We start from the raw sequence: 72,089 nt of genomic DNA, 5'->3' as shown, positions 1-72,089 counted from the left end.
CCCTGCGGCAGACCATAAACGTAATGCATATCAGCCATTTCCTCATTTGTGTATGCCATTTTAATAACAAGTGAATTATAAAAGTAACAAATTGAGAAAAGAATAACAACACACAATTAGTATTAATTCAATTTCGAAAATTCACAAACTGACAGCGTCATACCAATTTAATTGTCACTATCGCTAATAGCGACCTACTAGATAGATTAGTTTCGTATTTTCGCATTTATGACGATGTATCTCTGTAGTTGTTAGTAAAATAATTTTTTGCTGCGAACTGGTTTATTTTGGGCAAAAAACTCATGAGACATTTTTTTTAGAATGAAACAGGCTATCGGAAATGAATTTTCAAATGGTAAACAAATAATAAGAAAATAAGTTACATTGGAAATAAATTTTAGGGGTTGCGTTTTCCATCCTTTACAACCATGGGGTAAACCAAATAAATTACTGGCTGAATGTCTTTTTGGTAGTACAAAACGTCAGGTTAATTTCAATATTGTAATTTTTTCAGTGGTTGTATACAAATTTTATGTACCCCCTTTAAGTGGCTGTATCTTAACAAGGAATGCTCCATGGAAATTTTTTTATATGAAAGATCCAATCTTTTTTTCGATGAGGAATCACCTCCTTGAATGTTATTTAGTTACACCCTGTAAATTATCCTTACTTACACACAAGCAGTTCACTGCTTCGTAAGTTCTTCTTTTGTTTTATTCATAAATTGTCTAAATGAATTGTATTGATACCTTAATCAGAAAGTGAATAAAATTATATATATATATATATATATATATATATATATATATATATATATATATATATATATATATATATATATATATATATATATATATATATATATATATATATATATATATATAAAGAAAATGCCTAGTCGAAACAATTACTTTCTTTTACTTTTAATCACACAAAAGAACAAATACTTTCGAAAGGAATACTTTTATATGAACATTGAATTATATAAAAAACACTTTTTCTTATTCAGTTTGTACTCCAAACATTCGCTATGAAATTGATTCAGATATCATTCACAGGATTACTACACAATATCATATATGAAAGAGGTAAAATTTCACTTACATTGAACACGATCATCCTCAATGGCGGACATCGATGTTTCGAAATGAGACACTTGTCTCATTACCTTTCCAGCACCAATCTAGTCTAATAGTCTAACAGAAACATAGGAAGTTCTAGTGAGAAAAATACCAAAACTACAGTGTTACCAAAACCGTAAGAAAACTTCAAGTTGCATAAGATTGTTTCTATTCTAAAGACGGAGGTAGATTTTTCACCCCCAAAACGCAATTTCTCAGCTAATTTTTTCGATAGGTAGAATTATTAAAGTTGCTCATAAGTAAAACATTTTTCTTTGAAAAAATACTTTGAGGTCACCCAGTAACTTAACACGGTGAACTATATAAAGTTCTCCATTACAACATTACAATTTTTTCTTTCAAATTGTGGAAGGTGTAAATCATCAAAAAAGGTCGAAAATAAACCACATCCTATAATTATAAAGTAAGTTTTTGGGCAAAATTTGTGTTTCAAACTTCACTTTATATTTTTACTCAAATGTACAAAAAACACTAATTCTGTGAAACATGGAAGGAAACCAGTTGCTTAAAATATTTAGGTGAGTATCACATAAATTTGCACAATATATTTCACAAATTTTATTTTGCAGTATTTTATTCAATTCCTAATAGGTTCTGAAGAACTACCTAATCCGATATTCAAACTAGGTATAATTTATTTTATTGTTGTTTTGTCACTATTCCCTACCACTATATATCATTACTTTTTTTCAGTATTATCTTTTATTGATAAAATTAGATTGTGATAATGGTAAAATCTGAAATCGAAAACTGAAAATGGCAGTGTGTGGAAATCTTTACTCAGTAGAATTATTAAAGCTACACTTTAGTAAAATGTATCTATTTCTCAAATTATGTAACTGGATACACAATTATTCATTTCAGAATAGCAGATATGAATTATCCAATTGTTAATTTGAAAAAGTCAAATTCATTGGATGGAAAGGGCCCGTGTCCCTTTCTTCAAGGACATTCTTCTTCAGCATAGCAACCGCATCTACGGTCAAATATCTTTGATGGTGTCTATAAGCGTTAAAGAAATATAGGTACGATGCAGTGGCGTTTCTTCATATTTCATAGGAAACATGAAAAGTTAGCGATTTGAGTACTTACCCACTTTAATTGAATAACTTGGCATAGATAAAAAAGGTTTTGCATTGAATTTTAAAATATTCTTCGTTTCTTTTGAATAATTACATCTTAACATTAGTACAATCAGGTTTCTGAAAACGGTCGAGAAACTGAACCCTCGTGAATTCACTGAAAATAAACCGTGTGCGAAGTACATATAGTACAAATATTCAAGATAAATAAAAAGATTGTATACCTGTGTGATGAGTTTGTTCAGTCCTCGTGAATATAAACATTAATTTGTACCCCACTCTTCACAAAAAGAGGATAGATGTTTTTTGAAAAAAAAAACACAACGAGACCAGAAATATATATGGCTACGTGTGTGAAAACTCTCGCCGGTCACCGTTTCTCGAAATTATTATTTAACTATATATATATACACAGTGTCACCATTAGAGTGCGCACCATATGGGAAACTTTTTTTTCGAAAAGTTTCAATGAAGTTTAACTTCGGCACTTGTTTGTGCTTTAAATTTAAATCAAAATGAAGCGGCCAACTGCGACCCACTGAAGTTCAGTGTTTGTCAAATTCAACTTTTTTTTTGAAAAAAATTGAAAAAGTGCATTTCTAGATCGAATTTAACAGAAAATTACTTGAAAAAGTTGTGTCTACAGCAATTTTATATCCATATGCAAAATTTTATGCAACTAGGATGAAGTTAACGTTTTGCTTATTTTTGATAGATATCCCCTTTATTTTAAAAAAAGTTCGGTTAATTGTCATCAATTCATGTATACATAACAAACTCATCATGGAGTTTAACTTTTCTGATACATTTTTACTTATACGGACATTTTTAGAGAGAAATTAAAAATTTGCTATGAAAATATATATATATATATATATATATATATATATATATATATATATATATATATATATATATATACCGGGTGTCCCAGAGCATTTAGGCCAGCAGATATCTCAGTTACCTGCAGAACAAAAATTAAAACAAAAATATGTATCATAGGAGAACACAAGCACTTTCATGCAGCATAGCAAAATCCACCCCCTGGTAAACAACCCCCAAGAAACCACCCCTAACTTTTGTTTTTCAAATGGCACGCCCATGTTTGTTTTGGTTCAACTTACAGTCTTTTTCATTTCTCGGTCAATGATGTATCATGGTAGGTAGAATGACATGCAGAATCATAGAAAATAAAAACACAAATGAAATATTAATGTTTAAGGTCATCTGTATTTTGATACATGATACTACAGAAAATGTTCAAAATGTTGGCCAGCACTTGCCACACATGCTTCAAGTCGCCGAATCAGCGTGCGAGTACAGGAAGCCCTAATCATTTCCGGAATAACGGTATGACAAGCCTCTAAAATTTTTTGGGTTAAATCGTCAATATTCATTGGTTGTGTTTCGAAGGCAACTCGTTTCAGATATCCCCACAGGAAAAAGTACAGTGGCGTGAGATCTGGAGAACGTGCAGGCCATCCCACAGGTCCACTATTTCCAATCCAACGGTCTCGAAAAGTATCATTGAGGAATGTAGTAACTACATTATGGTTATGTGCAGGAGCACCATCTTGTTGCCACCACATTTGTTGTCGTTCTTCAAGTGGAATATCTTCCAGGAGGGCAGGTAAACAATTTTCCAAGAAATGTAAATATCGGTGGCCCGTCAAAGTGTCTTGGAAAAAAATGGGGCCCGATGAGTCGTCCATTATGTAAACCACACCACACGTTCACACCCCACATTGTTTGGAAATTGGTTTCTCTAATCCAGTGAGGGTTGTCCTGTGACCAATAGTGCATGTTATGTCGATGTTTGGATTGTCATGGACTAAAACTTGAATATGAGCAATGAATGCCGTTCGTCTTTCGAAATCGGTAGGTCTGAGTCCTTGGTGTAAATGAATTTTGAAGGGATGATACTTGTACTGTTTGAAAATTCTTTGTACAGATGACTTACTGATCCCAATCTCTACCGCCAATGCACGAACCGAAATATGAGGATGTGCTTCGGCGTAGGCCAACACATTTATGCAATTTTCCTCAGTTCGCACGGGAGTAGGATGTACTTGATCTGTTTTTCCTGGAAATGATCCCGTTCGCATGGTATTTTCTACATACGAAAACGTATTACGACCTGGTTGTCGACGATCAGGAAAGCGCTGCCCATACAGCCTCTCCGCAGCACGTTTATTCTTTCGGCATTCACCAAAAATTAAAAGCATATCAACGTATTCGTTGGGAGTGAAGGTAAAAGGCATTTTGATATACAACAACAATATCACGACTGATGGCAATGTGTCATCCAGATATCAGAGGAATGAAAGGAAGCACAAAAAGTTCTAACATTTTATCGCCTCTTTTTCTGCGTAGCGTCCACTTTTTCTGGTGTCTACAATGCAGAACAATTCGATCAGTCCAGTTAATAGTACCCACTAACGTATTCAATTTTCTCGAACAATTATGATATATCGTTGGTTGAGAAGTAACAAGAGCTGTCAGTTGAACGACAAAGAACATGGGGTTGCCATTTGAAAAACAAAAGTTAGGGGTGGTTTCGCAGGGGTTGCTCGCGAGGGGGTGGATTTTGCTCTGCTACATGAAAGTGCTGGTGGTCTTCTATGATATACATATTTTTTTTCAATTTTTTTCTGCACGTGACTGAGATATCTGCTGGCCTAAAAGCTCTGGGACACCCGGTATATATAATAATTTTATTCACTTTCTGATTAAGGTATCAATACAATTCATTTAGACAATTTATGAATAAAACAAAAGAAGAACTTACGAAGCAGTGAACTGCTTGTGTGTAAGTAAGGATAATTTACAGGGTGTAACTAAATAAGTGTAAAACATTCAAGGAGGTGATTCCTCATCGAAGAAAAGATTGGATCTTTCAATATTGAATTCTACAAAAAGGATTTGAAGCTTTATATCTTTTATTAATTATCTGCGAGCGCTTTCGACAGTTGGTAGTACTGTCATCATCTGGCACTCCTCAAACTGAACTGGTCATCCTGTTGTCTGTCTCTTTATACGGTCAGAGCGTCTTAACTCAGGTATTTCAGGTAAATTTGCCTGTATTTGTTCTGCATCAGGTACTCTTCTTCGTGTTAGATCTTCTCTAGGAATGTGTACGGTTTTGTTTAATATATTGAATGTGAGATCTTGTTGTTTTTTATTTGTACTTGTTCCTCGATAAGTGATTTATGACTGTTGAATTTATGGATGTTCAAGTTTTTCCAAATGTCCATGCGGTTTCCCTTGTTGATTTGTTTTATTAATTTTATGTTTTCTGGTGGGGGGAAATTATGTTTGTTTTGTATGGCGTGTGTTGCAAGGTTTGATTTATATACTGTTGGATTTATGTATGCCTTTTTGTGGTCATTGTACCTTTGGATCAGTTTTTTCTTGGTTTGGCCGATATAGAATTTGTTGCAGTCCGAGCATTGTATACTGTATATCCCGTTTTGGTCTTTGTCTTCTTCTTTTTCATAGTTGTTTATGTTTTGTATTATCTTCGTGTTCGGCTTGTATGTGATGTTGATGATCAGTGGTTTGAAGATGTTTCTTAGTTTTTTTGTTTGGTGTCCTACGTACGTAAATGCTGTCCATCGTTGTGTTGTTTTGTCTGTTGGGGTATCTTGATCCTTGTTCTGTATTTTTTGTTTGATTCTGTTTTCTACTTTATCTATTGTCTTTTGGGTGTATCCGTTTTCGTTCGCTATTTGGTATGTGATTTTTCGTTCTTTGTTTCGGGCTTCATTGCTGAGTGGCAATTAACAACAAATACTCTAGTTCCAAGCCAATTACACACGGTGCACCACAAGGGTCAGATCTTGGACCACTTCTGTTTATTATCTACATCAATGATCTGTTCTTTCATTTATTTCCAAAAAATATAGTGATGTTTGCTGATGATGCAACACTAATAATCGCGGATAAAAATACGGAAAACTTGGAGACTATTATTGAACAGGCAGAAAATCAAGCGGAGGTGTGGTATAATGCCAATTATTTAAGATTAAATAGAGAAAAAACTCAAAATCTCGTTATTTCCACAAATCATAACGTTGCGGCAGGTAATGAGGTCACATTGCTTGGAATTGTTTTGGATGATAAACTGAACTGGTCCAGGCACATAGAACAACTCAGAAAGAAAGTATTGAGCTATATTTATCTAATGCGACAATTAAAAAAGGTTGTTAACATTAACAGTCTCCTCTCTGCGTACTGCTCATTGATACATTCTCAGATCACTTATGGGATTCTTCTGTGGGGGAACTCAAGCTATGCTCTGAAAATATTCGTTCTTCAGAAAAAAACAATGAGGATAATCGTTGGTGCAGACCTCAATGTTCACTGCAAGCAAATTTTCGAGAAATATGGCATCTTGCCTCTACTTTGCCTGTTTATCTATTATGCCGTGATAGAGATTCACAAAAACAGACATTGTTATTTGAACGTATCCGAATCTCATATTCATAATACGAGATCAGCGAATCTGTTCAAAATACATTTTTATCGACTTGACGTGTCCAGGAATAACTCACCTAGGCTGCAGTTATACAACAAGTTACCAACTAGTTTGAAACGACTTCCTCTAGGATTATTCTAGAGAAAATGCAAAGTGCTATTATTAAAATATTGTTTTTATTCCATCAATGAATTTCTCAAAGCTCCTTGGAACGACAACTCCATTTGATATTGAGGTTCACTGTGATTTTTAACAATTTTAGACAATTATATAGTATATACTTTTTTTATATACTTGTATTATAGGTATTTTTTACTATTTGTCGTGTAGGATGAGCCTATGGAGTAACTACTTCAATTCTTGTTCCGAAAGGTAAAATGTATTGTATGGATATGTAACGTGGCCAATAAAGATGATGTAGATTCACAGGGTCTCTCAGTCAAAAAATCAAAAATCAAACTCTGCTTTACTTTGCCAAGCTTTCGCTTCTAATGTGAAGCTTCTTCAGGGCAGTAAAAATGAGCGAAAAACAATAAATTGAACATTAAATTGACGAGAAAGTTGTACATCTATAGATGTACAAAATGTTTTGATCTGTGATATAAAAATTTTGTTGATGTCGAATGTCAATTCGATTTTGAGCCCCGTAATTGGCTGATACAGCGAATGCTGGGTTGGATTACATGTCATATGTCTTTTTGAATCATGCACGTGGTTTCCTCTTCAAAGAACAGGTGGTTTTTAAATTGATAATACAATGATATCATTAAATCTAATATATTACTTGTCTATAGCGTCTTGAGTTTCACCATAGAAATTTTTCATATAGGTTATGTCCATATTTTGTAGCGCTCTAAATTCCCGCTTCAAGATAAGTTCACAAATAAATAACAAAAAAAAAATTACAAAAACAAACAAATATCTTCCCCTATGTCAGTATATTATTATTATTCTGGACAAATGCCACTAGCACAGTGAAGACGGGGTGGTCCATAAAAGGTGTTCAAGGGCGCCACATGATTTGATTGCTTAGAATAAAAGATGGTTATAAGTCCCGACAAATCATGAAAGGTAGAATCTTATATATATATATATATATATATATATATATATATATATATATATATATATATATATATATATATAAAAAAGCTGATGACACTGCAGAATATATTGTATTCTTATAGTACAAAAAAAATATCCACCTAGTGAACAACGGATATAAAAATAATAACAATAAGGCCTATTTAATCACCAGGTCCTAAACAAAATAAACATTAAAAAATATATTTTGGATATGTAGCGGAAATTGTCGATTGAATAACCATGGAATCAAACCCCACTCTAACCCAAAGCTTAAGCTTAAACTCAGGCGCAGGAAAAATAAAATAATGATAAATACATAATTTCCGCTTTCCATGAAATAATTAGTGGTATAGTTGATAAATGGATCCTAATAAGTATATCACTAGATCACAAAAAAAATTCTTAACCCTCTTATCTAGGTACTTGCGTGCTGGGGCATAAGACGCTGACTCCGTTTCCGGTCGGTATGGCTCAAGGTTATATCAAATCGTGTAGATCAAATCCCAAGCCAACCAAAAAAAAAACCCTTAAAAAGAAAAAAAAGATGATCAGGAACTGACTCCCTTTTTGAATTTTCAGAGAACTAGTCAAAATACTGAGTCCCGTTTCAATGTAACCCTCTTAACGTAAGCAAATTATAATTAAAATTATAATTAATTGAGAGTTCCTTATTCCTTGTGTAAAACCCAAAAATTGCCCTATATAAATCACTCTGTATGATTTACTCAATAAACCCCTAAAGTGCCCTATTCCAAACTGAGAAATTAAAAAAAAATATTATCCTTGTTCTTCTTACATACTTTTTTAAAATCCCTTCTGTGTTAACAAAACAAGAACAAATTATTCAATTATAAAACCAGTGATTGTTTGAAAAAAAAATCGAACGCAAGTAAGAAGGAAAAATATTAACATATTTTCCTTATATTGAATTCCCACCCTGTAAGTGAATTCAAATATGAAATCCCCAAAATGTTTCCCAATAATAATTAAATCAAAAACAACAAGAAATATCTGTATCACCCCATATGCAACTTGATCAAATATCGAAAAATATTTTGTAGATATTATTTAGCGAATTATACAAGTCATTATTGAGTAAAATTTATAATAAAAATCAATAAATTAAATTGTACACTTAGCTGATCTTGTAATGAATCTCAAAAAAAATCGAATACCCACAACTTCATATTATAAATAATCAAATGTTCACTATATAAATCATGTAGAGCTAACTCAAGAAGTTTGAACAAAAATGTGTATTTGATTCGTACTGTAGAAATTTCAAGGTCAACTAAATTCTGAAAACATTTACTTGGTATAATTCAATTAGCAAGAATAAAAAAACTTTATTTTTTTCTATAAATAGAAAATTGAAATAAAATAAAAGAACTTGATAATTTTTATTTCATATGTGGAACTGGGAAAAATAATGTAGTGAAATACTGTACTATTCTTACCTTCTCAGAAGGGTTTTTTTGTTTCTTCCAAAGAGGAAAAAAAGTAGACCAGCAAAATTCCTGGGCGTTGGTTTATTATTTTTTTTTTGTCCCAAATAACACCTCCAACTCACAATGGATCGTTTAAAAAGAATGGAGAAAATTCTTAACTTCCCTTCTAGTGATGTGAACACTTTGAGAAATCCGTCCCAATAGGTGTAACTGGAATTTTTCCACCTTTGTAGTTTTTTTTTTATAGTAGCAGCAATTGGAATTGAACTGGATGAAAAAAGAGAAAACGAATGAAGGTTACGAATAGAAAAAAACGTTTTGGTGTGGCTTACCGGCTCCGGTCAAATAAATCCCTTAAACGGTTCGTGATAGTCCTCAACAATAACTACATCAATGACCAAAATCAAAGAGGTACTTCAATCACTATTTTGATATCAGAAGTAGAATCCCCAATGTGGGTAACAATAAAAATTGTTGCACTCCCTCAACCGTTAGACCTGCCTGTCGTTCATTTTGAAAACACACTCCAAAAATAGATGATTTTCGCCTCCCTCTCACAGTTCCATCGAATTACAACACTCTCCTGAGAAAACTTCGCGAAATGAATATCATTCATTCACGATTCCTGCAGTACTATTTTCCTGCGAGTGCGATCACCCACACCTAGGTGTCACATATGATTAAAAGCAGGAAACCTAGAACGTACCTAATGAGGGTACGGTCAATTGCTATCAACGATTTGGAAGGACAGTTACTCGTTTACAGATGGCCCTACCGAATTGGAAAATATAAAGGCACGAAAATGAGTTAAGAAAATAAACTTAACAGGGAATAACAAACAAGTATTATTAGCATTCAAATTAAATGAAAAAAATGTTACAATTTCATTCAACCTGCCATATAACCACACGTACACTGTAAGTTGTTTTTGACTTATAATTTTATAAATATGACTGTCTTTTATCCTTATTGTAGCATCCCTGATGATGATAATAATGATTGTCGAAAGCTTGGAATCTGTGTTATAAGAGTACACTAAGTTTTGGCCTGCTGCATACCCAAAAATTGTTTCACTTATTATATATATATATATATATATATATATATATATATATATATATATATATATATATATATATATATATATATATGTGTGCGTGTGTGTGTGTGTGTCTCGCTTCTCATCGAAACACCCCCGTATCTTCCGTAATATTCGAGGTGGAACGATGAAACTCTCAGGACTGATGGAAATGCTCAAAATGCACCTACTACCTGAATGGGCTTGGCCAAAGTGATATACACTGTCCGCCACTCTCGATGGAACACCCCATTTTTACGGTAAAACATATTAGAGGGCAAAATAGGGTCAAAATTACTTCAGATTCGTGATCGGGACTACCAACTTACTACGAATACACTTTTTTCCTGGAAAAATGTCAGTCCTGAAAAATCCGAATTTGTCTCATTTCTTATGGAAACACCCCCGTATCTTCCGTAATATTCGAGGTAGAATGATGCAACTCTCAGGACTGATGAAAATGCTCATAATGCACCTACCACCTGAATGGAGTTGTCCAAAGTGATATAAACTGTCGGCCACTCGCGATTTAACACCCCATTTTTACGGTTAAACATATTAAGGGGCAAAATAGGCTCAAAATTCCTTCAGATTCGTGATCAGGACTATCAACTTACTACGATTATCCTTTTTTTCTCAAAAAATTTCAGTTCTGAAAAATCCGAATTTGTCTCACTTCTTATAGAAACACCCCCGTATCTTCCGTAATATTCGAGGTCAAACGATAAAACTCCCAGGACTGATGGAAATGCTCAAAATGCATCTAACACCTGAATGGGGTTGGCTAAAGTGATATACACTGTCCGCCACTCGCGATGGAACACCCCATTTTTACAGTAAAACATATTAGGGGGCAAAATAGGCTCAAAATTCCTTCAGATTCGTGATCAGGACTACCAACTTACTATGATATCACTTTTTTCCTGAAAAAATTTCAGTCCTGAAAAATCCGAATTTGTCTCACTTCTTATGGAAACACCCCCGTATCTTCCGTAATATTCGAGGTGGAACGATGAAACTTCAGGACTGATGGAAATGCTCAAAATGCATCTACCACCTGAATGGGGTTGGCCCCATTCAGGACTGAAATTTTTTCAGGAAAAAAGTATAATCGTAGTAAGTTGGTAGTCCTGATCACGAATCTGAAAGAATTTTGAGCATAATTTGCCCCCTAATATGTTTTACCGTAAAAATGGGGTGTTCCATCGAGAGTGGCGGACAGTGTATATCACTTTGGCCAAGCCCATTCAGGTAGTAGGTGCATTTTGAGCATTTCCGTCATATATATATATATATATATATATATATATATATATATATATATATATATATATATATATATATATATATCTAAATAAAATTAAAATTAATTTAATAAAATCATTAAAAAACAGAATCATCAAAATTACCCATCCCGATTTACCAAACCAAAGTTTGTCTAATTTCAGTAAAATTCTGATCCAAAATTCTTATCCTAAATCTTTAGTAAACAGAATTTTGGAAATATTTAGGGGCAAAGTAATCAGTCGCAATATGGAACACTTTTGGCCGCCTAGATCTCCTGATATAACCCCACTAGATTTCTTCTTGTGGAGTTACTTAAACAAAAGAGACCTTTTCGAGATATAAACCATTTAGAGGCAGTTATTCGAGAATGTGTTGTAAGCACAAAACCCCGTAGTATAAAGAATGCAGTTAAAGATGTTTTAAAAAGGACAATTGATTGCATGGAACGTGGTGGAAGGCACACCGAAATGTGAGTTTTTATTTTGTATTTCTATTGGTATTTACATGGTTTAGGCATATGTTTCGATTTGATTTAGTGTTCTTAATTTAAATTATAACTTTATTTTAACAGATGTTTGTTAGAATTTTTAACGGTTTAGTTTTCTAGGCAACAAAATCTAAATTGATTTCTGAAGTAATTTTGTTCATTCATACCTCATAAAAGATATTTAGTAAATGTGAAATTACTTTCGTATAATTCCTTCCCTTAGTTTAATTGCGTTGTAATTTTTCGTAATTAGTAAATCAAAGTTTAACTGTTTGAAAAGTGCAGTAAAGAATAAATTATTGACTTTTCATTGATATTGTTTTTTAATTATGCTTATGTATGAAGCTATTTCGCAAAAAGTAGAAATTAAGTGAAATATTTACCTGTTTTTAAAAACTGTATCAACTTTGCATCATTTTTGGCAAATTTTTTTCTGGTGTTTTGAATTTTTGCGAAATAAGTTGTATTTAGAATTGCAATTGGTAATAAAAATGCGTTGGAAAGATAAGTTAGGCATAAAGCACTAACTTTGTTGAGGTTTGGCTTAATTTGAGAAATCGGCAAAAGTCAAATTTTCGAAAAACTGTAAAAAAAGTAAATTTGTACTAGAGAGCTAAAAATTGGTATATAGATGAAAAATCAAAAAAACAATCATCTTTTCTCTTTACCGATTTTCGAAATTTTGAGCAATAACTGCTTTTCTGAACATTAAATCCCATTTGATGCGGACTTTATATATATATATATATATATATATATATATATATATATATATATATATATATATATATATATACGTACCTACTGAAATATGATAAAGAAAATAAAAAATCTAGTAATTCGTGTATCATTCAGAATTTTCCCACTTGACATTGCCAGCCAAAATTTTTATCAACTGTCATTATGTCATTTTGAACCATTTTATATTTTATTCTCACGTTAGTAAGTTCTCCATATTTATATATTTTTTACAAGATATATAATCTTATTATTGTAGTTGTCCTGACGAAGGTGTGAAATATACCGAAAGCTTGACATATAAGAAAGAGTTTTCTTTGTAACAGCCCAGCTATTGACTGCAACCTCACGAATTGAACCGATTTATAGTTAATCAATCTAGTCACTAATTATTCTGTTATATCTTTGTTATATGTCAAGCTTTCGGAATTCACACCTTCGTCAGAACAACTACAATAATAAGATTATACCTATATCTTGTAAAAAATATATAAATATGGAGAACTTACTAACGTGAGAATAAAATATAAAAAGGTTCAAAAACAGATAGAAAAATAATAAATAATGACAGTTGATAAACATTTTGGCTTACAATGTCAAGTGGGAAAATTCTGAATGATAGTCGAATTACTAAATCTTTTATTTTCTTTATCATATTTCAGTAGGTACGTGTAAATTTTGATGAGACTGTCAGTATCAGTTCGTTTATTCATGAATGTTCTTCGTTATTAATATGTATCATTTCCAAAAATATTCATTCAGTTGTATTGGTTTCTGTCTAAAATAGTTGGATTTTCAAAATTCATTTTATGATCCTCCGAATTAACATGTTCTGTTAATGCACAAGAATTAACATTTCGCTTACAGTCTGGAAAGTGATGCGACTACATAGAGGTCTAGATGTTTGTCCTATATGTTTTAGAACAATCCATACAAGAAATTTTGTATACTAAATTGGATTTTTGTTTATTTGCAATTGGAACTTTTAGTTTACTGTATAATTTAGATATAGTAGTGACATTTGTTTCAGATATTTTGAGGTTATTATTTCGGAATACATTAATTAATTTTGGTGTCAATTCTTAAATATATGGGAGCGATTCATATATGAATGAAGATAAAACGTTGTTATGTTCAACTTCTTCATTATTATTTTGAAAGTTTGTTCTTTCAAACGTTTTATTTTTCTATGATCGTCATATCTGATTTTTATTATTTTTAAAAACCTTTTTTATACTTTCCCAATTAGGAATTTATCACAAGTTTTCAAAATTCAAAATTATCAATGAAGATGTTTTTCTGCAGTGGTAAGAATCGATTTTTCCAATTTGACATGCACATTTAAGTAACATTTTCAAACGCATCGATCAAACTGAACTTTATGGATGAAAAAACGCGATATTATAAAAACCATAAAAATAGTGAAAACTTCAGAAAATTATCTGAGTATGAATTCTGAAAGACTACAAGCCCATCGAAATTTGTTTGAATAATTGGATAGAACACTATCTAAATTTGTTTGAATAATTGGATGAAAAGTTTGCGACACTGGAACGAATGTACCTAATAATGTAAAATTAACATCGAGTTTATAAACAGCAGATGAATAGGAACCCATATAAATCCACAAGTCAAATTTCCATCAATGTAAATGCTTTTTTTTCCAAAGGAGTGCTTAGGGAGAGCTAAGAAATTGGTTCAAATGTTACAGAATTCACATATCCCAAAAACTATGTCCAGGTCATGAAGTTGTTTTCTCTCAGAATACATTTTCAGAAACATGTTCGATATTTTCACACTGTATCAATTTTTTGTTAAAATTTTGTTTACCTTAATTGGGAAAGTCCGTTTAGTTAGACAATAGTGATGTAATGCATTTGAAAATGTTATTTAATTGCGAATATTAAAAAATAAATTTCTTCTACAGCAGAAAAAAGTTTTCATTGATGATTCTGAATGTGAAAAAAGAGAAACTTGTATCGTTGGAGAAACACAAAAAAGGGTTTTTGAAAAATTGGATATGGCCTTTTGGTGGTCACATAAATGTGCAACTTTGTCTCGATTTAACTGTCTTCGTATTTCCTATAATTTCAGATATCACAATGGTGAGTCGAATTTTGAATACCTGGTATTAAGTCCAAGATGAAACTACCATTAACAATAAACTCAACAGGGAGACGATAACTAACAAGGATTTTTCCACATCAGTACAGAGTGGGAGAAATTAGACACTTTTGAAGGAAAACTCCCATTTTAAAACCAGATAGATGAAAATTCAAACTGATGGCTGTGTCTAAGGATCAAATTTTATGAATAACTTAATGGTGAAAACCGCATATAGATATCTATCATCGTTTCTGAGTTACAGCATGTTTTTCAAAAATGTGCATTTTCGAAAAGTTTCCTGTCAAAAATTTCTTGTTTCTATGAAAACATTTCGAAAGCACTTTTTACGTAGAATTTCATGGTGTAAAAAAAATTAATTTTTTTCAAACGGGATATCAATAGTTATTGACGGAAAACTATTTTTAATGAGACGTCCTGTATATTCCTACAAACTTCAATAGAGCTTAAAATTACCTTTTCAAAAATATAATAGCACACTTGTATTTTCCTCAGTTTGTATAAAATAGGCTATCATATACCATTTTTCATAACTCTTATGCTTCATTGTGAATTTGTTTGAAAATTGAATAAAAACCACTAATTGCAGAGCGGTTTACTGCTTGAATCAAAATTTGACAGCTACCAGTAAAGATTTGCGTTCTGTTTTATCGCCGCATCCTCCAAATCCTACTTGATCAAAGGGTGTGTTTCAAAGTGAAAAACTAAAAAACTCTGTATTTCAAAGATCATTCTAGCAAAACATCAAGTGTGCTACATTTTTGGAAAGGTAATTTTGATTTATTAAAATATGCAGGAATATACAGGGTGTCTCGTTAAAAAAAATAGTTTTGAGTTTTTACACTCGAATTCTTTGCAAAAAAGTGCTTTGGAAATGTTTTCATAGAAAATAGACACTTTTGACACGAAAAAAGTTACAGCTATGCTGTAACTCAGAAACGATGATAGATATCGAAATGCAGTTTTATAAAATTTGACCCTCAGTTACAGCCATCAGTTTTCATGTATCTTGTTCGAAAACAGGAGTTTCCCTTTAAAAGTGTCCAATTTAACCCACTCTGAAACTTTTGGACTCATCAAGTAGCCATAGATTTGCCAATATCAAAAAGTCTCAGCTTTAGTTATCCTTACAAATATATTTTCATCATTTGAATAAAAGTTTCAATCTTTGATCATTGAAATTCAATTATAATATTCTTTGAAATATATTTTTATTAATTCATCTTACTGTTTTTTGGGTATATAACCTTTCACAACCTGAAAAATAAACAAAGTTGAATCAAAAGAGAATCAGTGTAATAAAGGGCAAACTGAAAAGTTTGCCACTGAAGAGCCCAATTATTCCATACTTCGTTCAATACTTTTTAGTGGTTGACGTACATATACTGGATGTTTTTTTTAAGAATTCAGTTAAGGTTCATATTTCCGTATTCAGCCTCTCTTCTTAGCAACGGTAACCAAGTACAATCCATTTCCAAAAAGCCCTTTGAAATACACTTGTTACCTGCTAAAAGAGTATATGCGGATTCTTTGGAGCATTCTAATTTTCTCATAGGTTTCTTTAGTGATAAATCTTGTTTAACTCCAATTCATAGCGTGATCGCCAGATGATTTTAGAATACGCTTCGCTATGCCCAATTCTGTTATCTGTCTTTTCCTTATATATTAACTATATTTATTTTTTCTTATATCTAGGTGTCTTGAGGTTTCACCTTTATAACTTTTTCAACAGGAACAAGGTATATTGTAAATACAATATTTCTATTTCAACCGTACTTTTGGGTTTGATTTGTGTCAACCATGAATATTTACAATAAACTGAAAGAAAATCCAACAAAAACGGTGGAACAAAAGATATATAGAACTCTAGCCAAACACAAAAACATTCTCACCAGAACAGAACATACTAGACTCATTTCCCACTAGAGTAAATCTCCATATTTTTATGGTTTACCAAAAATACACAAACAAAATTGTCCTCGGAGACCAATTGTCAGTTCAATCGGATCTCTTTGTTAAAAACTCACAAAATATCTTCCCAAAATTTTGAAACATTTGTCTGGAAATAGAAACAGTTTCATAAAAAATACTTCTGATTTCATTAAAAAACTTTATGAATTACAAATTTGAAACGTAGATCTCCTGGTGTGTTTCAATATTGTGAGTGTGTTCACCAATGTTCTGATTGATAAAACCTTATGAATTGTAAGAATTAAATTAGAAAATGATAGTAATCTAAAAAATAGAACAAAACTGAATGAAGAAGCTATTTTGGAGCTTCTGAAACTATTTATCGATAAAACTTTTTTCCAGTTCAAAGAGTATTTTCATCAACAGGAATTTAGAATGACCATCCTTGCCACCGATTATGAGTAACACTTTCATGGAGCATTTTGAGAAAACATACATCGAAACTCACCAGAATTGCCTAAAGATTTGTTGGAGATATATTGATGATGATAATATTAATAATAGTAATAATAATAATAATATCTGGTCAAGCCAGAGTCCAAACAGGGTGGGTCACTTTCAGAAGGGGTGTATTTCAGGGCTATTCCCTCAGTCCCCTTCTCTTCTGCATCTCACTTTTGCCATTATCCGTTGCGCTCAGAAATACTCGAGGGTATAACTGTGGCATCCCCCACCCCCGGGAACCTGAGGCACAAGGTCACCCATTTGTTTTATATGGATGATCTTAAACTTCATGCCTCTGAAGAGAAGGATCTCCATTAGTCCTTGAGGGTGGTGGAAGAGTACACGCATGCTATCGGTATGAAATTCGGGATAGACAAATGTGCAATGGTCCATTTCAAACGAGGACGATGCGGGGACTACGGAGAGGATGTGCAGCTCGTAGATAAAAGCATCCTTCACCGTCTGGATGCCGGAGAGACGTATACTTACCTCGGGGTGGAACAACGCCACTCACAAGAGGTAACAGCAGTGAAGAACTCTCTCCGCGGCAAGACAACTTCGACAGATCTTGTCATCGGAACTGTCGTGGAAGAACAAAGTTGCTGCAACAAATATGCTTGCCGTTCCAATCTTACTCTACTCGTTTGGAGTAGTGAAGTGGACTCGGGAGGAGCTGTATCAACTCGACGTCAAGACCCGAAAAATGATGCATCGCTATAGGAGTTTGAATCCTAAAGCGTCCGTTCCACGGTTGTACTTCCCCCAACAACAGGTAGGCTGTGGACTTTTGAGTTTGGAGTGTCTACATGACAGAATGGTACTGGAAATTCGTCAGGAGTTCGGATCTTCTTCTCTGCATGGTCCGTGACCATGCAGACTCGCCTGACTTTCGCTTCCCTCAGGTCGAGTGGGCTGAAGTCGGAAACCGAGGGGTTTATCATGGCTTGCCAGGATGGTGTCTTCAACACGTTAGTCTACCGAAGTCGCGCGATGGGTATAGAGGTTCCTGACACAAGGTGCAGGGCCTCCCGCAAGGCGCCCGAGACCCTAATGCATTTGCTATCAGCATGTCCAGCATATACGGTCCCCGCCTATATCCATCGACATTCGTTCCCCACCCTCAGACTCATACAAGCTAATAAGCCTGATGTAGTCCTTCTCGACCACCAGAGCAAGATGATATTTGTCATTGAGTTTTCAGCTCCTGGCGAGACGAATATCGTCCGAAAAGAGAAGAAAAAACGGATAAAATATCAAGATTTTCTCTTCGAACTCCGCAGACTCTATCCAAACCACTCTGTCAATTGGAGTCCTTGGTGGAATGATGCCCTCTCTACTCTCGAATCCTAAAATCATACCGGCTTGCCGCACTAAGGCAGAAATCTTAGCCGCACGGATGCAGAAGGCTGTCATCTTGGCTCACTGCGCTTAAAACAGTTTTAATCTTCCTCTTTGAAGATGATCACTTGGTGATCGAAACACGTGTCGAGGTGTTAAAAATAACGATTTGGTGTTGGGAAAAAACTCCAGTAATATTCATTACTACACCAAAGGTTCCAAATAGTGATTCATAAGTCAAATTGAGTTGATAATCTGGAAGAGGAAATAACTATCATTAAAACGGTTTTGAAGCAAATCGCATATCCGGAGCAGTTTGTGGGAAGAACTCAATGAATTTGGTAAAAGTAATAAACAACATATACAGATTCCACAATCATCACAAACCTTACTACAATACACATACCTCACAACTAACGTCATACCTTATATTCCCAGTTTGTATGAGAAATTAAGACGCATCCGTTATAGATATAATGTAAGAACCACTTTTAGAACTACCAACACATTGAAATCTCTTTTGACACAAACTAAACCCGAAAATATCATTGAAAAAACGAAAGATTGTGTTTCGATTCTTCTAAGGAAAAAGTTATGTAGGTGAAAACATCGTGAATATATAAGGAGAGGACAGATAACGGGATCGGGGATAGCGGAGCACATTCTAAAATCATCCGGTGATCACGCTATAAAATGGAGTGCATATATTCTTTTAGCAAGTAACAAGTGTATTTCAAATAGCTCTGTGGAAATGGATCGTACCTGGTTGCTATTACTAAGAAGAGAAATTGAAAACGAAAATGTGAACCCCAACTTAATTCTTAAAAAACATCCAGTATCCAGTATATGTATTCATATGTCAAAAAAAATAGAGTCATTCACGATTTGAGACGAAAGTTTTTAAGTAAATTTTAGATTTTGATAACGGAAAAAGATTATTTTCCGAAACGTCGACCACTAAAGTATTGAAATTCAATTTTATTCAATTGCTTCTTTTTTTAAATTTGTAGGCAAAATGTATTAATACGACAAGTTACTGAGTAATTGGACTCTTCAATGGTTTATATTACACAGTAACATTACACATCTCCTCTCTGTAAGTCACAACCCCGTGCCAACTACCAACCCACCCTCTTCTTCGGGTGTGACTAATACTCTACTTGTATCATTGAATATATCAAAGTAATCATTATTCGGTAAAAAGATAAGTAGAAAGTGGAAGTGATAAAATAACCAAAACAATCTAGATATAAAATACTATAGATCATCTTAATCTTTCCTCTTTGGATTCATACATTCAAAAGGATACAAATAGATTCAAAAAATGTTGACCGAAAACTATTCATTAAATAAAAGGCAATATCTTGGAATAATTATTTTATTTACAATATATTTTCAATAAAAGGGACTCAATTATTAACTACAACAAAAATATTTGTACTGAAATCACAAAAATATCACTTTCAGTAATAATTCTCATATTGCAGAGCTGCCAACTTCAAAAGCACCGAAGCAAAAGAATATCAAAAACAAACCTGATTATACAATTTGTAAGTATAGTTATTTTATTTCCAAACACGAATTCAATTAGCAGAACTAAAGATTTTTAACACAAACCTTCCTGTTAAGCAGCTCATTAGGGTTCCAGAGCCTACTTTGACCTAATTTTTTTCTTCTTCTTTTTTTCAATTTTTCCCAATACGTCAGTTGTACTTGCTAACCTTCTCAAGTTTTTCTTCAATTTCATCTTGGATGAACTGCTTTTAGCAAAATTATGTGCTCGTACACTTACCTGTTTGCTAGTACTGGGTTCAGATAAAGCTTTATTAGAACTAAATGCAGGAGCAGAAGAAACTCTGGTTTTGTGGGTGAATATGTGAGGTTGACTGGACATGTTATTCCAGGACACTACCAAACTATCATCATAATCTTTGTTTTCATATTTTGCGATTACCCGCTTTCCTTCATTATTTTTCACAAAGCATATTTCCCTTAAACGCACTGCGTCTGACTCTATAGGTTTCTTCTCTTTGGCAATTTGTAACTTAGTGGTAACCTTCTCTGGAATTACTGGGCTAGCACTTTTCTTGATCTTGATAAATGACTTTGCTTTATCAGATGAACTATTTTTGATCTTTAAAGTAAGATCTTTGCGTGATTTGGCTTTGAAGCATTTGTTGAGTCGCGTTCCAGATTTTGAACAGCTAGGCTGAGTGAGATTTTCTTTGCGGTCCAGTGGTTTAACACCACTTCTAACTTTTGGTTTCTTTAGGATCGATTTGGTGACTGCAGGGCGGTTCTTGGCGATACGTGTCGATTTTCCCTAAAGCAATAAAATTCTTACCAAAGTTAGTTTTGAAGTACATCATTCATTTTGCAAAATGGAGTCTTGCCATTACTTTCAATATCTGGTCATGTCACTCACTATGAGTTGAGGTCAGACCAGATTTTCTTTTTTACCATTTCGTCTTTAAATAAAAACTAGGAATAATCCATCTTATTGAACATGGTTCAGACCAATATGGTCCTCAATATTATGCTCTGAGCTGAGCAATTATACATCTCAAGTATTTTTTTGGTATATACTTGTATTAAAGGGTATTCAAATATTTACTGCCTGGACTCTAATGATTTATTTCAATACACATAGTGGGTTATGAAAACTTTGTTTTTCCTTAGAGGCGTAAAATATCGTGATTGTGAGTGATAATTTGAAATGAAATTTAAAATCAGATTAATACACTGTTATCAACTACAATACTATGAAATATTGATGAATTTATCATTGAGGTAACAAACTTTTAATGTTATCGCAACCCTATTACTGAATAAAAATAATTCATGACTTTTTTTTATTTTTAAACATTCTACAGACAAAAAAACATATGAAAAGGTTGAGAATACGGTATACCCGCTGACAATAATAATTTGAGAAAACTTTCAAAACAGCCTTTAAAAATAGATAAATGATAAATTTTGACCGGGAATATGTAAAAGTACTTTTCTCAGCAAATTACAGGGTGTTTCTCAGTAACGCCAATAATTGGTTATTTGTAGAAAAAAAATCATATGTAGGTCTTCTTAAAGACCTGCATTCTTTAACTGTAGGGTGCAAAGGTTTTAATAAAAAACATTTTTCATAACTTTAGTATGACCAAATATTTTTTTGCATCAAAAAGCATGTTTTGCTATAATACATTATTTTAGTTTTGTCAAAGGCAGTCGTGCCGGATTTGGTAATCATTTTTTAGAAAACTGCTTTTTCTAAAAGTAATAATAATTCTTGAAAGCCTCAAAACTTCCTGAGCAAAACTAGTCTCTTATTTTTTTTCTTTGCCATGGTTTTCCTTATAAAAATTATAATTATTTCGTTTGCACAATGTCATATAAATAGGATTGAAGGTCAAAAATGCGTAGGTAGGAAGCAGATTTTTTGTTAGACATAAAACAGTTTCGAATGTTGTCTTCCTAATCTACTTGTCACGTGTCAGGTCATCAAAATCAACAATATTATTAAAAAGCATGGTTCATTAAACGAATTCCGAGTGTGCAGATACCCATTACATGTTGTATAATTTGAATTGAAAGGGTTATTTTTTTAGGAGTGATTAATTTTTTTTGGAAAAGTTTTTGGCTTTCTACTACTCCATCTGATACAAAAAAAGGAATGAGAGAATCTTCCAAAGAAAGGAAGGAAGTAATCAATTTGAAACTCTATACATGAATGTGAAGATCATGCAAAGAAGTAACTTTCAGACACAAACTGAAAGAAAGTCCTCCTGAAACAGCTACTTTCATATAAACATTGAATTACACGAAAGAAAATAATTCTTTCGAAACAAATACTTCTATATGAACACTGAATTATACAGAAGATACTTTTCTCTACTCAGTTTGTATTTCAAACATATGTTGTGGAATAAGAATCAGATATCATTCACATGAGTTCTACTTTGAATGAATGGTAATAAATTGTACTCACATAGAACACTGTCACCCTCACTGGTATACACCGATGTTTCGCCTTAAGACACTTACCCTAAGGCTCTTCAGTACCAAATTGGATAACATTATAGAAAATACACACACTTCATTCATGAATTACGATTTTGAATGTCACGGAATAAGCTTGATCTGCTTATGTCATCGATGACATCGTAATGACATTCATTCACCTATTTGATTTAATCCCAGCCAAGAGGAATCTTATTTGAATTGAAGGGGTTATATTTTTAGGAGTGATTAATTTTTCACCTATTAATTCAAATAGGTGAATGAATGTCATTACGATGTCATCGATGACATAAGCAGATCAAGCTTATTCCGTGACATTTAAAATCGTAATTCATGAATGAAATGTGTGTATGTTCTATAATGTTATCCAATTTGGTTCTGAAGAGCCTTAGGGCAAGTGTTTTAAGGCGAAACATCAGTGTATACCAGTGAGGGTGACAGTGTTCTATGTGAGTACAATTTATTACCATTCATTCAAAGTAGAACTCATGTGAGTGATATCTGATTCTTATTCCACAACAAATGTTTGAAATACAAACTGAGTAGAGAAAAGTATCTTCTGTATAATTCAGTGTTCATATAGAAGTATTTGTTTCGAAAGAATTATTTTCTTTCGTGTAATTCAATGTTTATATGAAAGTAGCTGTATCTGAAAGTTACTTCTTTGCATGATCTACACATTCATGTATAGAGTTTCAAATTGATTACTTCCTTCCTTTCTTTGGAAGATTCTCTCATCCCTTTTTTTTGTATCAGATGGAGTAGTAGAAAGCCAAAAACTTTCTTTCCCAAAAAAAAAATGTTGTATAATCTTGCTGATGGTAGTGCACTGAAAGTCAGGTGGAGGCGTGAAAAGTGCTTTCCAAGTAGAAATATTCTGGATTCCCAAACATTTTCAAACATTCACGAAAGATTGAGCAAAAACAAAAATTTTGAACTAGACAATCATATGAGGAGTACAACGCACTGTAAGAACAGTAATTGAGGTAGTAGTCAAGTTCAGTTGAAGACCTTTGAATGGAATTGGCCGCGGTGGTAGTGCGCCCGACTCACGATCGGAAGGCCGTGGGTGCGATTCCCGCTTCGACCAGATATTTTTCTCGAGAGAATTTATCTGGTTGAAGCTGGGATGATTCTGCAACCGTGTTAGGAATCACACATTAAACGGAAAGAGCTCGTTAGTCCTTAGCTCGCACAAGTTTCTCAACTTCTGAGAGTTGTCGATCGTATGGGGGCGACAGCTGATTGACGGTAAAACACATTTTAATATGAATCTCACATATTCTTCTTTCGAAAATTCTTTATAATTTTTTATTACATCCCTACAACATCCAATAGATTGAGGTTCGCAAGTGACATTTCATTACAAATGAACTTTTGCCAACGATTTCTTCAAAAAGTTGATGAAAATCCATTATTTGATAATGAAATTTTATTCACCAATATAGCCAATTTATCCAGAAAAGCTACCAAAATTTTTCAAAAATCATTTTTGGATTGAAGAAAAGGCACATGCAATCTTGGAATCACATAACCAGGAGCAGTTGGATCATACTTTATTATTATATATTAGTGGTTGAATGGGCAATTTTTCGAAAAAGAATTTCCGGTTCTGACGGAAGTTGTTTCTATTTTAGCAATAATACGCCTGTGCTCTTCGCTTTGGCGTGGGAATATTTAAAACAGAATTAAAACAATTGCTGAATAGGTCGTGGAGAATCACATGCATACGGTCATTTCAAAACATTCGTTTATGCAAAGTTGGAAAAATAATGATTTTTCGAAATCATAAAAAAATCATAATTTTTAAATAAAAATCGACCAAAAGAAAAAATGTAAAATTTTTGCTTGAAAACGACACGAAAAATATGTTAGGATTCTCAAACCTATCACATTATAAATAATATAAAAGAATACTAAAAGCCTATTTGATTAAATTAAAATCAACTCAATTTTCAATGCAGAAATTTAAAATATGAACAGCGCCTAACACTGCACCATTTGATAGCATTTCCTCTCGACCCAACAAAAATAAAGCAGACAGCTTTTGAAACCGTCACCAAAGTCTTTCGACTTATAGTGAATCTATTGAAAACATTTTTACTTCATCAATACAGAAATACCTACTGTTTTTCGACGCACGTTTCACTAACTAAGATAGACACAGTATGTTCTTGCATGGGAAAGGTGTTTTCAATAGATTCATTTTACGTTATAGATTCCAATTCTACCTATCAAATCATAGTTATTCATTAATACTGCTTATTATCAAATTTCTACATAGATCAGACCCTGCATCTCTTGAAACCATTCTGGATTAAGGAATTGATTAGAATTGCATAGAATTCCTGAATTCAAGTAGACATTACTAACATTGTTTCCAAGTATTCCTATATCACCTGTGTTTTTACTAGTCATGCTCTACCAAACCCAGGTAAGACAGTACCTTATGTCAGTTAAAATGCGACGGACAGTCTATCGATTCTGATCGATATTATTTGATTATTGTTATTAATGGAAAATTGTTGAAATTGAAACTAATCATGAAAGCTTGAACACAGGCAATCTTCCTCGGATTAGAGTATTCTGTACTCGCTCCTATCCAACCACGAGCCACAAAGAGTACTCAATATACTCTGGAGTATCCAAATCGAAGGCTTATGTCACTCTGTCTTCCAAGATTGATCCTAAATATTTTTATCGGTTTCAGAAGAATGTGTTGAAATTTTTTGAACTTTTTTTCGAAATTCTGAAGCTCAATACGTTGTTAGGTTGCAAGTGAAAAGAAAAACTGTTTTCTGATTCAAGAAATATTACCCTCTTGTGTTTACTCAGGGCTGAGAAACGACTGGTTAATTAACCAGAGTTGAGATTTAAATACTTCAAATTTATGCAGGAAAATAAAAATTTGAGACACGTGAAACCTGTGGCTAATGCCGCAAATGCATCCTACCTATATTATCTTCCACATCATTCTGTTGTCAATCATAATGGAAAATTGAGAGCCTTCTTCAATACCTTAATGATATCTTATATTCGGGTTCAAAATTACGTCAAGAATTGTTTGCAGTAATTTTTTGTTCGAGAAGTGGAAAATTTCCTTTCATCTACAATGTCATCAGTATGTTTAAACAAATTTTTATTGAAGAAGGAGATCTTCATATGCAAAGAATATCCAGGAGACCTAATTTTATACATGAGCAGAAATAGTTCATTTTATTGACTGCCGTGTTGGTCGGTGGTTCAAGCCCCAGTCTGAACGATCGATTTTCACTTGCCATCGTCCAAACCGTGTTAGGAATCACACGTTAAAAGGTAAGACCTCGTTAATCCTCAACTCGCACGAGTTTCGACTTCTGAGGGTTGTTGTTCAAAGGGGTGCGATAGCTAGTTAACGGAAAAACAAATTTTAAACAAGAATGGATCTGGCTCCTTACCTAGCCATCAGAACACTTCTACAGTTAGCAGTAGCAGTTATACCACGTCATGTACAATTACTAAGTGGTCAATTCTTTTGCAAAATTTTTTGACCCTCTTAGTTGATTGAGGCCTGCTTAAATTCCATGATTGATTGTTATATGTACGAGATAGCGCCAAGAGTTGTTTCGGCAGTGCAATAAATGGTTTTCATCTTCTAATACAATTAAGATTGGTGATCTTGTCTTGAGCAATAACAAACAACAAATACACAAATCAAGAATACAAACAGATTAGTGAAAAAAAAATGAAAAACAATATTTGAAATGAGAATAAAGTATTTCGTCAAATTATGTAGAAATCTGAATGAAAATTGAATTTAATGAATCAATGGAATCTGATATTATGGATTCCACTGCAAAATCATATAAAATCATATTATCCTTTTGGAGTAAACATATGACTGTTTTGGGAATCCAAAATTAATTTCTAGACATTTAACCTCAAAACTATGACATCGACATCAGCAAATAATTTTAGGTTATCATGTTAATTTAGTTAAAATTTTAATTTATATATAAGGAAAAGTGTAGGACACAGAACATATTCTTGTGGTATGCCACATGAAATGTTCCTCAGTCCAGATTTAGATTCTTCTATATATACAAATTGCACTTCTTAAACCAAATGTGAGCTATACCTATATTAGGAATCACACTTTAAAAGGTAAGACCTCGTTAGTCCTTAGCTCACACAAGTTTAGACTTCTGAGGGTTGTCGTTCGTAGAGGTGCGATAGCTGGTTAACGGAAAACAGATTTTAAACAGATTAGTTTAGTACATTTTTTTGAGTAATTTAACATGATCAACAATATCAATTTTTTACACAGACCCAATAACGGATCCTCGTTAATGACCTGAATCTATTCTCAACTGAATATAAGTAACCCAGCTCTGAGTATCGCTAGACTTGCGAGAGACATACTGACCATTATAGAATTTTTTGTAGATATTCTGAAAACCTGTTTCGATACAATGGGAAGTAACGAAACTGGTATTTAGTTGGTCATCTGATATTTTATCCATTTTCAAAAAGAGTCAATGTTTTTATAATTCTTTAGTGGAGTTTTATTTTAAATTTCAGCGCTCTTTAGATCAAAAATTATGACCTTCAGTACATATGTTAACGTAAATTTTATTCTCAGAATTGACCTAAAAATATCTTCCTTAAATATTAGTTAGAAACACCCTGCATATTTTAGAAGTTAATAGTTGATTTAAAATGAGTAGCAAATTCAACTTTTTAGAATGTACTTAAATAAGTTCGAGAGATAGCTAACCGATACATCAAATCCAAACACATTTTTGAAAAAGTAGCATATTGGAACATCAATGTTGCTGCTTTTGGGAAAAGAGTTTTGAATTACAATTAACCAATTGGACTCTGCCGTCTTGCTTATACCTTTTTTAAAACATCTTCGCGTTTCATCACACAAGGTTATCGTCTGAAGCCTTCGGACTCCATGCGTGTCCAATAGATAAGCCGTTGAATGAATTGGAAGGCCCATCTCTGACCCATATAATGGAATGGGGTAATCAGATATGACATATTAGTGTGAAGACTATATTAAAAGATAGGTATAACTTCTTGAATAAGTTTAAACCAAATAGGGTTAACATAATACATATTACTTGTCAATACACAAGTTATGCAAAACATCGAAAATAAATTGAGAAATAAAATTCTGAAATGATTTTTTACACTTTGACAACGTTTTTACTACTGAATTACTTTGGTTTGACAAATTACAAATAACAAATTCACTTATTGTAGTCAGTTACTAACAATTTTTGAAAGAAAATTAAAATCTATATTATCTGTAGATTTGCTGTATTGTAAAATCAATTGAATTTTTGACCCGTGTATATTTTATTGAAAAAAAGTACTTTTCATTGATTTCAACACAAATTTTTTCATTGATCTGATAGCATTAGTGTTCTAAAGCATTACTTGTACTTATTACAATTGAATTATAATATTATTCACCTATTGACAACACTTTCCTTCGCCTTTCCCTCAGTATTAGTTATTTTATCAGTTTGTTATATCCTAACTTATAAATTATTTCTACTTGTATTTATTATGTGAGAGAGTAAACAACAGGGTGTTGGTATTGGACATTCGTCACTGCTCATAGATCTCTTTCCGCGTTTTTCAATTTCTAAACTTACACTCTAAAAACATTCACAAGAAAATTTCTACCCGAAATCATTGATGTGTGTCTAAAAGAGTGTACTCTGTTAGGAATTAGTGTACTTCATCTCCTGAATACGCCAACTTAGTAGGTAAAACGTGCGTCAAAAAGAGTACTGCACTTTTGGTATTTGGCTACAGTGTTCATTTCGCAACAATCACAGATTCTACAACCAGCACCTTTCATAACTAACGGAATACCTTATATCTCATGATTATCTGAAAAGATAGGGATTTGTACTCACTCAGTTACACATACACAAAAAAGTCAATAATACAAGGGTGATCACCAAAAAACCTCATATCAAAAGGTGCATGCCTAAAGGATTTGGATTCTTTATTCCAACTGGTAGCAAATACATACTATGAAGTTCTTTAGAAATGGACCTTATCATCTTGAACAAAATTATAAAAAGATGCAGAAAGGTAATCAAATATTTCTATAACACTTCATACTTCATACAAACACACTTACTAGTTTTCACATATTTGAATTTTATTCTTCCAAAAATAACTCTCTTATTTCAACTTATTCTGAAGACATAGACCAGAAAAACTATCCGGTAAAAAATGCAGTTTCACCTCCCTGTAAAACTCATAAGATGCATTTCCGGATGGCGGATATGGTTGAGGGGGGAGGGACAAGCCAGTATGCTTGTCGGATGAAAGAGGCATGTATAATCTAACCCGTGAAGTTAAGCAATTCCCCATGTATCGCTAACGGATTCTCTAAGATACCATGCAACATTTTCAAGTATTTAACATTTCACCCATAGTATTCACTACAGTTTGTTATGACAAACAATCTTCAGCCCATTAGTCATTGAACTCCACAAGACATATTTCTGTATAACCTCCTAGGAGGTCTCTGGTCTACCAGTCATTCAGGGCTCATACATCTGAAACATAGGTAATAAACCTAAATTCTCAAACGTAACACGTAGAGAAGTCTATGAAGGTATTATTATAGGAAACTATGATCAGATATAGAACATTTTTAACTGTGGTATCCATGTAGACTCGTTGATAAGCTGGATACCTATTGAGATCCTAAATTAGGTTATTACTAACACAATCCTCAACAGAATAAGCATTTTTGATTCATTTGGGGGTTGACCTAGTCTTTTAGGTTTATCACAAAGTAAACTTATTTACCATTCATTAAATAGTAAATTACTTATAATATTCCAACTATTGCTTCAATAAGAAATGTACTTCAGGAGATCAAATTGAAAAGTAGAAATGTAACAACTAAAATTTAAATTTCAAATCAAAGGCTAATTCACGATAATACACAATTACGATTTTCGAAATATAAACCTCACAATTAATTTTGCGATTAATTATTTGTAAAATTCGTTTACTTCCTGAATTTATAGTGGCTTTGAGTGCATAGAAGTATGAAACTATTAAAAAAAAGATTAAAAAAAGAATAAAAATTTAATTTGAATGTCAGCTAAAGCTATTACATTTTCACAATAAAATATATTGTCAACAATTAAAATTCACTGTCAACAGTAAAATTGGCAATTTACAATAAATGGAAAATTCAATCACAGATCTAAGGAAGGAGTATATCAAGCAAAACACATGAATGTTTTCAATTATGGCGACTTCTCGGGCTGTTAACAATAATGAAAAGTACAATTAATTATGATTGGTAGTTCTGATATGTTTATTGGTCCCTAAATGATTCAAGAATATAATTGGGTAAAATATCCAATATTTCCCTTCTATTGGTGAATAACTTTATAAATAAAATACATAGATATTTATATGTACCAGTACTAAAATATATACTTTCGGATTCGCTGAGACTGAAGATCAAATCCAAAAATTTAAAACAATTCAATACTAGATACACCCAGTTTGGAAACTTTGAGTTTCAGACTGGATGTTTTTATTTTGATATTGCACATACTTTTTCAATAATATAATTTGATTCGTTAGTATCACATAACTGACGAATTATCAAAATTGTTCAGTCAACAGGAACATTAATTTCAGTGGAAGACATGTTTGAAACACATATGCCAGAACAAGACTCATTAAATTAAAAAGAGAATGTTTTTGGGAAAGGAATAAGTGATATTCAATAAACAAACTAATATAACACAGGTTAATATTCTCAGAACCAGTTAATTATATTTTTCGGAAAGCTTTTAGTGCATTAGGCACATAACTTTGTTTACTTATTGAACCTCTTCAAAATGTCTTATGCACTTGTAATTTTTGAAATGTATTAAAGTATACCCTTTTCAATCATATTTTGTTTTCAAGGTTTGTTGTTTTCATTAATTTTTGAATACCATACCTCAAAACCATTTGGGGTTTGAGATCAAGAAAGTGAGGTTCTGAAAGCTTTTGAAACTATCGTATTGTCTCTTATTTGGTCTGTATAAGTTATGAGATACGTATCAAGACTGGATTTGGCATGATTCTGAAAAAAATGACTTGTACAAGAATTTAGAAGTATGGCAAAAGTTTGAGTAATTTGTAAAAAAAATTACCCAACATATACAATAAATCTATAGTGCTAAGAGATTCGTAGATTCGTCATTTGTCACAAAATGTTGATAAGGGTGTTGAATGAATATTAATTTCATAGATTTGCGCATTACTCTGTTGGGTACAATGAATATGTATGAAAAATGGATGTTTTTACCCAATCATTAACAAACGACACAAGTTTTTATAGAGACTGGAATATGATCAGAGATCTCGCTTGCACGTTTGTTATCATTCGTTTCACCTTCATTCTCATCACTGGAGCCTACCTGTGAAAAGAGACAAGATGCAGACCTCGCTCGCATTTTTGGACGATTTTCACTACTGAATTCTGTTGACATTGTTCTCAGCCAATCTTTTAGACCCGAGAGAGTATGGAATTCGGAGTTTGGAAGTCTGGAGCATGGATTGTGTCCAGTTAAGTCTAATAAAGAGGCCCTAGGGATTTTCCAGCCTAGAAACAATAGGAGAAGTTTCAGACAATACTTCAAAACCGTGGAGAACAGATTACTGGATATTTTCTGAAATATACTCACTTCTTCAAATATTTGTGGGGTGTACTTAGGTGGTACATGTATAGTATGCATTTTTCCATGAGGTTCTCTTATTGTTGGAGGTAGAACATTGACCAGTCTTCCAGAATTATAATTACATTCAAGAGTATAACTTTTGATTATACCTGTTAGAGATAAAACAGCTACTCTTCCTGAACCAGCACGACTCATACCATCTCGCTTATCCCTAAAACGGTATATTATGCATATATATATATATATATATATATATATATATATATATATATATATATATATATATATATATATATATATATATATATATATATATATATATATATATGTGTATATATATATATATATCTTAGCGACTGAAGAAATGTACAGTAGAATGGAATAACGGGGTCTCTCAGTCAAAAAATCAAAAATCAAAAACTTACTTACAGTAAAAATGAGTAAAAAACAATTAATTGAACATATAAATTGACGAAAAAAGTTAAACATTAATGGAGTTTTTTTTCGTTTAACTTTTTTCGTCGATTTATATGTTCAATTAATTTATATGTTCAATACTGTAAGTATGATTTGTAATTTTATTTATTGGCAAAAAAACCCACAACTCAATAAATTATAGGCCCTGAAGAAGCTTCCCACTAGAAGCGAAAGCTTGGCAAAGTAAAGCAGAGTTTTTGATTTTTGATTTTTTGACTGAGAGACCCCGTTATTCCATTCTACTGTATGTCATATATACATACATACATACATACATACATATATATATATATATATATATATATATATATATATATATATATATATATATATATATATATATATATATATATATATATATATATATAAATGTATATGTATATACAGGCCGTATTTTTCAGCTGATACCACTATTGCTATCTCGGAAAACGGTTAAATGGAACAAAAGTTGTCTATTTAGAGATGTTTTCTTTAGATATTTGCAAAAAACTGAAAATGATAGATGTTTTGTTTGTGTGATCAAACTGAAGTTTGTAGCGTTAACCTTGTTAAAAAAACACTACTTCAACATTTAACTATTTACTTCAATAGCAGGTATTGGAAGATGTTTACAGTGCGTGAATATGAAAGAGAACAAACAGATGTTTAACTATTGGTGTTCATGAAGGAACTACAACTCACTAATATACATTGAAACGATCAACGCTCTCTCGAGAGGGATGAACCGTGAGAGGTTCAAGTTCAAAGAGGTGCAACCACTTGCCTGTACAGGGTGGTACGAGACACATGAAAAGAAAAGAGTGAAGAAAATATGAATTAAATGAACACTCACCGTACATACCGCCCCCTTTGAAAGAACCTACTTTCAACTGGAATGCAAAATAATAACAATAAAACTAACATTAGTTACATATAGTAAAAATGGTACAGTAGGAACAGTTTCTATTGGCAACACATATATTTTAGAAGAAGCTCTTCTAAACACGCCCTTGGGCGTTTGAACAGTCACTACGCGCACCACACTGTCTTCACCAGGATGAACTTCGATAATTCGGGCCAATGACCATTTGAGGGGGGTAGGTTGTCTTCCTTGACGAGCACCATTGTCCCTGGCTTCAGTAACGTGCTTGCGGAAGAAGAATGTCGTTTTCCTCTCTGTTAGAGCTGAGACAAGTATTGGTAACGACCATCAAAACATCATTCAATGACAACCCAGTGTCTGTAGCTGCAGATCCGTCAAATACCACCCTACACTTGGTTGTTGAAGAATTTTCCTTAAACACTGCGTGATGGGGAAGATAATAGATTGGATGATCCGAAATATCAGTATTGTTTTTCTCCTCCAAACTTCCAATTTTAGTCATGTGCTCAAGATCACTGTACTCCTTGAGAAATCCATGATACTGCTCCTTCATTCATATGTCTTTATCTAACCTTCTTTCAAGCTGTTGAAACCTTTTTACCGAGTCGCCTAAATCGGAAATATTATCCTTTAACGGTAAAGCGACCGTAAACCTTCCATTTTCATCCCGTGTTATTGTTTCGTGAAATATTATTTCACACTCCATCTCTTCCTTTGAAAAAGGTTTGATCCGAGGACATTCTTCCACCTCCCAGAAGTTTTCAAGCTGCTCCTGTATATGCATGTTTGACGAAAGATTGCATACTACGGTACCATTTTTCATTTCTGGTGAACCCATAATGGGACCGGCTATGACCTAACCCAATTTGGTTTTCTGAATTACAAGTTGATTCCTTCCTAATTTGACCTGCCCTACGCATAATAAATCCCAAACAACTGCTGCTCCTAACAAAAGATCAACCTTAATGCTTTTACCAAATGTCAAGTCTGCCAAAGTGATGTTATCTGGAATTTTAAAACTAGACTCGATATTTATGGAAGGCAAATTCTCCGAAATTTTATCAACAATAAGAAATGTAGAATTGAACTTGAAGTTGTTTGATTTGGAATGAATAACCGCGTTTACTGAACGTGTGATATTTGTTATTCCCTGACTGATGCCTACTACTGGAACAAAAATTTTTTGTGTTGTAAGCCGCAACTTTTCTCAGAGATCTAGTGACATAAAGTTGGATTGAAATCTCAAATCCAGGAGAGTTCTGCACTCCTGAAAATTGCCTGAATTGTCAACAATATATACCAATGCTGTTGACAATAAAACATCCCTTGGTGTTTTGATAACCGTGCATTGATAATTCTGCAATGTGTTTTGGATCTCGGATGACTGGGATCCATCCGAATGAGATGAACTTGCTTATGATCCTTCCGAAGTATGTAACGAACTTTCCCGAACTCGTTTGTCTTGCTCCCCCACACAGTTTACAACCGCTCATTGAACAGCTCTCTACCTTATGACCATACTTCAAACAATTCCAACAGGCACTTTCCCTTTTGACCTCATCCCTTTAAGCTGATAAAGATAACCTCTAGAATTTTTTGCATGCGACCAAAAAATGGTTATTATTGCAAACCGAACATGGCTTGGCTACCGTGACAAAAGACCTAGATGCATTTTGCCGATCTAGTTTCCCCTTCAAGTCGCCCGACTTATTAATGGATTTCCCAGAATCAATAGACTCTAAGAGTTGACATTTCTTTTGTAAAAACTCTTGAAACTCTGCCATTGTGGAAAATTTGTTATTTGAACCACTTTTTTGCCATTCCCTTTTTGGAATTGGATCTAGTTTGTTTTCTAATATGTAAATCAAGAGTGTGTCCCATGTATCAATTGGCTGATCTAACGATTTCAAAGATCTGATATCTCTGATTGTTACATCTAATAGTTTTCTCAATTGTGAAAAAGATTCTTTGTTTATTTGTGGAAAATTGTACAAAGAGTCTATATGACTTAAAGCTATAAGATTTTATTCTCGAAACGACCTTTCAACAATTTCCATGCTTCTAAATAATTTTGTTTCTAAACTTCTAGAGCCCGAACCACTTCTGCTGCCTCACCCTTTAAAGCATTTTTTACATAATAAAATTTTTGTATGCCAGTTAGCCCTGTTTTAGTGTGAATTAAGACATTTAATGTGTCGTGAAATTCCATCCATTCCTTATACGGACCGTGAAATGAAGGAATTTCCATCGTTGGTAATTTTAAATTTTTGTCTACCGGTTGACCTCCCTGTACAATGTTTTGAACACCCCCTGTATTGGTGTTATCTCGTACCGAATTTGAATTAATGCTTTCCGCTTGAGAAATAATTCTAAAATATGTTTCTTCAAAAATGTACCTTTCTTCCTGCTGTTCATTAGACCCATCAAGTTTTTCTATACCATCTTGTAATGTTTTGGAAAGATAAAGGATAAATGTACTCACTGAATCTCCCTTTCTGCCGTTTGTGTAGATATATTTCTACTTGTTATATTTGTGGTTGTTGATTTCCCTTACGAGTACGCCGCCCATGCATTTGCCGATGCACGAGGAGTTCTGCTGTCGTTGATTATGTGGCCACTTGTCTAAACTACGCGCCAGCTCCCTCCACCCGTTTGATTCCCACGCTGTAGATGCTCTCTTGGTTCCGATTCACCGATAGGTACGCGATACACACTTTTACCGCTTCCTAGTGCCCTTTTACGAACACCTTCACTTATAAATTATGACTTCAAAGTTCGTTGAAATTTTGTTTGTGTGATCAAACTGAATTTTGTAGCGTTAACCTTGTTAATAAAACACTACTTCAACTTTTAACTATTTACTTCGATAGCAGGTATTGGAATATTTTTACAATGCGTGAATATGAAAGAGAACAAACAGATGTTTAACTATTGCTGTTTACGAAGGAACTAAAACTTACTAATATACATTGAACCGATCAACGCTCTCTCGAGAGGGATGAACCGTGAGAGGTTCAAGTGTTCTGGAATGCAACCACTTGCATGTACAGGGTGGTACGAGAAATAAGAAAAGAGTGAAAAAAATATGAAGTAAATGAATTATCACCGTACAATAGATTTTATTTTTTTGCTCTACCGCCTCCATTTTCAATAATATCAAAAAATGACAAAGAAACTTTTTTTGGCTTTATTACATGTGCTTTATAATCTGGTTGAACTCATTTTTCAATGCAACGTTTCGTTCATTGAATTCCATCATCAATATATGTTTTTTAAATACGGACCTGTATATTTTTTATACATTTTCGTAGTCATTATAATTACAAATTCGTTGACATATCACAACAAATGTATTTCACGACGTTTCTTCCCGAAACCACATCATCAATATTCTATCATTTAACTTTTTTTATTCAATGAGAAATCAGATATCAAACTATTGTTGTAACACATAGTTAACAGTATCGTTAATACATCACATTGAAAAAAAAAACAGTTGCGAAAGAAAATGTAACGAAATAATAAATGATATAAAATGAACACCATAACGGAATGTCTCACATTACATTTTTTAAGTTACCGTCTCACGCGACATCGCATCAAATGTTCAAATTGTCTTCCATCATTTCTTAAACAAATACTTGCTCTAGAAATAGTGGGCTTGTGACAGTTCTCTAACATCTGTGGAGTGATAGCGATGCAAGCACTCCTTATTGAATCTTTCAATTCTTCAATTTTTTCAAAATTTGTTCTGAATACTTGATCTTTTATGAAGCCCCACAACGAAAAATCTAGAAGAGAAAGGTCCGGTGAACGGGGTGGCCATTTAATAGGACCATTATTTCCTATACACCTTCCTGGCATAGTTGTATTGAGGAAATCTTTGCAGATTCTCCTGTGATGTGGTGAAGCTCCGTTGTATTGGAAATACTCATATTTTCTTATGAGGCTCAGTAGTAAATCTTCTAATAACTCAATTAGAGTCCCTGATAAGAAATCCAAGTATAATTCTCCGGTCAGAGATGTTTCAAAAAAGTGGGGGCCAATAATTTTATTATCAAGAACACTAAGCCATACGTTAACACCATATCTCTCTTGAAAATTGGTAACTCTATGTAAATATTAATTTTCTTGTCGCCAATAATAATGTATATTTCTGTTGAACCGTCCGTTATTGGTAAATGTACTTTCATCACACCACATTTTTTTTTTACCAATTTCATTATCTTGGCGAAATTTTCTAATGAGCCATCTACAAAAAACTTTTCTCCTGTTGAAGTCCGTTTAACGCAAATGATGAACTTTCCTGCCTCGATAAGGCTTGAATTTATTTTTCTTCAAAATTTTCCGTACAAACGTAGTGGATATGGCTGAATTATGAGCAATCTCCCTCAGAGATACTTCCTTGTTCTCAATTTTTTTTAATTTCCATAAATCCTAAATCAGATTAATGTCACTTTATCATTATTGTGAATCTTCTTTGAACTCACCTAAAACGCCGATTTCATTATCGCCACCACATTCAGTAACCGTACATCTTCTTTCGGAGGGTTTTTCAAAAGATCCATAATTCTGTAAAGTATTTTCGATTCGTTGAAAATATCTATGATTAGGTTGTCGTCGTTCAGGATAAAGTTCCTGATACATTGCCAGAGATTTGGTAGCATTCCTCAAACATTTCGAATATACAAAAAGCTTATCCACTTTTTTGTCATTGGAAAAATTCATGTTTCTCCCTTAAAATCGCTCAACGATTTGAATAACTTTTATTTTGTGTGTGACAATTAACATGACATTATTCACATTCATGTATTTCATGGCTTACCTCAAAAAAAGAAATTATCGCTTATCATGTTTCTCTTGAAAATCATCTATGACTTTTTTAATACAGTATTTTTATTAGTTAATTCTTGTTGATATCCTCATTTTCTAAACAGAAATTTTTGGGTAGCTACATATTTTCAAAAGACATTTGAATATTATGAATGATGACCCTGACAGAAATTTAGTTGGATTTCAGTGAATACAAATATTTATAATCTCAATGAACGACCTTATCGACAGAACTCTTGATTTCAGTAACATTCAGAAATTGGAACACTTAATAAAAAATTATAGTGATGATGTGGTTTCGGGAAGAAACGTCGGGAAATATAGATGTTGTGATATATCCGCGAATTTGTAATTATAAAGACTACGAAAATGTATAAAAAATATACAGGTCCGTATTTGAAAAATGCACATTGATGATGGAATTCAACTGAACGAAACGTTGCATTGAAAAATGAGTTCACCCAGATTATAAAGCACATGAAATAAAGCAAAAAGTTTCTTTGTCGTTTTTTGATATTGTTGAAAATGGAGGCGGTAGAGCAAAAAAATTAAATTTGTCATTTTCAGTTTTTTGCAAATTTCTCACAAACCGTTGATGATTTTATGGATCTGAAAATACCATTGTGTTGCATCCCTAAAAAGGTAACTTTTATTCCATTTAACCGTCCTTGTACGACCTACCGTTTCCCAGATAGCAATAATGGTATCAGTAAAAAAGGTTATGCCTTTAAAACGGAAAACCCAAAAATATAATATTTTTTCCAATAGCTTCTAAAGGGTATATAATTTAGTTCATAAGTTTTAAATTCGTATTCAACAGAAATGACATTCCTATGAGTCATAGCTCATTGGATTCGTAATGTCATGTAGAAATGTTTTAATAATTTTACAAAACACAAAAAATTGCATTTGTTATTATCAAATCAAGATGGAAGTAGAAGTCATCAATTTTTTCGTAGTCAACCTAAAAACTATCAAAACTTAAGAGAAGAAAATAAAAGATTCTGAAAGAGGAGGAAATTTACAATAAAAAATCCCAATTCCCGGAACTTTGCCTACATTAAATTGAAATGGGTAATTTTTGTATGAGAAATTAGTTTTTGAGAATAAAAAAGCTCTTTATATGAAAATTGACTTTCTACTTCTTCATCTTTATACGAAAATTGTAGTAAACTTTCAAAGAAAGGAGGAAATCAATCCTTTACAAAGATGTGTAGATCATACATAGAAGGTACTTTTTGATACAAACTGGAAGAAAAAGCCCTCCTAAAACAACTACTTTCGGGAAGGTTTTTTCATCCCCAGGATTGATGTTTAAAGAGATGTCATGTTACAAGAGATACGATGTTACAAGAGGTAAGGTGGAAGATGAATTTCAAGAATATTTTCTATTTCTGAAAAACAAGTTGACCTTGACGATAAAATCCAATTAATGATTGATTGAAGAAAATGATTTATATTCACCCACAAAGAGAATTCAGAGAACGTAATAATAGCATTGCTCTACATATAATATAGTTATTCAAAGAACCTTTCAGCATTATCTGTGAACCTTGTAGGCATGAAGGTATAGGTCATCTCTGGAATGATAAATGACTAAGACTGTTGGGAAGATCCGGCATACCGTCTTTTTTTTTGGAAGATAATGAGACAGCAGAGCACATACTTTGTGTCTGTCAGCAAATTCAGCAAATAGATTGATCAGCATTCTTAAGAAGCTGACCTCGGTGGAGTTTAAATCAGTGTTAGCCACAATGAACACTCACAGGTGACAGTGTAGGGTTAGATAGACCCACTTACTTTGGACCTAATCTATACTGATCTGACGACTTTTTATAATTCTCTTTGTGAAGTTTTTTTTTGTTTTCTTAATTATTTCTATGATTGTTGCTCTACCAACGTGTGTGTATATTTTTAGGGGAGTTTATTTTAATGTTACAATTCAAAATCCAGCCATCAACTGCCATAGTGAATGATGAGATCCGAGCTCAGAAAGTGGTGAAAGTGAGTGATTTTGGTAGACAGTGTACAGGAATACTTCGTTACAAAGGGTAGTTCTGGTTCCCCCATACAATGATGTGAATTCAACTACTCTGAGAAGATTTTTATGTTTTGATAAAATCAATATTCACATACATAATTTTTATTCAGAAAAAAATAGTTTATACTCATAAAGATATTCTTATAAAAAATATTTATTTCTGATTGACATTTACGTGCATGGGAATTGTCAGTATCTATAGTCTATTTCAAAAGAGTGTAGAGTAATAAATCATGAAGTGTCATAAAATTTGCCTGAATTTCGTTGTCGTCCATGGGCGTAGGCAAATCTTAGGATTATTAAACTTAATAATTAAAGTAAATTAAAAATTACAGACATAGATAATAATAAAAGGCCATTTTTGGGAAGTAATTTGGTCTAAAACTAAGTACCTACATGTATTTAGGTAAGTAAAATTTCTTTAAAAAAGATTAAGATTAATTTTAGTGGTTCTTGTAAACTTATTTAATATGCAATTTGGGTTCATATACTTGAGCATGATTTCTCAAAAAAGGGTTAACACTCAGTTCCGAGGTGCCATGTCATTATAATAATCCCTTTTTGACCCTGCCCACCAATCATGCAATACCTATTAAATAAGGTAATTAAGAAAAAGGGTTTAAATATATTGTAATGGTGTCTTGAACATTCGAGTTATAATAGTAATTGTTACTACACCAATTAAACGTGATATATATAGTGAAAAAGTTATAAAATGGGGACATTTACTCCAAAGAAAAGAAGTGTAAAAAATTCTCCGCTATCTGTTTGCGAAAAAGTTATAATTTTAAATGTATATGATTGCATAAAACACGATCACCCTAGTTTGTCTGTGCAAGAAAGTGTTGAGCGATGTGCCCGATTTTTAAATTATTGCGAGAAAGAAAGATATCAGGCCAGGTAAGTCCATGCAAGAGAAAATCAGGAAGACCAATAAAAATCTTAGATGAAGACACCAAATGTGACATTCGAAGAAAAGTTCATTCGTTTTATTTTAAAAAGGAAATACCCACTCTTGAAAAAATATTTATCGAGATAAGCCAAGATAACGATATTCCTTTGATATCCAGAAAACTTTTATGGAAAACTTTAAAAAGTATGAATTTTGCCTGGGAAAAGCACAATCGAAAGGCACTATTACTGGAAAGTGATGAAATTGTTTGCTGGAGACGAAAATATTTGACAACTATAAAGCAGTACCGCAGAGAGCAAAAGAAAATTTTTTATCTTGATGAGACGTGGATAAACGAAGGTTATATAGTCAAAGAAATGTGGCAAGATAAAAATATAACAAGTTCTCGCCAAGCTTTCATAGAAGGCCTTTCGACGGGTATTAAAGTGCCTTCGGGAAAAGGGAAGAGGCTTATAATTGCTCACATTGGAAGCGAAGACGGATTTTTAAAAGAAGGTTTGTTAAGCTTTGAGTCGTGCCGGACGGGAGATTATCATGAGGACATGAATTCGGATGTCTTCGAAGACTACTTCGGGGAAATGTTAAAATTTCTTTCAGCTGATTCGGTCGTGGTTATGGATAATGCAAGCTACCATTCAAGGCGCTTAGAGAAGGTACCAACTTCAGCTTGGAGAAAGCAAGAAATTATTAACTGGCTGTCAAATAAAGGTATTCAGTTTGAGACGAATTCAGTAAAGAAGGAACTACTAGCCATAGTAAAACAACATAAATCTCGCTTCATGAAATATGCCGTAGAAGATGTAGCAGAAAAGTATAAAGTAACTGTGCTGCGCCTACCGCCATATCATTGCGAATTAAATCCTATAGAACTTATATGGGCACAAGTTAAAGGATATGTTGCAAGGCACAATATCACATTTAAAATGAAAGATGTCAAGGTATTGTTTGATCAAGCCATTATGGAAATCACATCAGAAAACTGGCAAAAAGCAATCCAGCATGTTTTAAAAGAGGAAGATAAAATGTGGGAACTGGACAACTTGGTCGATCAGGTGGTTGACCCTATAATTATAACACCAGGGGATGATGACAGTTGTTCGGATGAAGACTATACTGATGTAGAATAATTTAATTGAATTGTAAATATACTGTAGCGGGATAAGCAATCTGGACAGAGACCAGTGTATCAGTGACAGTGACACTTTTGCTTAGGTTAGGGTTTAGAATTAAGGGTAGTCTGAATAATTATTTTCTCGGAAGGTTCTCGAAAATTGTACCTAGTAATCTCTAGAACATTCAATTAGGGTATAAATAGAGTGTTGTTGAACGTTAAGGGAAGTTCACAGTTTTAGTATTGTTCAAGTGTCAAATTGTAATAACGTATCCAGTAAAGTTCTTGTCGTTTTTGTGAATAAATTGATTTAAAGTCCCCACAAGTGTTTCAATACATAAAGTTCGTTCGTGTGTGTTTGTGAGTATTTCCCGATTTCGGTTCGTATATATTTTATTGTTACATTTTATATTTTTTTAATAACACTGTTCTGCTGTATTAAATTTTTATTTCCTTTAATATAATTTTTATGAATGCATATTCTTTTGGCAATTATCCCACTAGCGCGCCTCTGGCTCAGTATTTATCCGTCGATAACAATGGACAAATCCCTTAAAACAGGGTGATACCTACCTGCTCTTTATGAAACGACATAATTTTGCAATGCGGACTAGGGAAGTGACAGAATTTATTGACGGATCACCCTGTAGCGCTTTTGAATACTTAATGAGATTTTATTACTCTACACTCTTTTGAAATAGACTATAAATATAAGGATTGTTAATACAGTGAAGAGTAAATAATAGAATAGTATAAAATAAAAGAATCACATTGATGAATATTACTTTGAAAATTGCCCAATAGTAAAATCTTCATGTTTTTTTTTGTTATAAATGGTCACTTTTTAGCCAGAGTCAGTGTTCATGGAATTCACAATAATAAAGTGTAACAAGAGTGAATTCGAGATTCTCCAGGGTAAAATAAACTAATAATAAAAAAATTACTTTGTGCAATGCTACTTTCACGTGTTCGTAAGTAATAGATAATTAATTGCAATTGCTTTTTTAAAGATTTTTGCCTTAAGTGCTTTCTTGGTAGGAGATAAACAGCAATAACAAAAAACAATTTTTGGCTATTTCTTACCTCAGATACATATTCCTTTCAGTAAAATTGCAAGCGTTGAAATGAAAGTTATGATTATTGATACTCATGAGTTTTGGTAATAACATACACTCAACATTCCTCTCTATATCCTCAAAATGATTACCATACAAAAATATTCCCTTTTTGGATGCGTGCCCATGAAGATCCATGTACATGAAGAGGCCAGAATCATTTGAATTCACGTCACCATGATCACCGACGATTTTTTCAAATTTAACTTCTTCTTTACTCTCCGTATATTTCAATTTTGCCCCACAGTTTCTACAAAAATTGTGCCCTAAAGGAAAGAAAAGGCATTAGTGTCTGTTACCAAGTAGTGTTGAAACTTATTTGGGATTGAATTACCAGTCTTGTCATTGAACTTATATAATTATAACCTCTTAGTGGTTCATCTAGAGTTACGTGAAAAGTTTAAATAAAATATGAGAGCTTAGCATATTGTATTTGAGTATTAGAGACTCTCATTAGGTAATGTAAGTATTATGTAGTTTTTATCTTTTCAACCTTTTTTTCCATTATATTTTATGACTTGTTTTTTTAGGTATTGATCATATACAAATAAACTGATATTATTATCATTATTGAATGAAATAATTATTATCGTTTGTATGTGTTAAGGGAGTGTTTTAGAATTCATTTTAATTTCATGTATAACAAGATATGAAATGAAATTGCCCAATCCTTGATGGAAATCCATGATAATATTTGTAACTAACACTTTAGTGTGAAATTTTCATTAAACAGTTGAACGGCAACACATATCGAGTATAGAACACTCTTGAAGAAGCTATATTAGCACAGTGAAATACGTTTTATTGTTTTATAAACTGTGAATTGGGAAAATTCTACAATGAATCTTACTCAAATAAGTGTACATTTACATTTTACAGACTTTTATGATTAATGAGAGAAATAATTGTTTACAGTTGTGCAATCAAATAATTGATTCAGAATTGTTTATTTTGTTGATCAATGGTAACACAAGTACACTGTATGAATTCTTGAAAAATTATATCTGTAATGAAATAAAGATTCTAGAGCTATCATACCGTTCTGAATAAAGTACTGTTGTAAAACACGCTCTGAAGAAAATAACGCCGGCCGCCACTGGTAGCCATAAAACAATTGTGACGTTTCCTAGACGGCGCCCAGCCTGGCTGACGTTTCGCGGTTGTTGAATGTTCGCACCGGTTCGATTGAATTCCGACAAATATTCTACCAGCTTCGATGGATTTCTGAGGAATTCTCCACTGGTTTCGGGATAGTTCGTTTGCCGCTTATAAACGCTATTCACGAGCATGTCGAGATAGTCAAGTTTCGCGGACAGAGCAGTGCAGAGTGATCTAATAAGGCGATAGACATTTGAATAATGGTTGAAGTTTTTTTTTGTTGTACCTTGGGAGCTGTCTGACTTGTCCATTTAGTCCAAGTCTCTAGAAAACACTGCAGCCTCTTGGGCTTATTGCGTTTATTCTCCCATCTTCTCATAACATCAGTCTCGTTTCCTGTACTAGTTTGTACAGGTTCCCTGTTGGATGTTCGTCATATTCTTCTGGGCGTAATTTTGTACGTCCATATATCGCCTGAAGCAAAATAGTTACAAAAATGTTGCAATAATTCTGATGCAAAAAATCGATCGAAACACAACAGTGCCGGAGTTTCCTGGATTTAATGTATTAAAAAACACACTATAATGTGAGATTTCTACTTGAAAGTTTACAAAACCGTGACACGTATTTTGCTATACAATAGCATCTTCGAGTGTCACAATGAGTACTGCAATTTTCATACATATTGGACGGTAGCTGGTTGGTTAGTTTGAGTGGTTTATTATGATTATTCAATCGATTGCCATGTAAAACAATGGTTCGAGTCCGATGGATGGACGGTGGATTTTCACTGTGTCGTTCATCCCGTTCTAGCAATCGCACGGTAAAATGAAAGACCTCGTTAAGTTTCGACTTCTGTGGATTGTCGTTCATGAGGGAGTAGCAGCTGGTTAACGGAAAAACAGATTTTAAGGATTTTTTTTCTATAGATTTCAATCACTGTATTTACTTTTATATTGTTATCCCTCCATTACCTAATGAAATCAAACCGATGAATAGCGATAAAGTTTTCCACAATACAGTGAAGCTTCTGTTAATAGATGGGTGATTTCTATCGGAAACACTTTTCCCTCGTCAGAACAAAAATGCTGTCTCTCGACCCGCGATTTGTTAATCGTTATTGTTGGCTTAATTTTTTTGTATTTTTCATTTCATATTTTGATCTGTCAATGAACTTTGTGTTCTTGATGATTAATAAATTTTATTAGTATTATTATAGTCTTTCAAAATTGTCATTATTCTCAAGTACATGGATTTTTATATTTCAGTAGAATTATTCAAGATGTTCATTTTGAATCTAGAAACATCAAGAAAATTATCGAATTTAAACAGTATAATTCAACAAATTAAAGTATTGTTTTCAAAACTGTCACGTATTTACTAGTTGATATTTCCAAGATTCAATTATGTTACTGACTTTGTATCACATTCCTAATCAGTATAAAAGGCGATAAATTATAACAAGTTCTATAAATGGCATTTTGAAAGATATGAAAAAACGTTCTGAAATTGTGAAAATAGTTCACAAATGCAACTGGAGAAAAAAGTCAACGTTTCAAATATCAACAAATATTCAATTTCATAGATCCTACCTACAGTTGAGTTCAAGTTGAATGTTGGTATGATGGTAGAAATGCCCGGCATGGTATCTTCCAATTTAAGGATATTAGTCTTACATTTAGTACACCAAGATGTAGATGGGCTATCTCCTGTTTCTAACGTGATTTGAGATATTTTGTTACTAATGGTTTCATTCTGCCTAACATCATCAGCTTCAGTGAACTTGCCATCCATTTTAGTTCTTTCTGCTTTGCAACTGTTGCATTTGGGAACAACGTCTTCTTTTTCAAAACCAAAGTGATAAAATCTACCAAAGAGATTTATATGTATATAGCACATGTTTGCAGTACGTTATGGATTTCTCACCTTATTAAAGCTCTAGCAGCATAAATTGACGGGTGCTCTGTCAAGCTAGGGTTCAGGTAAACTCTATTGAGATTCACACCTCTACTATCGGTTCTGTAGTGGCCTTTAGCAACGCCATCAGGATTTAGAAAAGGAATCATTTTGAATACATATAATTTACGTAAGTTCTGTGCTACCAAATCATCTCTGGTTAATAACAAACTCAACAAACCATTAAAAACAAAAGATGAGGGTGTTTCGCCTGGATGAACCCTAGCAGAAATGAATACAACCTGAAAAATATGGATAGTTCTAAATACTGATTAAAATGGGTTTGAGGAATACATTTTACATTGAAAATATTTCTCATTCACATCGAATGAAATGACTAATTCATTTTCAAGCTTACAAACCATTTCAACCAAAAATAGAGTTCAAGTTGGAATGGTATTTTTATATGCTGAATGCACAAAAAAATCCAGTTTTAATAGAATACTGAAAATTTTATAAATGGTAGTTTTGTACTGTACGTTTCTTTAGGTTTTGAATTAGAGGGTGCGAATGTTTTAACAAAATATTCCTTTTTTTATAACCTTGTTATGGTTCTATATATTTTTGTAAAACATAAATGAGTTTTCCCATATTTTCTAACAGCAAAACGTTTTTATTTATCTGCCTAACTTCAATTTATAAGACTATCATTTCAAAAACTATAAGTATAGCTAACCAAAGTTTCAGTCAAATCAACTCGAGAGAATTTTCATAGTATTTTTACAACCAATGTTTGACATGATTTCTTAATTGACATAACTTTTATTTATGAACGGACTGAAATAAATCAAAGAAATATTAAATAAAATAATATTAAGTCAAGCTCACCACAACACATTTGTGAAAACCACTCCCAAATTGGTTAAACCGTTTTCGAAATTAGTGCGCACAAACAGAAAAACAGATAATAAAAAACTAGAAATCATTTTTGTGTAGTCTATTGCTTCGATAAAGACATCAAGGCATTAAAGAATTGGTATTGGGAATTTCACTGTGGTTCTTAATGCTTGATTTGATTTTATTGCAATTTTGAAATTTTTTATTTTATTTATACACTGTACTAGGGTAAATGTCATCAAAACATGTATTCCTTCTTTTAATATATTTCACTTTTCATTGTGTATGTGTATATCTCTTTTTGCGTGAGTCCCTTTTTACTAGTTTTAGAATGTTGACAAATCCTATAAGCATCCATCTGTTCACTTCATATACAATGGACGCTTTTCAGTGATATCAGAATAAATAAATGAATAGGCTGGTAGATCACGGTCAAATGGAAACTGAAGTACCAAACGTTTCGTCTACTAGTTCACCTGAAACTGAAAAGTAGTTATTTGGAGTTGAGAAGTAATATCTGCTAACAGGTTGTGGGCCCAGAAGTGTTAACCGCAAATTGACTAGGATAAATTAAAACTTCGACAAGGTTATTCCTTCTACCAAAATTTTCAGATGTATTTTTCCTTCTATTTTATTACGTTCTGGCACCTAAGGAATCAAATATTTGGTATTATTTTATGATGTGAATCATGTATGCAAAAAATGAAAGATTGAACTGGAACCTCTGACATAAAATGAAACCGAAACAAGCACTCGCCTATGGCGAGAAGCGCTTACTGCACAACCTCTGCTGCATGCAGCCAGTGATACAATTGAACCCAGATTTTTTGAAGTCACCCTACACAGTGTCAAAATGAATAAACTTTCCTCTACATATAACCGAATTTCAATAGCCATATTTTGACTTTGTAGAAAAACACACATCCAATATGGAATTGTATCTAAAATAAAGCAATGACAAAATTAAAGAAGTTCTATGTAAGTTACCGCAAGGTACATTTTGAAACAGTGGTTCATCTTACAAAAAAAGGAAAATAACACCGTTTCAGAATTCTTGCAAATTTTTCATCTCAATTGCAGCAGAAATTGATGACAAAATTAAATTTCAAATAAAGTTGATTGTGAAAAAAAATCTATATGATGCAGGCTCTACTGGCCACACTTTGTTAAAATATCCTCATTTACTCTTCAATTATTTTTCTTGACTATTATCTGATATCACAACCGATCTTGCCTATCCAGAGGACAAAAGGGTTGTTTTAGTGATGAGAAATATCAAGTCACTAAAAATCAAACAACATAAATGATTTTTCTTCAGTAGTTATTAATTTCAGGACTTAGTTCCTTGGTCCTTGGTTCCAGAGCAAAATGCAACTTTTTGTAGATACCTTAGAAAATTATGAAAATGAAAACTTCAGATCTTGATCGAAGGTTATGCCCTATAATTTTTCAGTGGTAGATTTAAGCAATATGAAGTCAGTGTGATGTACAGGAACATGAAATTCCAATGAAAGAGTCACTTTTTTATGATATTTGGAATTATTCGAAAAGCCTATTCATTTGTACTCAAAGTATTCTAGTTGCTTTTGGTTGAATCAAACGTTCTTGAGAAAAATACACTAGTCCTATTGGGGAAATATAATCATTCATTCTCAAAATCTTTAATATTAACTGAAAATTTGAAAAAAACAATGAGTAGGAGAACAGGAGAAGTCTTCTCATCATCCCAACTTAATTGGATCAGTCAACTTTTCTCAAAATCATTACAAAAAATTCAATATAAACAATATAAGAACATAGGCCTTTAGAACCAGAGTTGCAATTGAAGAGAACATAATCTAAGCTAGTAGGCCAACTTGTTGCTGAGACTTCGAGATTATAGCTTTTGTCTTCACAGTTAACACACATACCACTAATATCTGTTGCAGTTGCAAACAATATTTGGTATGGTTCAAGTAAACAATATAGTGCAACCTACCTTCCAACGGTTCCCCTTCAATAATATAGTTAGGTAGCAAACTAATTACGTTATTCAAGTTATTTCTGATTAAATAAGAATCACAATAACTATATGATAGTTATATACATATATATATATATATATATATATATATATATATATATATATATATATATATATATATATATATATATATATATATATATATATATATATATATATATATATATACACACACTTAACCCATTTGGCAAAACATTTAGATTTAGAAATAAACAATACCCACTTTTTAGAAAATTGAATGGTAAGCTCAAAAGCTGTCTATATACAAATTTGCATGTTATATCAGTTCCTTACTGTATGAGTGATGCGTATAACAAATTAATTTACAAATTCAATTACAAACTGAATGCATATCTATATAAGTTGAATAAATGTACAAACAATTTTGTTAATTTTATAGATGTAAATAATGGTAAGGGTAAATGTTTAACAAAAAAAGAATTATCTATTAAGATGGTCGAAAATCTTAATTAGAATGTAGTTGCGAATAAAAATTTAATATATGTTTCATGTGACCAGGAAAATTTTCCCATGGATACTCCAGAACAATCAGATCTATAGCAAGTGAGAGTGTGGATGTTAACGCTCAGGTTGAGGATAAAAATAAGCATAGTTGGCACATTTTCCATACAAATGCACAAAGTCTTATAAAAAACTTGGATAATTTGTTGCACTGTATCTCGTTGCATACACCTTTGTTAGTATGTTTATCAGAAACTCATATTACGGATGATATAGCTCTTCATGAAATTAACATAAATGTATATGAGCTAGTACTTTGTAATTCATCCAGCAGATATACGGGAGAAGTTGCCATATATATCAAAAGTGGATTGAAATTTGAACTAATTTTGAAAGATATTATTTTTATGAATGTTTGGTTTGTGGCCATCAGGGTTGTTGTAAATAATATAGTATACATAATGTGTGTGGTGTACCATTCTCCCGGAGCATCACATGCCGATTTTTTAGCATTCTTAGAAGAAAAACTAGAAGAGATGGTAAGTTGTAATTGTGATATTATTATAGTGGGCAATTTCAATCTAAATCTTAAGGGCACAGAGAACACTTACACTCGAAAAATCAAAGAACTGATTAAATTCATGGAACTGTATCAATTAGTTAACGATTATACCAGAATCACCAAGGATTCGTCCTCATTGATCGATTATTTCATAACAAATAACAAGTTGAATATTACTGGAGTCTTTTTTTCCCAACACCAAATCGTTATTTTTAATACCTCAACACGTGTTTCGATCACCAAGTGATCATCTTCAAGAGGAAGATAAAAGTCAGTTTTATCTTCCTCGATCACTGACTTTTATCTTCCTCTTGAAGATGATCACTTGGTGATCGAAACACGTGTTGAGGTATTAAAAATAACGATTTGGTGTTGGGAACAAACTCCAGTAATATTCATTACTACACCAAAGGTTCCAAACAGTACACCATAAATAAATAACAAGTTGTTGAAACTTTAACCTTCCGGGACTGGCGAGAACTTTTGGTAATCGGGGACTGGCCTGGGACTGTGAGTGCGCCATTCTGAATTCAGGGTAATTGTAACAAACATCGAAAATATTCTTGCTGATTTATATCAAAACAACAAAAAAATAATCATACATTTATTTTGCACCAGAGAAATAAAACAGAAACATTTTTTGACATCATTATAGAAAAGAGAGTCGAAAACGTCAACATCCAAAACTAGCAACTTAAAAGAAATTAAATCTACTATAATAACAGATTATGAACTTCCTCAAACATAAAATTAGATGAAATTATCTTGTGTGACATTCCAAACATATAGAATTCAAATGTTCAAGGCAGAAAAACTTCCCGCATTCTATGCACGTAAAACGCGTAGGTCGATTTTTTTCCTGTCGCAGAGACAGTAGCGACCTACCTCTTGTATTTGGCAGATTTACAGTAGGCACAACTGCATCATCTATGGCAATAATTTCTTTAATTCTGGACTTTATAGTTCGCGGTAGACAAGTCAAAGTTGCACGAAATCGAAAATGATTGTCGGCCAACTCGGAAGACAGCAAGTGCAAAAACTGTCGCCGTGTCATATTTTTATCCACATTTTGTAGATTGTCCAACACCATGGAATTGACTCCAGCTATATTCAGCATGGAATAAAAAATAACCATTGGCCATCTTCGTGTGTTTCTACTGCAATCTTACGCCGCGCACATCTTGTCTAACGTACCCACCCCTCCTTTAGTATCGTTATAATCCATTATCATTTCCGGCTTGCCTGTTTCTTGGTCAATTTTATCGTCGTGATGGAGACTGGATACTAGTAGCACATTATTTTTTTTTTTAGGGATATACGATACCAATGTTATGCAACTATTATAAGCAAACATACTTGATCCTAATGGCCTTGTCGTTGGATTCGAAAATTCTAGAGGTAACTCCCGCCTATTTTTCCGTATGGTGCCCAAGTATGTCAGTTTGTAATCATTTAGTAATGTAGATATTAGTGGGATAGTAGTGAACCAGTTATCACAAGTTACATTCTGTTTTGAATCTCTTATTGACTCTTACCAGTCTTTGTACCAAAGCAGATGCAGAATTGTCACAAGCATAGGGACCGTCTGGTTGTGTTCCAACATATACTTCCAAGTTCACAGAATAATAGGTTCTACAGTCAACGAGAGCAAATACTTTGAGACCGTATCGATTTGGCTTACTCGGAATGTATTGTCGGAAACAACATCTTCCACGGAATGCTTCCAATTTCTCATCAATTGTCACATTCTGAAATGGGGTGTATGCAGTTTTACATTTTTCGAGAAAAAAATCAAAAATACTTCTTATTGGTGCCAGTTTATCTATTCGATTTCTATCCGCACGAGTATCTATGTCATCAAATCGCAAATGCTGAAGCAAGAACATAAATCTAAATTTGGACATGGTTAGTCGGAATAGTTCTACACCGGTTCCATCATTGTTCCATAATTCATTTACATTGAGACGGCCTGACCAGCCCCCCTGCCAAATATAGTAAACTAATAAGTGCCTGAAGTTCAACAAGGTCTGCCTGTTTTGTATTTCTCTCGCGGGAATAATTTACGGAATACTTCTGAATGTGTTGATTCGTATACTTGACAATCGTCCCTAGCATTTGCAAATCAAAGAAGTGTTTCCAAATGTCAGATGCACACTTCAAATGTTTTACAGCTGCTTTTGGTCCTGGAAGTTGTGTTATCAAGTTTTTCGCCCGAGTCCTTCTCGAATGGGGAACATGTTTTGACCATTTACTTGTTCGATCTTTTCCAATGAAAACTGGCCCTACTGAAACTTCTTTCTCAATTTCAATATCGGAAATGTCCTGCTCTGTATCTGAATTTGATTCTTGAGTTTCCAATATGTCTTCTTGATCATCCTCATCATCTCCATCATCAAAATCTTCCTCTTGCTAGTCAATGGCAAAGCATTCTAACATTAGTTTATTTAGTCTATTCTGCTCGCGTTCACATGAACTCATCTGAAAATTACACATTATGTACTCAATAAATCACTAAATAACAGTTACATATGCAATAAAATACATGAAAATAGTTACTCACCTTCGAATATGTTGAAAACACAAATACCAATAGTCAGGTCAACAATTGGATTGGGAACTGGAGTCGGACTGTCCCTCCGCAATCATATGCAACTTGAGAACGACAAAACATTCAACCTCTGTACTCTAGTGTCACACTAATAGTAAGATGCTTGAAAAATACTGAGTCGCTCCGATTCGAGAAGTAGAGGGGTGAGTTGTAAACGGCAAATGGGAGGGGCTGCGGAATGAGAATCCGCGCGCCAGTCCCGGAATGTTAAGTATCTCATCTTCAAAGTGTTTCAGATCATTCTAATATTTTAATACCCTTAGGTAATGTCTTTCATACTAATTCAACTTCCACTAGTATAAGTAGGAGAGATTATAAATACTTTGATGAAATTAAATTTCAACTGTCCCTAATGAATACGTTATGGAATAATGATAATACTGACATTAATGAAATATCCAATTCATTCATCAATAATATTATTAGATGCTTGGACATACATGCACCATTCAAAAGGAAGCATAATCCAATAATTTCAAATTGAAAGTGTGGTTTACAGACGAAATCATGGCAGATCTAAAAAAACGCGATTTTCTTCATAAAAAAGCCAAGGAAACCAAACTACAATGTGAGTGCGATGAATATAAAATAAGTCGTAAATTTCGTTACCAAAAAGATATGAATTGAAACTAAAAAGTATTATGAATCAAAGATCGAGGAAAATAAAGGAAACACTGTCTCTTATGTCTGCTAAACAAAGGATAACACTGAATATGCTAATATTTATATTTAAAATCAAACACAATATGTTGCCAAGTGATCAAGTTAACCTACACAAGTAGTATTCATACACACTCCACTAGAAATAGAATAGGAAATTTTTATATCAACAGAGAACATATAGGTTGTGACTCGTTGTATAGTTCTGGTCTAACAGTTCAGACAGCTGTTTCAGCCTATTGGGCATCGTCAGTACCGGGCAGGCGGTCCTCGATTGAAGACAAAATGAGAAAAACCAAGAAAGTACTTGATCAAAATAGCTGCGTAAACGCAAATGAAACATAAGTGGAACCACCTATTGGTGTGACACCCAAGTCAACTTGTCAAGTTTTTATGTCAGTGTTGGTGGTTTGATCAATCAACCGACAACTTCGGTAGCAGAAATTTGGGAAGCTAACCTGAAAAACGATGGCATTTCACCAATAGGTGGTTCCACTTATGTTTCATTTGCGTTTACGCAGCTATTTTTATCAAGTACTTTCTTGGTTTTTCTCATTTTGTCTTCAATCGAGGACCGCCTGCCCGGTACTGACGATGCCCAATAGGCTGAAACAGCTGTCTACCGGTGGCTCTTAAATTGAAATCAATATGGGAATGATCAAAAAGTACTTATTAATTTATTTTTTGATTTTCGTGGAATTATTTTCCAGCAGCTTGACTGCATTAACCTTTCTAGATTTCATATAATTTCTAGAAACATGTGGATTCGTTTTCCGATGGCATTTCAGGTTAGCTTTCCAAATTTCTGCTACCGCAGTTGTCGGTTGATTGGTCAAACCACCAACACTGACATAAAAACTTGGCAAGTTGACTTGGGTGTCACACCAATAGGTGGTTCCACTTATGTTTCATTTGCGTTTACGCAGCTATTTTTATCAAGTACTTTCTTGGTTTTTCTCATTTTGTCTTCAATTGAGGACCACCTGCCCGGTACTGACGATGCCCAATAGGCTGAAACAGCTGTCTACCGGTGGCTTTTAAATTGAAATCAATATGGGACTGATCAAAAAGTACTTATTAATGCATTTTTTGATTTTCATGGAATTATTTTCCAGCAGCTTGACTGCATTAACCTTTCTAGATTATATATATATATATATATATATATATATATATATATATATATATATATATATATATATACATATATATATATATATATATATATATATATATATATATATATATATATATATATATATATATATATATATATATATATATATATATATATACGATCAATTGCTTCAAAAACACCCCACTAACATTCTTCGAAAGCTTCTGATAATTTCTTTTCCATATTCTCTGTTTCACTATCAATGTCGTCATTTAAATCAATAATGAATTTACTTCCACCATTAATATGGAAGTGTTCAATCTCCATATAGTCTTTTTCAACTGAAATTACTTTTTTATCCTTTTCTGCCAGTCTTCTTCGGTAATATTAGATACTTCTTCTTTAATTAGCTCTATTACCTTCTTATCAAATTTTGGAAAATTATTTTTACACCTGATGATTTCATAAAATCAACTCGATGGGATTGAAAACACAAAAATAGGGGGAAGTCTCAGTATGGTGTGTCCATACTTTTCAGCAATACCCTCAAGGGCAATCACTTTTTCAAATGTTTTTGTCTGTAAAACTTCAAGTAGTTGGTTTTTGGTATACCATCTTCAAAATACAGATTGACATCCATTAAAAAACTTTGTATTGCATCTGTCCTCGAATTTTTATTTGATACTTTGATGAGCTGTCGCGAATGAGGAAGCGTTGTCATGAGCTATTACAAATTTGGGATCAATGTGTGTTCAAACCATTCCTCGAAAATATTAGCTTCCATGTTCTTATGATAGTCAACATTACAGTCCTCAAGTTTTTTTCCACATAATTTCAAAGAATTCGGAACCCATCCTTTACTTCCCCCGCAATGCACAATGATTAGTCGCGATCCTTTGTTTGCAGGCATGTTAGGCCTACAAATTCTCGAACCATCAGTCCACCCTTTCGTAACTGTGTCGTGAGTGTCATAACAAGTTTCGTCCAAATAGAAAATTTGCCGTTGTTCTTGTTTATATTTAGTTATTTGTTCTAAGTATTTGTTACGCAATTCCTCTATTCTTCTGCTCTCCATAACTGCTTGACGTTTGTTTATTATTTTAAATCTAAATCCCAGTTTCTTTATCCAATTCTGAAGAGTTTTGTCACAGCAGCGCACGTTATGGCCGGAAGTATTCAATTTCTTCCTTATGATTTCAATTGTAGGAATATCATTGCTTTTGTAAAACTGGTATATTGTTTTTTTAATGATTTTATTAGATGAACATCAAAAGGTTTTGGTAATCCCGTATGACATCTCGTCTTGCATTCATAAGGTTTATTTTTGACTATTTTATGTACAGTTGAGAAAGGAATTTCGGTCAAATCTCATGTTGCTTGTAATAGTTTGTTTCCCTCGAAACCAAACTTGAGATATAGATTCTTATATACGTTGAAACATACTCTCAGTGTTTCAATATTCAAATGCACCCGAATCTTATTCACTGGTATCTCTTTTTCGCATTGTTCACCAGCGCTATTGGAATCACTACACAGGAAAAAGTCTGCGTTGTTATCACAATCGTTATTACCATTAGTACTTGTCCAAGGATATCAAATTTTAAACAGATAACAAACATTTTAAGTAATTATAACTGCACCAATAACGAATTGCAACACTCAAATCGCGATCAGTTCCTGAACTGAACATTGACAACACGACGGCTCGCATTCTATTCGTCACCGTAACCTGAATTCAAAATTTAATTTTATAACTCTTCAGCCAATCATAAAACTGGGTAAGTGAAAATCATCCAATAGGAACTGCCAGTTCTTCAGTCCACGTGGACTAGTTGGCATCGGCTTTATTTCTTTGTATTGGGTTTTTTGGCATTTGATGGCGCACAATACTATAGTTACTTCGACTATATTTCAGGTTACTTTCAATACAAATAATATAGCACCTTTTTGTACTCAAATGGATAAGCTTTTCTAAGAATTCCAAATATCATAAAAAGTAGTAAAATGATCATCTGGCAATATTGATTATATTACCCTATATATTAAATCAGGTAATTTGAGATATCTTAGGAAATGGTTGTTGACAAGAGAACAAACCTGTATACAAAAAAAAAAAAAGAAAATATAGTTGCTGGAGAATTATCTTGATATTTCTTTATGTTATACACTGTGTCCAAGATAAGAATGAACAGCATGGGGATATCGGAAATGGTAAGTGATACGGGGTCCATTGAATTAAAGAAAAATAGCGCATTCATGTGCCTAATAATATTCAATTTAGAAAGTTTTAATATTCCAACTAGTTTCGGAGATATCCGAGAAAAACCGAAATTTGAGAATTTCGTTTTAGAAAACACCAACTTTGTATTTTTATATGGGCTGAAACTAAAGTATACCCTGTATAGGACTCCATTTTTGAGTGTGAATACAGCAACGTATCACACAATATGATTTCATAACCATTTCTCAAGCAGTGATTACTTAACCTGCTTTTCTTCAATTTTATATAGTACGCGATGGTAAAAATGACACATAATGTTCTGGTGTCATAATAATATTGTTGTTTGGTAAAATGTTTGACATATTACCGTTTCTACTTTTACATCTCGTTACCTACCTAATTTGGGTTAAAAATGGAAAAGGTAGCTTTTCGAATACTGAAAAATTTGATATGTTGTCATGTTACATTTTGTGCCAAAGAAATTGTGTTGATGCTGAACGGCGTACTCTAATAAGTATCCAGTGAGGCGACATCCTGGTATATCACTATTTAGACATTTAGTTCTTGATTTAAAAGAATACGGATCATTTATAAAACCTGTAGTTTCCCGACAAAAGCAATGTAATGAAGAAAGTCAGCCTGATGTGTTACAGGCCGTTGTTGAAAATCCTGAGATATCCACTCGCACCATTGAACATAATACCGGAGAAGCCAAATCCACCGCTCACTTAACTTTAAGAAAAAATTAATATCATCCATATAAATTTAGGATTTGTCATGGACTCAGACCAGGTGACGATACAAGGCGAACAACCTTTTGTGAATGGTACACCAGAAAATGCCAAGACGATGAAAATTTCCCTTTCAAAATAATTTGGTCTGATGAAACTAAGATCACCAACAATGGCATTTTTAATAGACGGAAGGTCATTTATTGGTAACAAGAAATTCCGCGTGTACTCAAAGTGTCCAACATCAACATCGATTCGATTTCAACATGTGGGTTGGGATTCTCGGTACAAATGTAATTGGGCTTTTTATCGCTCTAGATTCTAGATAATTTTCCTTTAGCGGAAAATATGTTTCAACAAGACGGTGCTCCAGAACATAACGCTAGAATTGTTTGTGATTATTTGAACCGTCGCTTCCCAGGACAGTGGATTGGTACTCATAATGATACATCCTGGCCTGCAAGGTCCCCCGACCTAACCCCACTAGAATTTTTCCTTTGGGGATATATCAAGAATCAAATTTACTCTCATAATTTTTAAAATGAAGAAGATTTGGTTACTGCATCCTGTAACAATATTGTTCCAAATATGTTAACTCAAGTTTTAAATTCGTCTGTGAGACCAGCAAATTTGTGCTTAGAAAATAACGGCGGGCTATTTGAACACTTGTTATAAGTTTCTGTGTATTTCCTATAATACATATTAGCTTTTTGTTATTACATTACAATTACATTTTATAAACTAAACTTTTGATATTGCGACTCATCTTTGTATTCAACAACGCAAACATTCCAGCAAGTGGTAAGTTAGAATTTATTATAAATAAGACTAATCAATTTACTTCATGCATCAAAATATGACATTTTTTCCAGCGCATACTATCTAAAATTGAAGAAAAGCAAGTTACGCAATCACTTTTCATTTTTCGCGAGAAATGATCATGAAATCATATTGTGTGATACGTTGCTGTATTCACAATGAAAAATGGAGTTGTATACAGGATTTATTTTAGTTTCGGCCCATATAAAAATACAAAGTTGATGATGTTTTCTAAAAGACGAAACATCGCAGAAAATTTCTGCTTACTTTATCATGTAGTCCTTGAAAAGTGGCCATGGCAAAGTGCTATTTGTTTTACATTTCCTTTGGAAATAAAGCTAGGTGAAAATAAAAACGAAATTCTCAAATTTCTGTTTTTCTCGGATATCTCCGAAACTACTCGGAATATTGAAACTTTCTAAATGCTATGTTATTAGGCACATAAATGCACTACTTTTCTCTAATCAATCGACACCGTATCACTCACTACCGTTTCTGATATCCCCATGCTGTTCATTCTTATCTTGGACACAGTGTATAGCTTGGTTTGAAATATTTTTCATTTCAATATTTTTTTAATTTTTATAATTTCTATTTACTAATGTATTCATTCACTTACTATTTCATTATTTTCTATTGCTTGTATGACTGACATTTCATTTTATGCTTAGCCCATTTATTAATTCATTGTCAGTTCAGGTCACAGTAATTTGTTTCACAAATTAGCGCTCTCGAATTTTTGAATTTCATACAAATTATATATTTTTTAAATTTTTTTATATTATTTTTCTTTTTTTCAAGTAATTCATCATAATATTTTGATTATGGTATTTTTAATACTTTCATTCATTTTTCTTTTTTTTCTCGTAGGCAGGGAGTCTGAAACTCCATCATTAATAGAAAATAGGTATGATAGAGGAGCTTTCAAGGAAAGTCCTGAATTATTTCAAAATTTTCACCTGTGAATTATATTTCACAATCAAGTTCAAAAGTAAATGTTTTTATGTAATACATACTTTCTTTCCCAGAAACTTGTAAGGCCTGGGTTTATTTTCTGGAAAAAGATTTCTCAGCTTATCTTCTCTATTCTTAGTTATACCATGAAATGATGATAAGGTAATTAAATCTATTCTTCTTCCTTCGAGAGATCGACATACTGTTTCCCTCACATAGTAAATGTCTTCATCTGAAACGGGCTTCACGTCTGAATATTTGGAATCAATATTCATGAGCATCTTCTCCAAATCCACATAAGAAAAAGGGTAGGTGAACGCAAAGTACGTTATACTGTCAGCATTTTCTGGTGTCCGAAATTTAAAAGTCAAAGTGAATATATCATCAGTTATCTAAAAAATTGATATTAGAATAAATATGAATGAATATTCAAAATAGTATACTCACACTGAATGTAGGTTTGTCCAAAATACGTTCCCACTTTGGCTTACTAGGTAATATTCTATATACAGGTGCCATTCCCTGACTGTACATTTTTCCTTGTCGATTCAGATCTACCATATTGAATCTTACATAGAGTGATGAAGCAGGAGCTTAAAGATTTGAATCGATCAGTTTATTGAATTTGAATAATCTTTGCATACCTTTGACTCCAAAATGAAACCAGGTTCGGTTCCCATTTTCAAACTCTGTTCCGAAGCAATCAGGTTTAGTCCAAATATTGAATTCAGCATCATATGTTTCTTGAACTACAGATTTATTTGATTGTTTACTGAGCACTACAATAATTTTTGAAACAAATGTCTGATTCAAGAATTTTTCAAAAAAGTGAATAGAATCATCACAAATTTAAAACTCTTTTCTGGGATTTGAGGAAGTGTTCTACCGGTTTTTATGTCTAAAATTTCGTAAATAACTGTTCCAGATCACTTTAAAGAAATGAATGGGAACATTTTTGTCTAATTTCCACTAGTATTTTTACGACCGGTTTCGGGTTTTATCCCATTATGAAGTATAAAAACTAATTCATAATGTGAAATTTAAAAACGTGATTTGTAGGTAAGCTGTATAGGGAGATAATTGAATGAACAGGGGTGCCAACTATGAAAAATTGAATACTGGAATTTATAGAAATTACCGGGTGTGTCAAACTTATAAATTAAAAAAAAATAACCAGTGGAAATTAGACAAAAATGTTCCCTTCATTTCATTAAAGTGATCATGAATTTCCACAAAATAAACAAGTCATCATTACACGTATTAAATATTATCGAAGTCGCAAAGGCAACAGCAGATATTACATTCTTTGGGGTTCAGATCTGCGGTTTTATTCCATCAGTGGAGGACATGGCAGGCATCGTTTCTATTGGTTGACTTGATTGGCCTAATTTATATGTTGCTGAGTGCTGGTAGCCAGACTTTTTCAACATTAATTCCCTCTACCTTTTGGTTAAAAGTATCTCTATATTTCTCAACTTCTATCGCCTTCATTTATAATCTTGAATATTAGCTCTAGGTTTACTTCAAGTAAATGGGTCTGTTCAAATGTGACATCATGAGTAACTTCCCTGAGAACTTATTTGGCAAATGCTATATAAAAAACCCGCAGACCACTGCCAACAAACCCGGAAAATAGCTTTGACGCTGTTATCTCTGATTTACAAGTGTCCTTTTTTAATGAATGACCTTATCAATTTTTCACACCACAAAAAACGATTTTCAATGTAATGTGACTTGGTAAACATATGATATGATTATATTTCTGAGTTTGACTGTTTGCAATATACTTATTTTCAGCGACGTTCAATATATTTGACAAAAATTACTTATAATAATGAATTTGAAAATAACTAAGTACAGTAATATTGTACAGGAAATTGTTGGTAATTACTAAAAAAATGGATCGATGGATGTAGCCGTTACTACATGGTAGGAGATCATCATGAAATATGATAATTAAAACTTCCTATGTTTTAATACCACTTTTATTTGGAACTAACTTTACTGCAGTTCCGTTCTAGAAAAACATTTTCAAACGAGTACAATAAAACTTTTTATTATATTGTTTAATTGTATTCGTTTGAAAATGTCCTGCAGAAACGTCAATTACAAATGAAAGTGGAATTTTTAATTCTCATTTTTTCATAACAAAATAATGAATTTATAATTTTTATTTGTGTTTTATATCAATTACTATGGTTGAATGTTGTTATAAATTGTCGTCAGAGGCAAAAACTAGAACAAATGTTGCCTTCTATACTCTACACAGGTTGAACTTTCCACGGTAAAGTTCAACCTCATCAAAATATTTAGCATATGAAGCAAATCAATCAAAAATTATGAAAGGTTTTGTTGTTTTTATAAAAGTTTGTTGATTGTGAGAAAATTAGCCCGTGTTGATTTGAACTATGATAGGAAAGTATAATAATAATAATAATATTATTTGCCATATAACTACAGTGTGAGTCACTGCTTTTTGGTGGGCCTATATATAATGAAGTTTGGGATGGAGTCATACTACTGAATTATTTATCATTCATCAATGATAAGTTTAGCTGTCTTCTTCTATGATATACAGGGCGTTCCAATGAAAGCTTGACACCCCCTGTAAGTCAGAAACGGACATGTAATCGAAAATCAATTTTTATTTCTAGGGGGGCACATTCTGATGGAAATCATACCCGAAACTTCACCCCCCTGCGGTCAGGAACTACCTCCCCTAATTTGTTCAATGGCGTGGTAGATCATCCTGAAAAATGAGAATTAAAACTTCCTATGTTTTTATACCACTTTTATTTGGAATTAACTTTACTGCAGTTTCGTTCTACAAGGACATAAGTGTGAGTCGAGTGATACATCATTTGAAAGGTCTTCCCTCTATTATTTCTGTAATTTTGTTTGAAATTGGTTCCGTCAGAAATGACGGAGTTGAAGTTGCAGTTTTAGGACATTTACAAATAGATAATCGACAATCTATCAGACAAGTAGCTAGAGCGTCTGGTATATCAGCTACTAGTGTTTTTCGGATTTTGAAAGCCTACAAATTCCATCCTTTCTAAATAAGGCTACTTCAGGAATTAAACGAAGCTGATCCTGATCGTCGCCTTCAGTTTTGTAAGGTGTTCTGCAAGAAATTGGCCAATAACCCAAACCTATTATATGTACAATGCATGGTTTTCAGACGAAAGTTCTTTCATGTTGAATGGTGAAGTGAATAGACATAATTGTCGTTACTGTAGCGATGTGAATCATCATTTGGTGACTCCACAAAAATTGAATGTCTGGGCCGGCTCTCTTGGTAATCATATTGTTGGACCATTCTTCATTGAAGGTAATCTCAATGGAGACACACTTAAATATATTACAAGACTGTGTAGATCCTATGATCACACAAATTTTAGAAAATGATGACAATTCAGTAGAAAATGAAATAACATTCCAGCAAGATAGTGCACACCCACATTTTGATGTTCGGGTGAGACAGTTTTTGGATGAACGTTTTCCAATGCATTGGATCGGCAGAAGGGGTCCAGTGGAGTGGCCAGCTAGATCACCTGATCTAACACCGATGGACTTCTTTCTGTGGGGATACCTGAAGTCAAAAATGTACTCTACTAAGCCTACAAATCTAGAAGACCTGCGACAGAATTGTTCAGGAATACTGATTGCTGACTCCGGACATCTTGAATAATGTATGGAACGCTTTCGAGAGTAGACTGTATTATTGTATGGAACCAGGTGGAGGTCATTTTGAACAATTTATTCGTTGATTTTGTTTCCGCTGATATTATTTGTTGTTGATTTCCTCATCGAAATGAACGACGGCGAATTTTCTGTTTTTTTTTTTTTAATAAAACGTTCAACATTTAATTTCTCAATAACGAATGAACCAATTAAAAAAATTTACAGAGGTAATAGAGAGACAAAAGACCTTTCAAATGATGTATCACTCAAACCCCATGCCATTGAAAAAAATAGAGGGGTAGTTGCTGACCGCAGGGGGTGACTTTTCAGGTATGATTTTCATATCAGAATTAGTCCCCCTAGAAATGAAAATTGACGTGTTCTTAGACATTTTCGATTCATGTCCGTTTCTGACTTACAGGGGAGGTCAAGTTTTCGTTGGAACGCCCTGTATAGTAAGAATTTACAACACCTCAGTTAAAATCAGCTATATTAACATGAGTGAAAGAAAATATAGCTGCTTACACAATTGAAGCATTGTACACGTCTTTGACACATGTCTGTCAATAAACCTTATAGCACTTTTGAGACCCATGCAGGTTGAAACAGTGCTATCTGGTTATGAATCATAAATACTATGTTTTTGCACTTTGCTGTCATCTAATTGCTGTCCAAATTACTTGTAGTACAAGTACTGAGTAGTTCACAGTTTGTTAGCATGTTGTAATTGTTGATTATTTACAGACTTACGAGCTGCTATTTGTTACTCTCAAGTTAAGAATAGCATTATATATTTTCATCTCTAACTTTTTATTCAAGGTTATTTTCCTGTTCGAAAAGAATCAACAATATACCACGGAAGAAACCTGCATTAAACTAAGTTCAATTTTCTGAGCACAATCAATGATACATAATCGATATAATACATAAATTGGGATTTTTCAGTCTGAGACAAAATGTATCTGACTTATGTAGAATGAAAATATAAAATATTATCAGTAGGCTTGAACTAGCAGATTTTGATGAAATAACGGATCATAATTATGAAACAACTGATATTATTGTAGATAAAAAACGCTTGATTGGAAAATTTTATGCAAACATCAAATTAGAACAGGAAGAAGACACATCTGAAGCTGAAATGATTGTTCAGTGATTGAATATTTTAACAGTATTAGCTAAAAATTGGACAGCAAAGGAATTTCCAAGATTATTTCTTATTCAAATTATATGATCAGAAAAGTTAAGAAGTTTGTGAAAGAAACAGGAATTTTACAATCACCCAACTCAAAACCAGACAAAATCCTCGATAAAACAACTGTAGTGATACATTTTTATTATTCGGGCGACAAATGTAGACCCATGTCTGGAAATATTTTATTGTAGCAATAATTAATGGGGTAATCAAGTATGAAAAAGGCTAATGAAAGAAAGGTTTTAGCTTTCTACTTCTCCATTTCCATATAAAAAAAATGTGGGAATATTCCAAAGAAAGGAAGAAAGTAATTAATTATAAAATGTTTTCTATACAAAGATGTGTAGTTTATGCAAAGAAGTAACTTTCAAACACAAACTGGAAGAAAAAGCCCTCTCAAGACAATTACTTCCATATAAACATTCAATTACATGAAATAAAAAATACTTTTGAAACAACAAATTGTATTACACGAATTACACCAAAAACACTTTTTTCTATTCAGTTTGTACTCCAAACATTCGTTATTAAATTGAATCAGATATCATTCACAGGATTGCTACACAATATAGTATATGAAAGAGGTAAATTTTCACTTACATGGAACACTGTCATCCTCAATGGAAAACATCCGATATTTTGGAATAAGACACTCGTCTTATTGCCCCTTCAGTAGTAATCTGGATAACATTACAAGATGAAGTACTCAATTCATTCATAAAATTATGACTTTATATCACGAATGAGTTAAATCTACTCATATCTTCGATGACAATATGCAATGACATTCATTCGCTTTTAAAGATGGAGGAGTAGAAAGCCAAAACCTTTCTTTCCCAAAAATGTATCTCTCCTAAAAATATACTCCTTTCAATTCAAAAAAGCTAGTGTTGAGCAAACTGTAGCATTCTCGAGCCCTACTGAGGAAGCTACGGTGTTAGCGAGAAGTATCAAGAAATAAAAATGTTCGTGAAAATTGTGTAATTATTATTATGAATAGTGTCATTAATTTTCATCAAGTAACGGGTCAGTCCTTATTTCCCTTTGAACCCCTTCATTTCATACCCATATAATGGGGGAGCCCCATATTGGATTTAGAGTCACTTATACTTCGTATTCTTTCCAACAAACCCTTTAGTTTGTTACCCTCATTATGGGAGTACATAAAAAACTAGCCGCCACCTTGGGAGGTCCGACATGTTGGCAGTATAATGGCGTCATTTAGCTGATCATACATTGTCATCCTAACTAAATATGTAGTCAAAATTTCATGAGGATAACTGCTTCAAAATTCAGTCGAAATATTCAACCTGAACTAGCATTCATGCAAACATTGCAAGTTGAAAAAATGGGAAAGTTTTTGGATTTTTCTACTCCATCTTGATACAAAAAAATGTGGGAATCTTCCAAAGAAAGGAAGGAAGTAATCAATTTGAAAATAACTAACTCTATACATGGATGTGTAGATCATGCAAAAAGGCAACTTTCAGACACAAACAGGAAGAAAGACCTCCTGAAACAGCTACTTTCATATAAACATTGAATTACATGAAAGAAAAAAATTCTTTGGAAACAAATACTTTTATATGAACACTGAATTATACAGAAGATACTTTTCTCTACTCAGTTTGTATTCCAAACATTCGTTATGGAATAAAATCAGATATCATTCACAGGAGTTCTACTTTAAATGAATGGTAACAAATAGCACTTACATGGAAGTTGAGATGTAATAATACGTACGCACGTGCGTCGATAGAGTTCCGTCAGAAACTAGAGTTTTAGTGTGGTTTTTTGTCAATAGAAAATTTCAAATTTTACATCAGGGTGACAGTAAAAGTGCCGCGAATATTTTTTGTGAAAAATAAAATCAGTTTCGGGTCCTGAGTTGATGAAAATGAATAATATCTAAAATTGATTGGGTCTAAAAAGTTCAGATATTCTGTGGATGAACCATAAAAGGGCCTGCAATTAACATAAATTACCACATCTGGCAAGACAAGTGGGAACCCTACCAGAGGCGTACCAAATGAAGTTATTGAAGCTCTTATAAAGGAAAGCAAAACTAAAGAAGGTGAATTTGTGTATTAAAAAAAACGCTGATAAGTGAGTATTTATTGTCTATAAAAAGTGCGGACATAGGATAGATTTTTATTGACTTCAAAGTAATTTTAAACACCTGCCAGTGGCGTACAAATTTACACAAATGGAGCGTAAATTCAAGTGCTGCAAGAAACACTTTGGAAACCTTTTTTCCATTACATGTTTAGACTTTCACCCAAGTTGTTTGGATCGGAAAAATAATCATAAAGAACTTGGTGGGTTCAAAATATACTGTTCCCTAAAATGTGAGCTGAAGGATTCAGAGAGGGAAAAATGCAGACACCCTAGTAAATGATATTAAAAAATTGAAGAAAGATATAATCCAACGAGATTATATCTCGTTGGAGACTATAAGCCAAATAGAATATGAGAAACTTAAAAAAATAAATAAATTAATGAAAAGGATAGATGAATTAGAGAAAGATTCTAAAGAAAAAGAAGTTGTTTATATGTGTGCTAGAAAATTAACCCAGGATTTTGAGAATGAAGTCTATGAAACGGAACAAATATATTTAAATAAACAGAGAGAACATGAATTATTAATAGCTCAATTGCAAAAAGGCATAAATGATATGAAAAAGAGAAATGAATTGCTGGAAGAAGAAATAAGACATAAAACAGATGAGCTACACAAACAGTTTAGAGATTTAGTAAGCCTCCAAGAAATAAATTCAGAGATGCTTAGCATGATTAGATCGCTGGAAATGAACAATATTACACACAGTAATGAAATTCTCCATCTGAAGAATGAAATGACTCATCTAAAAAGCACAAGGAAAAACTACATCAGAGAAGAAAACTACATTAGAGAAATTGCTTCATTTCCTACAAAGGTGTCCAAGCGGAAGAAACTGGAAATTAATAAAATAACACCACACCCAGGCAAACTTAATAGAATCCCAACTAATTCAGTCAAAAAGAAAAAAATGTTAATTGTATCGTCCGCTCACGGTAAAGGCTTGGGGGACACTTTATCTAAACAAACAGAAAAATACTCCATCCTATCCATTGTAAAACCAAATGCCTCGGACAGGGAATTAGTATATACTGCTATCAACTTTGCAAGGGAGTTTACTAAGAATGCGTATTAATATGGCCAAAAAGTCTCTCCACGAGTTCACTGGACTTAGTTAATTCCAAACTCAACAACACTCACACCATTATCAGCTCGGAACCTTATAGATTCGATGTGAATATGAATCAACTGATTTATGAAAATAATCTTCTCATCCGCAAGAAACTTCACTTCCAAAATAATAACCTAATATCCTTCCTGGATTGCAATAACACACTGCGAAGGAGCAATTATAGTAGAGATGGAATTCACCTGTCGAATGGGGCCAAGTTTTTCTTAGGAAAAGCTATCTTGAGCTTGCTGGAAGGACTAAAATGTACTTCAAATAGCGGTGAACATGATGAAATCAACGCGTTTGAAAAGGACTTGACCCATGTTAGTTCTTATACAAAAAGTGATGGATACTTATGAAAAGCGAAATGGTGGGATTCCTGTAAACCCCTTTTTCGATAACATAGAATCCTTACGGTTATTTCAATATTTATATTGGAAACCGTATCAATTATACATGAAAATAGGGAGAACTATGAATCTACAGCTACAGCCACATACCACACAAGGAGGTCAAATGAACTGAGTCTACCAATTCCAAAAACATGTTGGGTTCAAAACTCGTTGATATATAATGGAATCAGAATATACAATAAACTTCCCAATGAAATCAAAGAGACTCCTTTAATCATATTTAGATTAACGTGTTAGGAATCACACGTTAAAAGGTAAGACCTCGTTAATCCCTAGCTCGCACAAGTTTCGACTTCTGAGGGTTGTCGTTCGTAGGGGTGCGACAGCTGGTTAACGGAAAAACAGATTTTAAACAGATTTTTTTTTTAAACACTTATACTTCACATCTTATATTGTTTATATTGATATTTATATTGATATTTATTTATAACATTGTGTTTGTAACAAGAATTTATTCTTAAACAATAAACATATTATCAATATTATCAATAAAATGAACACTGTCATCCTCACTAGTAGATATCGATGTTTTGCCGTAAGACACTTGCCTTAGGACTCTTCAGTACCAAATTGGATAACATTATAGAAAATACACACAATTCATTCATGAATTAGGATTTTTAATGTCATGGAATAAGTTTAATCTACTATGTCATCGATGACATCGTAATGACATTCATTCACCTATTTGATTAAATCCTTTCTTTGGAAGATTTCCACATTTTTTGTATCAAGATGGAGTAGTAGAAGGCCAAAAACTTTCTTTCCCAAAAAGTAATCACTCCTAAAAATATAAACCCTTCAATTCAAAAATTTAAAAAATGATTTTTCTATTCTAGTCTTGTTGTATAGCCCACAAAATTAGCCAAAAAATAGACCTACTCCGAGTGTTCTAGAAATAGAAGTCATCTTTCACAAATTCAAAATTTACCCGATGAACTTTTGAAAAATTATAAATTACTAGTATTTGTTAGGGCTACAAAAATATCAGAAAAATCAGGTGTGAAGATATGAAACCAACAAGACAACTGTTACATTTCATGAAGGACTTTGAATTTGTTTTGTTATTTGAAATGTATCAAGATCGCCCAATCTGAAAAGCGCGTACCTCTTGTTAGAATAATTGATCTATTTGGCAACCAACGAGGGTGTTTTGTGACTTACACCTATACAAACTCAACCAAATAAGTGCAACCCCTTAATGAAGCCAATTACTATAATTGGTGAGAAATATTTTAGGTCAGCTGACTCTAGAAAACACTGAAAAGATGATGTGTTTTGGTACATACAAAAGCAAGGGCTTCTAGGTGCTGTAATTGTAGGATTATTATTTGATATGAAGTTGAATTTTGTGAATCCAATAAAAAACTAACGAAAAGATAATTCAATTTCAAATTCTGTTTTACAGTTAACCTGCGAATGCCCCATTATGAACAACAACCCTTAGATCAACCCTGAATCAGGATGTTTGACATTTTCTTGTACTACTACATAAATGTAACAAAAAGGCAAAGTAGTAAATTCTTCGAGTGATTCCACTAAACAAACTTGAATGTATGTATGCTAGAATAGCATACAGCCCAAATAAGGCTATAGAGACCTGATTTGCAAACAATGCAACAAAGAAACAGATACAAATGTGAGGCATTGTATCATAGGAGGTAAACAATGTATGAATAACCCACATATATTCAGATTTTTCAGAAGAATACGACAATACATTCAGCAAGAAACCCTTACAAAGTAGCACACAAAACAAGATTGTTGGAATGGGCATCATCAAAAAGATGGGGGAAAACACAATAAGCCCATGAGGCTGCAGTGTTTTCTGGGTTCGAAGGAAACAGATAAGTCAGACTCAGAATGAATTGAAAACAATTGATATGGATTTATGTAGTAGTCTTATATCAAGAGTACTAAGTCATACGTTGCAAGTCATGATTAAAAAATTCAAAGGAGTTGGTTCATTGATTTTCAATGGCAACATTCATGCACATTTTATATAATTTAATAGTAGTAATGAATAAAAAAAACTTGAGGACGAAATTGCAGTAACTTTAGTTACAAATACAAGTGGTAAAAAAACATTGAAAGTTTCATTTCTCATTTTTCGTAACTATATAAGTATATAATATTCGGACATTAGTTCAAAGTTGAACAGTCCTCAATAACTCACCAGACTCATTTTGTGGAACATATTCAACTCTTGCTAAGTTTGCAGAATCAAAATCATTAAAAAATGTGAATTGAGCACAGACGATTCCTTCCATAATATATGCGCCCTCAGATCAGTTCTTCAAGTGTTCATAATTTGTTAGATAATGAAAATGTGCCAACCTTGTAAAACATCCCTTCTTGAGTTAAACCAATAATTTTTTCGAAGAAGAATAATTTTATGAGAAGGAATTAAAACGTTTAAACCTTCATGAAAGTAGATACATTTCAACAATTCAATAAAAATGATGAAGACAGTAAATGTAAACAAAATTTGACACCTGTCTAAATAAATCTAATTTCAGGGTATTTTCGTACTAGAATTCAGAAAATTTAATAATACTTCAGTGATTGGGATGTTTTTGTCTGTGCGCATGCTCCATACATCAAGGCTCAATTTCTAGGAGCATGCGATGACTTTCAGAACTAAAACCCTATATCCGAGAATACCTACCACAGAGAAGCGACAAAGACGGCCATTTTGTGACCCTTTTTTCGTAGACGCATGCGTCGACTTGGTTGTCTCTCCGTCATTCTCGGGCTTAGTTGTCTCCATTAGTCTGTGAGCACTGAGCAAACATAATGAGGTAGGTAGTTAGTTACAAAAGGTACCTACTCAACTCGGTATATATTAAAATTATGCTATTTAAGCAAGAGTTTTCAGGAGATAATTAGTTTTGAAGAATCCATCGTGAGAGAAACAGTAGAAAATTCAGCAATATTTAAGGCACTTGAAATTAAAATTAAAACAATGCTCGAACAGGACAAATGATGCGTGATATCTATAGATGAGATTGCTTTAAAATCCAATTTTTTTTTTCGATACAGGATGTGATGAAATTTTTGGTTTCGAAGATATTAGAGAGGCAAATAAGAGGAATTCCATATGTAGAAATGTTCGCGTTATTATGACTAGAGGACTTTATTCTCCCTGGAAACAACCGATTGCTTTTTTTTTCATTGAATCACAGCTACCAGCAAAAAATTTTCGTGATATTTTGGATAAGTGCATTTCTAAATTATCCAATATAGATCTGCATGTTGATGGCATTGTGAGTGACATGGGCTCTAACTTTTACGATTTGTCAAAGTTATTAGGGGTCACTTTAGAAGAATCTGAATTTGAGCTCGGTGGTAAAAAAACTTGTTTATATTTTTGATCCAAGTCATTTGATGAAAGCCACTTTTTTAAAACATTCATTTCATTTTGTCGGATTATTTCCATGAATAGTGTAATTGAAATATGGGATAAGCTTTCCAAATCAAATTATAAATATTTAAAAACGAGACGACTACATTCAGATTGTCTTGAAAATTTTTTTGTGCTGTAAGACAACAATGCGGAATTAATGTTAATCCGACCCCCATACAATTTCAAAGGGCATTCCGGAAGTTGTTTTGCCAAAATTATTTTCATTCCAATCATATGAATTGTAAGAATGATTTGGATGATTTATTAATCAGTATACAATCCACAAATATAAATGATATATTTATATCAGATGAGAATCACTTTTCTCCAGTCCTTGCCCTTCCGGATTATGATTATAAAAATGAAGATGTATGTACTCAGAATCCATTCATTTACGTTTGTTGATACATTAAAAAAAATCTCTTCAAGTTCATACATGTTATGTGTGTCACTCTTTCAGCACTTAGTGATTGCTTTTTTTTTTGTTGTTTAGTGAAGTCAAGGCGATGTGATCTTGAAGTGTCTGGTTCATGGATCGTTCAGATTTTTTCTTTCATATGAGATTTTGTGTGTGTGTGAGAATGCACGGTACAGGGTTTCATTATGTGCTTGTCTATTTACAAACATACGTCTGGATACTTCGTAGATCCTCCAAGTAATGAATGCTCCATCGGTGTGAGGCCACCAAGTTAGTAGTGGTGTGACGTCACAGCAGCAGCAACCGTTCAACGGTAAGAGAGCAAGATGTTCACTCCACGACGTCTGGCTGAGTAATGCGTATTCATCGGTCTGTCCTCACCTCTCTCTCGATGCAGTGAAGGCTGCGACGTAATGCATCGCTCTATCCCAGCAGCAACCGTTCAACGGTAGGAGAGCTGTGCACTCCACGGCGTTTGGCTGAGTAATGCGTATTCATCGATGTGCCCTTACCTCCCTTGATGTGGCGATGGCTATGACGTAACGTATAGCTCTACCCTCACTCTCGACGGTGACGCGCAGGCGACGTTGATTATGGTATTTAAGAAGCGGGCGAGTGTTGGTTATGTCAGTTTCCATCGAGTGAGTTAGTGAGAACATATCATAGAAAATGTATTCTTGTGAATGTGGTCAATCTTTTACTCGTAGTGACAACCTTCGTCGTCATCAGCTCCAAAGTTGTCAAGGAGGTCCATCAGTGAAACGAGTGAGATTAGATGACGCTGCAACACCTATGTACACATGTAATTGTTGTAATGTGATGATTCCATTGACTCAAGTAAATTCTCACAATAGAAGTCTGCAACATAAGAATAATGCATGTGTACAATTGAGTGATGGTGTTCAAATTATAAAGAGTG

General features: G+C 33.1%; 1 protein-coding gene across 1 annotated transcript; it reads right to left on the bottom strand.

Moving 5' to 3' along the window:
• Positions 1 to 20,064: 20,064 nt before the first annotated feature.
• On the bottom strand, positions 20,065 to 69,855 carry LOC111507920 (cytosolic carboxypeptidase-like protein 5). The gene is given in 11 exon segments (XM_074174620.1): positions 20,065 to 21,025; positions 31,164 to 31,327; positions 31,330 to 31,348; positions 31,431 to 31,635; positions 42,745 to 43,042; positions 45,467 to 45,741; positions 45,801 to 46,072; positions 58,887 to 59,216; positions 59,272 to 59,417; positions 59,469 to 59,573; positions 69,523 to 69,855. Coding segments are annotated over 11 exon segments (2,580 nt in total). The 5' UTR covers positions 69,617 to 69,855; the 3' UTR covers positions 20,065 to 20,353.
• Between the last annotated feature and the right edge of the window lie 2,234 nt (positions 69,856 to 72,089).

Source organism: Leptinotarsa decemlineata, unplaced genomic scaffold (assembly GCF_025532065.1).
Source record: "Leptinotarsa decemlineata unplaced genomic scaffold, Ldec_3_MD MMD2_tig00000690_RagTag_RagTag, whole genome shotgun sequence".
Lineage (NCBI taxonomy): Eukaryota > Metazoa > Arthropoda > Insecta > Coleoptera > Chrysomelidae > Leptinotarsa > Leptinotarsa decemlineata.
Note: the sequence above shows the minus strand (reverse complement) of the source record. Positions and strands in the feature narration are given on the sequence as shown.